This window comes from Balaenoptera physalus, assembly GCF_965194825.1.
Source record: "Balaenoptera physalus genome assembly, chromosome: 8".
Classification (NCBI taxonomy): Eukaryota; Metazoa; Chordata; class Mammalia; order Artiodactyla; family Balaenopteridae; genus Balaenoptera; species Balaenoptera physalus.
Window position 1 is genome coordinate 110,449,094 of NC_138887.1, and position 52,055 is coordinate 110,501,148.

Below are 52,055 nucleotides of genomic sequence, written 5' to 3' on the forward strand. Positions count from 1 at the left end.
AACAGAGCCAGACTCACAGACATAGAAAACAAACTTATGTTTACCAAAGGAGAAAGGTGGGGGAGGGATAAATTAAGAGTTTAGGATTAACAGATACACACTACTAAATATAAAATAGGTAACCAACAAGGACCTACTGTACAGCACAGGGAACTATATTCAATATCTTGTAATAAACTATAATGGAAAAAATCTGAAATTTTATATATATATACGAATCACTTAGCTGTACACCAGAAACTAACACAACATTGTAAATCAACTGTACTTCAATTAAAAAAAAAAAAGATAGTGGCTCTGTTTCCATTCATCGCTGGGTTCATTTTCAGTAAATCTGTCATCAATAACTATTTGTGAACAAATGCATGTGCGCATATTGCTAAACTAAAATGTTCTTTTTCAAGTTCACCTTTAAAAAACCAGATTAAGTTACTCATCGGAATATTTGCTTCTCTCTCACTCCCAGGGAACAAATGTGACATGTGGGAAAAACGGCACGTTCTGTTTGAGGATGCCTGCACCCTGGCTGAGAAATACGGCCTCCTGGCTGTCTTGGAGACATCTGCCAAGGAGTCCAAGAACATCGACGAGGTCTTCGTGCTGATGGCCAGGGAGTTGATGGCCCGCCACAGCCTGCCCTTGTATGGGGAGGGCACCCTGGGCAGCCTCCCCCTGGAGTCCAGTCCTGTCCTCACGGCCCCGGGGCCGAGGGAGAAGAGCCAGTGCACTTGTTGAGTACGTTCCCCAGGCTGGTGGCACCCAGCAGAGGCCACCTCCGAAACCAGGGGCAGCGGACGGCCTTGTGTCTGCTGAGTAGACCTCGGACCCCAGTGCGGACTTGCTGCTGGTCCTACTCCTTCCTGCCTGGGGGGAGGGGGGGCACCCTTTTGCCTCAGTTCACACCAGAGGGGAAACCCTGACTCTGAGGACAGAGGACACCACTGTTTTTCTTGACTTTTCCTAGGATTCAAGGCCCAGCGGTAGGAGGACAAGATTTGTTCCTTTTCATCTTCCCCTTTTCTGTTTCCCCAACCCTTCAGCTGTTTTCTACTGAACTCTGCTTCTCACTTGAAGGCGAGGGTAGTGAAGGAAAGAAGAAAAGACAAATAGAAAAAGGAAAGACGAGAGGGGAGAAGATGTTTGGAACATTGCAGAGTGGTTGAAAACAGTGCGGGCGTGGGAAGATGGGGAAAAAGCCTGCAATGACGAGCCAGATGCTGTTAACTTTTGCTTCCTGACATTCACACCTCGGGTCTTCGTTTGAGGAGCAAAGCTTTTTGACCTAAAGACCATAAATACGGTCTTGCCAAATGGTCAGGAGCCATGTGATGGAGAGAGAATTAGATTTCACTTTATCCGAGTTGGGCTGATTGGACCACCCTCCTAGGATGAGTGAGATGCCTACAATTTCTTTCTAAAACACCCAATTATCTGCTGGATCAAAAGCCATTTCTGAATTGAAATTAAATTGGCTCACAGACAAATATCAAACCAATACTGACCTCGCTGTATGGCCGGGGCGTGCTGTGTACCCTCTGGAAGCTGTGAGTCATAACCCTTGTGCCTGCAAAGCTCCCTGATGGTTGCTGCTGAGGGTGTCTTACAATCCTAATAAGAACTGCAAGTGCTGGTCCAGCCACAACATCAGCCCTGAAAGAGGAAATGTCTGTCCGGGGCGCACCCAGGGTGCAGGTGAGTCCCCCCCCCAGGCATTTCTAGCTGTAGCACCGTTATCTGTAGGCTGAGACCAGCACAAAACAAATAGCCACTAGCCACGTGTGACTGAGTACTTGAAATTGGCTAATTTGAATTTGATGAGCTCTGAATGTAAACTACATACCAGAATTTGAAGACTTATTATGGAAAAAAAAAAAAGTGAAGTATCTTCCTAATAATTTTTATGTTGATTATATGTTAAAATGATATTTTAGATTAATATCATTCTAGGTTAATAAAATATATATTAACATTTCAGCTGTTTCTTTTTACTTTTTTTAATGTGGCAACTAGAAAATCTTAAATTATGTGTGTGGCTCACACCATATGCCCATTGGACAGTACAAGAGAGCAATGCTTCTTTCTGTAGTGGAATTCCCCAACCACACCTATGACAGGGGCCAGGGGATGCTTGTCTAGGATTCCTGACACCCATGGCTGACTGACTGAATCTTTCCAGAAACCCACACTTCACCAAGCTTGCCAGGTGATTCTTCCCACACTAAACCTTGAGAACTACTACCATACAGAGGTTAGGTGAGGATGGGAGTGTAAACACAGAGAATAAATTACATTTTAATTCACAGCAATATATATTTATTTTTGAAGCGAACAACTTACCTTTTGGAAACATGAGGAAAATCTATTACAAGCCAGAAATAATAAATGCATCAAAGCAGATTAACCTTTTTTCACATACACATTCTTGTTCTAAAGAAAGGGTTATGTGAAGCAGGAGTTCACAAGGCAGGTCAGGAGTACACCTGTACCGAGTCACTGGGCAATTTTCAGAGGAGGCAGTGAGCAGACACTCATTAAGAAGGGGAAGGAAGGGACTTCCCTGGTGGCACAGTGGATAAGACTCTGCGCTCCCAGTGCAGCGGGCCTTGGTTCGATCCCTGGTCAGGGAACTAGATCCCACATGCATGCTGCAACTAAGAGTTCACATGCCACAACTAAGGAGCCTGGGAGCCATAACCAAGGAGCCCGCCTGCAGCAACTAAGACCTGGTGCAAGCAAATAAATAAATAAATATTTTTTAAAAAAAGAAGAAGAAGAAGGGGAAAGAAAACTGAGTGGATCAGGGAAAAAGTGTGCAGACAACAGGCTGAGCAGGAGATGAGATTAATGGTTCACACCAATGCTCCTTCATTTACCTGCACATCAGTCTCAACCAATACGCGAAAACCTCATCAGCTTCTAGGATGATGCACTCTGTGGGTTATCTGGAATTAAAATATTCCTACCAACAGGGTACACACGTGAGAACAAGGTCACCTGAACACCAGCAACCTGTAATTAACCAGCGTGGGCTCCTGTTGAAATGACGGTGCTGGGACAGAAGCACTGGAAAGGGCAAGCGGAGTGGAGCAGCTTCCCTGGGTGAGGGCGCACAGACGCCCGCTCTGAAAAGAGGCGCAGGCTTTCCTGAAGCTCAGAGCAGGCTTGTACCACACCGTGAAGCTCACTCAGGCAGGCGCTGCTTTACAGCCATGGCCCAGGAAGGCTCTGTGTTAACTGAATGCTGGCACTTTTCTCACATCCTCAAAATTGTAGAGTTGTTAACAAGGGAATTATATGAAGTTAAGTTCCAAAAGGGACATTTTTGGAAGAAAAAAAGATTATAGATGTATAAAATAGATAACTAATGAGAACCTACTGTATAGCACAGGGAACTCTACTCAGTGCTCTGTGGTGACCTGAATGGGAAGGAAATCCAAAAAAGAGGGGATATATGTATACGTATAGCTGATTCACTTTGCTATACAGCAGAAACTAACACAACATTGTAAAGCAACTATACTCCAATAAAAATTAATAAAAAAAGATTATGAATGTCTCTATTTCATCTGCCAGTGTCAAGTACATCTCCATGTATGAGAAAATCTTTCAGTTAATATTTCATTGTTCATAGATTATTCCTGAATCTCTTCCCCACTCTGTTACTGAAAAGGTCTGTTAGTAGTAACAGTAATAGTACTACAACGGTAATAATAATGGCAAACACATATGGCAATTACTATGTGTCTGGCACTGTACCAGGCTTTTTTTTTTTTTTTTTTGGCCGCGTGGTTTGAGGGATCTTAGTTCCCTGACCAGGGAAGGAACCCGGGCCCCCTGCAGTGGAAGTGCAGAGTCCTAACCACTGGACCACCAGGGAATTCCCTAAGGATTTTATTTACACTAACTCAGTGCATCCTGTCAACTATTTTTGAAGTAGGTACTATATGTAATTCCTATTTTAAGGATGAGGCTATGAGACACGGAGAGATTAAGGTCACACAGCTAGTAAGTGGCAGAGCCAGGATGTAAACCCAAATCACCCGGCCCCAGAGCCCACTCTTAACAATTACGCTACACTCTCTCTCAGATAATGACCAGTATTGGATTTGGGCTCCATGTTAACTCCTCACCAACCTCTACACGCACAAAAATACACTCACCGCAAGATAAACTCACACACATACATTTCAATATCCTTCAAAGTAAAGTTGTGCAGCTCTCTCTATAAAAGAAGCTGAAGGGGGACTTCCCTGGTGGCACAATGGTTAAGAATCCGCCTGCCAATGCAGGGGACACAGGTTCATGCCCTGGTCTGGGAAAATCCCACATGCTGCGGAGCAACTAAGCCCGTGCACCACAACTACTGAGCCCGCGTGCCACAACTACTGAAGCCCGCGTGCCTAGAGCATGTGCTCCGCAACAAGAAAAGTCACCGCAATGAGAAGCCCGTGCACCGCAACAGAGTAGATCCTGCTTGCCGCAGCTACAGAAAGCCTGCACACAGCAGGGAAGACCCAACGCAGCCAAAATAAACAAATAAATAAATTTTTATATATATAAAAAAAAGCTGAAGGGGCGAGAAGGCAGTGGGGAAGGGGCACGGTGGAGAAAGGGTAGCAGGTTGGGTGGACTGAGTGAGTCCTATTTAACTGCGGGGGAATTACGGAGGAGCTGTGCCTGAAGTACACCCGGCTCAGGCTGAATGCTCCGCCCTTTGAACAGGGATGATGTAGAAACTCCAGTTCCATCATATGTAAGGTGACGTGGCTGATCCAGGGCAAACCAGGCGGGCTTCCACCAGCCATTACGACCCAAGGCTTAGATTGAAAGGATGAGGAAGAACTCGGCCAGCAGTACACATTGCAGCTCCCCGCAGGTAGCTTGTAAACCTCCAGATGATTGAGAAGAGGTTCAGGGGATTCATATCACCAAAGGCAATAACAGTGCCTGCTTAATTTTTTTTTATTTTCAACAATATCAGTATAATCTGTTCAAGAGCCTGTGATCAATTATTGAATGAACATGTGTAGATTTTACAATTCACAAACGATTCACTAGTTGGTTTACCACCAGAAGAAGGAGAGCTGCTGAAGTGTTTTTGACATCCTACAGCTTCTTTTGTGTTTATTCTTAACCATATATTGTTTAATTTATACCTCAAAATAATTGCCAAAGACTGGAAGTACCAGGAATGCCGAAATTAAAGTACAAGTTAATAAATAGTACAGAATAGGGCTTCCCTGGTAGCGCAGTGGTTAAGAATCCGCCTGCCAATGCAGCAGACACGGGTTCAAGCCCTGATCTGGGAAGATCCCACATGCCACGAAGCAACTAAGCCCATGCGCCACAACTACTGAGCCCACGAGCCACAACTACGGCGCCCACGTGACACAACTACTGAAGCCCGCATGCCTAGAGCCCGTGCTCCGCAACAAGACAAGCCACCACAATGAGAAGCCTGTGCACCACAATCAAGAGTAGCCCCCACTCACCGCAACTAGAGAAAGCCCGTGCGCAGCCACGAAGACCTAACGCAGCCAAAAATAAATAAATAAATTTATTTAAAAAATAAAAGAGTTCATAGAGTGATAATTATATTCAAACAGTTTTTCATTTTGGGGCAATAAAAAGTATCCACACATGATGTGTTAATTTTTATAAAGTCACTTACAAATAGCAGCCTGAAACCTCATCTAATTTAGAAATGAAATTTCAATTACAAAAATAAAATTTATGACATTTGTAGAAATACCAAACCAGTTATTTTTTCAAAATTACAGGATATAGGCATTCCCCATATAAGAGCTTGTGTGTGTTGCAGTTGCCTGTCAGCATTTCATTGTCTATATACTTCCAAATCAAACCATGGGTTATTTTAAAATTCAGCAATATTTTAACATAAATAAAAATAACTTAGTGAACATCATTTTAGTGGGAAAAAATCAGTATATCCGAACATAAATAAAGAATTTCACTCTTGGTGATAGGTGCACAGTATTATGAATGTAATTAATGCCATTGAATTGTACACTTAAAAATGGTTGAGATGGCAAATTTTACGTTATATATATTTTACCACAATTTAAAAAAAATTAATAATGTATTATAGCAAAACCCATTGAACTGTGTGTACTTAAATGTGTGAATTGTACGGTATGTGAATTATATCTCACTAAAGCTGTTAAAAAGTGTTTTTTTTTTTTTTTTTTTAGCAAATTTTCTTTTTTTTTTTTTTTTTTTAATTTTATTTATTTATTTATTTATGGCTGTGTTGGGTCTTCGTTTCTGTGCGAGGGCTTTCTCTAGTTGTGGCAAGTGGGGGCCACTCTTCATCGCGGTGCACGGGCCTTTCACTATTGGCCTCTCTTGCTGCGGAGCACAGGCTCCAGACGCGCAGGCTCAGCAATTGTGGCTCACGGGCCTAGTCGCTCCGCGGCATGTGGGATCTTCCCAGACCAGGGCTCAAACCCGTGTCCCCTGCATTGGCAGGCAGATTCTCAACCACTGCGCCACCAGGGAAGCCCAAAAGTGTTTTAAAAAGAGCTCAAAGGGCCTAAGGAGAAAATAATTGCATTTTAAATAAATTTTATAATACAATCTTTAATAACTTATCAGCCATAAGTATTGCTTTTTAACTTTAACCATTGTATACCATACAAAAACAGTGAAACACTTTTTTTTAAATCCCTAAGGGAATTACTAAGATTATATATTACTCAGAAACAACTGAGAAAGGGATTTGTCACCTGGAAAAAAAAAAAGTGAGGAACACTGGCTTTAGAAAAGCTGATTTTTTTTCCAATGTAGCTTTTTAAAAAAATATTTATTTATGTATGTGTGTATTTATTTATTTGGTTGTGCTGGGTCTTAGTTGTGGCAGGCGGGCTCCTTAGTTGCAGCATGCGAACTCTTAGTTGTGGCATGCATGTGGGATCTAGCTCCCTGACCAGGGATCGAGAACCCAGGCCCCCTGTATTGGGAGTGCAGAATCTTCACCACTGTGCCACCAGGGAAGTCCCGCAGTGGAGTATTTTTAATAATTTTTTCTTCTACTGCACACTGAAGAAAAAATTAAATTACAGAAAAGCTTAAGACTACTAAAATCAACTGGGATCCCATGCAGAGTGACTCTCTCAACATGATCTTGTACATGTTCTGTCTTTTCTCTATACATTGACTTTCCATAACATTTCAACACGTGCAGGGATGTAGCTATTACTCAGGTAGCCCCTCGAGGGGTTTAAGTCTTTCCCTGGCCATTTACAATATGAACCTGTCAAGTCGCTTCCACTTTGGGGGGGGGGGTGCTTTAGTATTCTTAACTGGAAGAAGAGAAGCCTGGACTAGAGAACGCGTCCCGCATCCTGGCTGTGCATGGGGCGGGCCACAGCACCTGCTGAACATAGCAGGTCCCAGGCCCCAGCCCTGGAGTTCTGCTTCAGTAGGTCTGTCTGGACGAGGATCCACAATCGGCTCTTGTTAGAAGTCTCTTCAAAGCATAAGGAGGTTCTCACACACCAACCTACAGACTGACACCTGGGCATCATAGACCAGAACTGATCTGTTGTTCCTACCAGCTCTCCGAGATTCAGCACCCAGAGTCTTAGTGGCCGTTGACCACAGAGATCTGAAGCAGAAGTGGAAATGTCAAAAGATTTCCTAAATGCCTTAAGGAATGCCCATAATTAGGGGGAGAAGGGAGGAGCCACAAGGTCAGAAGAAATCAGAACTAAGATGGTGTCGACCGATGCCACTAAGGAGGGGTCTGCACACCATCCCTGGTCCCAGGCCAAGGAAGTACAGACACCAGAGCATCTAGAAATGCTTGTATCAATTTGGCATCGCCACAACATCCAATCCTATGTCTGTTGAAACCAATAATAACAACTTTGGGATTGTACTTTGAAGAATGTTTTCCATGCCCTTTTTCTTTTCTTTTTTTTAATATTTACTATTATTATTATTTTTTAATTTTGACCGCGCTGGGTCTTAGTTGCGGCATGCGGGATCTTCGTTGAGGCGTGCGGGATTTTTTTTTTTTTTTTTAGTTGCAGCATGTAGGCTTCTTCTTTGCGGCATGCAGACTCTTAGTTGCAGCATGCATGTGGGATCTAGTTCCCTGACCAGGGATCGAACCCAGGCCCCCTGCACTGGGAGTGCGGAGTCTTACCCACTGGACCACCAGGGAAGTCCCTTCCATCCCATTTTTCTAACAACTTATTTTTATTGCCTTTCACAGAAGGCCCATGATGAACTGGAATTTTTTTTTTTTTTTTCTAAGACAACTAGTCTTTTTACCATGAATGGTTTGAGAATCACTGGTGTAAAATAACATTAAAGACTGGGGGGAATAGTGATCAATTCCACCTATTGCTGGGAAAAGCCAAGGACATGGAGTAAAGGTCCCTGCAGTTCCTGAACCTGGCAGGACCGTCACCGGTTGCCCTTGGCAATGCGCTTTTGGTAGGATGATGAGGCGAGTCCACTGCAGGCGGCGCAGTCTACTTGAGTCTAGCCTCTAGTCAGAAGGTGCTAAGTTTGAAGGCTGCTCCACAGCTTATCAACTGTGAAGCCACAGGCAAATGATTTAACGTAAGTTTCAGTTTCCACCATTGTAAAACAGACGCCATTCACCTCAGACTGCTGTAAGGAGTAAATGTGAAATGAATGAAGTGCTAAGCACAGGGCCTGGCACACTATGCATTCAATAAAGGGTAGTTACCTTAAAGTCATTAGTAGAGATCCCTTGTGCAAGAGCTCTCACAATGAGGGACTTCCCTGGCAGTCCAGTGGTTAGGACTCCAGGCTCTCACTGCCGAGGGCCTGGGTTCAATCCCTGGTCAGGGAAGGTCAGGGAACTGCTGCACGGAGAGGCCAAAAAAAAGAAAAGTAAAAAAAAAAAGAGGTCTCACAATGAGAAAGTAGGAGAGAATTAGTTGATGGCTGGAAACGAGCAAAGGTTTTTGAAATATTGGGAAGACTACTTCTAGGTATTTAGATTCAGGAATTCTTCATGGATTGTGTGAGATAGTACTGCTAATAATAATGAAAACCTGAAAATAATCTTCAACAATAGGGGATTATTACTTAAATTCTACACAACTTTTAAAGGTGCGGTAACTACTATATATAAAATAGATAACTAATAAGGACCTACTGTGTATAGCACAGAGAACTCTACTCAGTACTCTGTAATGGCCTACATGGGAAAAGAATCTAAAAAAGAGTGGATATATGTGTATGCATAACTAATTCACTTTGCTCTACACCTGAAACTAACACGACATTGTAAATCAACTATACTCCAAAAACAAAAAAAAAAAGTGTGGTATCATTGTTTAATGGGGTGAAAAATGTTCAACAATAGGGTAAATAAAAGATTAAAGAGGGACTTCCCTGGTGGCCCAGTGCATAAGAATCTGCCTGCCAATGCACGGGACACAGGTTCGATCCCTGGTCTGGGAAGATCCCACATGCCACAGAGCAGCTAAGCCTGTGCACCACAACTACTGAGCCTGTGCCTTAGAGCTCACGAGCCGCAGCTACCGAGGCCCACGTGCCTAGAGCCCGTGCTCTGTAACAAGAGAAGCCACCGCATTGAGAAGCCCGCGCACCGCAACGAAGAGTAGCCCCCACTCACCGCAACTAGAGAAAGCATGCGCGCAGCAATGAAGACCCAACGCAGCCAAAAATAAATAAAATTAAATCTTAAAAAAAGATTAAAGAAAAAGTATGATTCCATTACAAGCAAAAAAGTATAGATGTACACAGAAAGAAAACTACAAATGATATAACTAGAAAGATATAAACCAAAGTGTTATTCCTGGGTATATTAGTTTTCTATTACTGCATAACAAATTGCTACAAACTTAGTGGTTTAAAACAACACGTTTATTATCTCAGAGTTTCTGTAGGTTTCTGTAGATGTGCAGGCACAGCTTAGGTGGATTCTCTGCTCAGAGTCTCACCAGGCTGAAAGCAAGGTGTCAGGCAGGGCTGTGGTTTTCATCTGGATCTCAGGTTCTTCTTCCAAACTCACTGGTTATTGGCAGAATTCATTTTCCGTGGTTGTAGGACCGAGGTCCTTGTTTTCCTGTCAGTTCTTTTGTTTGCTTCGGCTGCGCTGGGTCTTCGTTGCTGCGCATGGGCTTTCTCTAGTTGCGGCGAGCGGGGGCTACACTTTGTTCCAGTGCGTGGGCTTCGCATTGCGGTGGCTTCTCTTGTTGCAGAGCACGGGCTCTAGAGCACAGGCTCAGTAGTTGTGGTGCACAGGCTTAGTTGCTCCGCGGCATGTGGGATCTTCCCGGACCAGGGCTCGAGCCCGTGTCCCCTGCGTTGGCAGGCAGTTTCTTAACCACTGCGCCACCATCGAAGCCCCTTCCTGCCAGCTCTTAAAGGCTGCCTGCAGTTCCTTGCCACACGGTCCCCATAGGCAATCACGACATGGGTGTTTGCTTTCAGCCAGGCCAGCTGGAGCATATCTCTCCACTTTCTCTTTGGCAACCAGCCAGTGAAAACTCTACTTTGAAAGGATTCACCTTATTAGGTCAGACCTACCCAGGATAAGGTCTCTTTTGCATTATAATGACACATAATCACAGGAGTGATATCTCCCATCATATTCACAAGTTCCATCCACTCAAAGGGGATGGTATGATATCTGAGCAAGGGTCATTCTAGAGTTTTACCTATCACATTGGATTCTTTGGGTTTAAAACTTTACTCTTTATGATTTTGTTACATTTGTATAATAAAAAATGTTATTAATAGAAACCTGTGAATAGTTACCATGTAAATGAGCACTGTCCCTTAATTTCAGTGCCCAAGTTTGCCTTTCCTTTTATAATTGTGTTGGTACCAAAACTTGTAATGCACCTGTGTCCCAAGCTGCAGTCCACAGACTACTATGTCTCTGGAAATGACCTTTAGAGTCCCTAAGACTGTAGGTTACGACAGCAGTGTTTTCGGAACTTTGACTATAGTCCACATTAAGAAACACAATTTACATTTCTACCCGGTAAAACGTGTCCTTATCACATGAGATGCACCCTGACATAAATATACCATTCATTTGCTTAAAATGTTGCTTGTGGCCCATAAATTGTTCTCCCCATCCATGAATGGGTCACAACCTGCAGTGAATTAACACTGCTCTGGAGCGGAGGTTCCATGTCTCTGCTACTCCTTTATACCAGCAGTATGATTAGCAAGCAAGCCACTTAAATGCACTGATCATCTCAGACACTTAAGACTAGATTATAAGCTAGAGGGTAAGAGTTGTGTTTTGCCTGTCTTTGAAGTCTGCAGGATTTAAACAAAGCATATCCTCTGTAAGAAACTAAATTTCTTACATTTGAATCTCCTGATGCAAGTAAACAGAACTAGAATAACGACAAAAAAAATCATTCCCCCCAAACCTTGAGGCTTAGGACTCCACAGTGTCAAGAGAGAACAGATGTTCAAGTCACAAAGGCCAACTGAGGGGATGGTGGTGAGGAAGAGTGTAAATCTGTTACTCAAGTCACCCAGAAAAGTGAGCTGTATCCAGAAAGGAAGCAAATGGCAGCAGATCTGTGTAGAGACCCAGACGTGGAGTCCAAAGCTATAAGGCTTCCACGGACACACCGCCTGTTTGACACTGGGCTAGTTAACTCCTGCACCTTGGTGTTCTCATTTGCAAAATGAGACAAAAACTGGCCTTAACTACTTTACAGGCTTGTGAGGATCAGTTAAGAAAGCTCAGGAAGTGCTTTATAAAGCATCGTGCAAGTTCTCCTATGATGACAGTGTTATGGCTAGGTGGCAAAGACTTCAAATTATGGCACAGGTGGCCCAATAACGTGCAAGTGGCTTTAGAAGAGTGACAGCTGAGGTCCCTGTGGGACAGGATTCTGGGGGTGCAGTGACTTCAGGGGAGGGCTAAGTTCTGGTTAGGCTAAGAAGAGGACCAGTTGGGTGTGTCACATTTTACTAAAGTACTAAAACTTAGGAAGATCATCTTGATATATTAGGGCAACCCAATATTATCCCTATAAATGTTACAGACACACTTGCATTGATATTCTTTTCTAAAAGGAAAGGAAGTGTTATAGCTAAGATAGTAAACTGGGCATATCCTGCAGGGTATCGACTGCCACTGATGGTAGGGTTCAGTACAAGGTGTCATATGTTCTGCCTTTGCCGGCTTCACGGCTTCAGCACACGTCTTTGGTCTGAGGGGTGGTGCCCTTTTCCCCCCTTTCAGATCTCAGCTCAGATGAGCCTTCCCTGGCCAGAGACGAGCCAGGCCTCCCATTGAAAGTTCTCATTTTACACCTTTATAGTAGTTATCATAATTTATAATTATCAAAAATAATCACACAATGGGACTTCCCTGGCAGTCCAGTGGTTAAGACTCCACACTTCCACTGCAGGGGGCACAGGTTCCATCCCTGGTTGGGGAACTAAGATGCTGCATGCCGCGTGTCGTGGCAAACAAACAAACAAATAAATAACACAAATATCTCTAACTCCATTAAGAAAAGGACTACAGCTATCGTTATTAAGATATTTCATGCTAGGCTACATCGGCAAAAAAAAAAAAACAAAATAGACTCGCAAATCTCAGTGAATCTCTTGTTCATGCAAAATCTGATTTGGGGTGGAGGGGTTCTCTTCTCCAGTGACCTGGGGACTCGGGATCCCTCCACCTTGTAACTGCCGATTCAGCGGGGGGCTTCCAACATCTCCTTGGCAGGAGGAGGGACGGAGGAGGCATGTAGCACATGGTCCAAGTCAGTCACATGGCACCAATTTAACGGCAAAGAAGTTTGGAAATGGAAGGGATCACATGGACTATTTTGATGAGCACTGTTTCCGCCACATCTGTGCTCACAGCACCTCAGTGCTAGCACAGCGCTGGCTCTGTAACAAATGGTTACCTTCATCTTATTAAAAACGTTATCCGTTAACAATTTTAACAAAGAAGGCAAGGGCAGGGGAAGAAAGTGAGTTCGTGCACCTGCATCTATATAAGTAAAAACGAAATAAGCCCTTTACAAGAGGGCAAATATATCATCAGTCTTCCTTTAAACAAATCTTTTTTTCTTAGAAATTCATAATTTTGCATTTTAGATTATGATCACTGTTGGCAAAGACAGAGGAGGTACAAACTTTCTGGAAGTCAATTTCTAAGTATTTGTTGAGGGGAACAAGTTTTTAATTAAAAGGGAAGTAAAGCACATCACTTGAACCTAAAAACACGTATTTGTTTAGGTACTACAAGGCGTATTTCTTCTATGTACTGATAAGGGAGCTGCACTAAGACCTGGTTAGTTCTGGTGAAAGTAAGATCTTAGGTATTTTCTATTACCAGCAATGGATCTCTTCCTGTCATTCAATACAAAATAAGCACTGGCTGCTTAAAATTTTAAAGATGCTTTTCCCACTTAGAGGGAAATCCCTTTCCTGCACAAGCCTATGCTACCCTCAGAAATGTCTTCTAGTGTTTGAGGGCTACTTAAAAACTTATCATCTAGCTAACCAACTTACAGCAATTCAACTAAAGTCCTTCCGACATATGTAAAAACTGTAGTACAAAATCTCATTCTTCTAAAAAAAATTACATATTTTCATTAGTAGTATTTATCATCAAAGATTAGGCAAAAAAGCAAGTAAAGTTTGTAATAATGCTTTTCCTACTAATCATTGTCTGTATACGATGTATCAATTTTAAAAGATAAAGTTTATTTATGTTTGTTCATCGGTACAATTTACTTGATCACCTTACAATTTATTTTCTACTGGATTATCTTGAATAGAGGTACCTAAAAAGTATTGTAAACATAAATGAATATTTTAAATACTGAAAGTCTTTTACTTAGATTTCTGTAAAAAATGACAGCTCATTTCTTTAAACAGATGATTTCAACATAGGACTGGTTGTTATGCTGTGACAACATGAAGACCCAAAATTTCAGAGGCCTTTCGCCCCCCAGCTGGCGTCCCATGCCCCTCAGAGGTCAGCTGAGTGTCCGCCCCACCTCCTCAGAAATTACGCATGGCCATAGGAAAGTGGAGAATGAGGAAAACCATGGGCTGACTGGCTCTTAACTTTCATCTGGAAATGATATTTGTCACTTCCGCTCACATTTCATCAGCTCACGAAAGTTAGATAGGCTTTGCCACTGTACCGCGCACCCAGAAAGCCGACTTGGACATTTGAAAAGCGTGAATAATGACGACTACAGATACTTTTATCAACAGCATACCTCCTCCCTCCCCCAAATCTTTGGCAGTATTCGCTTCACTTTTCCTCCAACCTTTAAAAAAAACAATCTGTGAATGTCCACAGCAGTTATAGTCACAGATGTAAACATCACTTATTGTGTGTGGTGGCAGGAAAGACGTTGAGATGGTAGTTTTGTGCAAATGGGAAAGAAGTTTCACTCATCACCGGTGGTCCCCCAACTATCTGCAATCGGCAAGCACACAGAAAGAGCTCACTTTCAATGCAGGCAGTGACCAGGCAGCAACACGCAGTAAGGACAGGCTTATACGTAAGCTTCCACTGCCTTTTCTGAGACACAAAGAGAGCTGCTCCAAACACCAACCCACCGAAACTCCAGCAGTAAGCTATTATCACCACCTGGGTCATGCCTAGACCATTCTCCCCACCACAGACTCAGACACGCTGCCAACGGGGCAGCTACTGATGAGCCTCTTCCTACTTTCTGGACACCAAAAAAACAGAGGCTTAAGTCTCTCCCCCGGCTCAGATCTCCAGCACTTCCGCCTCGCCTTAGGCATCCCTGGCATCCCTCTGGGAGTACATGTGGTCCCCAGCAAGGCCTCAGCAGCAGCAGCTGCAGGTGAACTTTGGGCACTTCCGGAAGGGAGCAGCTTCAGCTAAAGATCCACCAGAAGGCAGCTTGCAGAAACACACACCTCAGTGGACCTTCAGCTATGACCATGACTACAATAAGTTGCAATACACACAGTCCTAGATGTGGAGACATTTTCAATAGCATTAATTCTTAATACAGATATTACAACTATTAATTCTTAATTATAGATACTAAATTATTTTACAAATAGGCACTGTAAAAAGGTTACCTAAGGTCTTCCATTGGAGTGGTGGAAGGGTTTTTATTTTAATAATAAAAAATTTATATAGGGAATTCCCTGGTGGTCCAGTGGTTAGGACTCCACACTTTCACTGCTGAGGGCCCGGGTTGGATCCCCTGGTCAGGGAACTAAGATCCCACAAGCGACGCAGCACGGCCAAAAAAAAACCATGTAGTAGAATTAGGAACAAAAACACCGTTATTTGCGGGTCTGAGGCAGGTTCAACCAGCACATGGCAACAGAAACTGTCAGTGCCACTGGCCAATAAAGAAGGCCTAAGGGTTAGTCTTAAAAATCCTAAAAAGAAATATATAATTTGATGATCCCAGCTGGTAAGGTTTTCCTCTTTATCTCTTTCTCTCTCAAACATTTCTCAGCAGGCTAGATGTTTTAGGAAAGGTGTCAACTTTTCTCAATGAACCTATATCCACAGAAATTTGACTAACTGATGAACTGATCCAAGAGGCGATGAAAGAAACAAATATGCTTTGACATCTGCACATTTCAAAATGGCTCATTACACAAAACAGAAAGCCAAGTTATGGGTTTTTAAAATTGTTTTATTTGGGAAAAGTGCGTCTTACAAAAGGGCAGCTGCAAAATACAGAGACCTCTGCAACAATTACTTGTTTTTGCTTAACGTGAAAGAATGAGTGGTATCCAAGGAATCAAAGCAGTAGATGGACAAATCAGGGGCATCTCCAAGTTATTTTCAGGAAATAGAGCAACAAAACGCAAATTTATAATTTCTGATCAAGGAATTCTTCTAACAATTTAACTTTAGCTTATCTTGTGGATTACCATCCCTCCGTCCCCTTTTAGTGGAAAAGCATGACTTACTACTGCAAACCAATCACTCCACTACAGGAAACACCTTAGAACATAGTTTTGAATCACACCTGTCTAGCTGCAAAGCTCAGGGATGGAATGAGGCAAATACCCACAAAAACGAACACAAAAACCCGACAACAAAACCCCTCAAATGAGGACAAAGGTTTGTCAAAAAGTGCCTGGACTAGAAAGTCTAGGAGATCATAAAACATTAAATACAACCGTGTAACTGAGACCCAGTTTGTGTTAATACATGAGATAACCAGATAGTTTGAACTTCTATGGCTAAGCCCATTTCCCTATTTATACAGACAGAGCTAGCCCTGCTCTATTAACAGCTACCAATATACTGCTTTGTCCTTTTTTAAGATCTATTTGCCACACGAGGCTGAAACCACTAAACTTGAGTTTTTCCACTAAGGCTACAGACACTGCATCTATGCAGGGATGAGAAGCTTGTTACACACTCACACGTACCAGGTCTATCAGCCCTTGGGAGTCAACTCCCAACTCTGCATTTATTTTATCCCACTATATCTTTATATGTGTTCTTTCACAATTTTCCTATCAGGCTAAACACAGTAAAAATCTCAACACAGTCACACCTGGTTCTGGTTACCCAGCAGTAGTACTTGTGTGCAATTAAACAAGAGACCAAAACCACAGAACAAGTGCACAGGGTGGGGATTACAGGGCAGGGAACAGATATAAAAACACAGATGTGCAGAATTCACCAGAAACCTCAAGCATCCGCCTAAGTCTATAGCAGAAGGCTACATGCCACAGTTCAGATCCTTCACCTATCACCCCAATTCTTGGACCCCAAAGCAGGGCCAAAGCTGTTAGTTTTGAACCTGGGGTCCTCAAAAATGAGTACTGGAAATCCAGAAACGCTACCCTTGAACTGTGTGAATCTGGCTGAAAACAGATGATGCAACAAACCTACACTCTAACTGTCTGACAGTTAAATTCATGTTACAAAAAAACTAACTTTAAGATTTATTTTTGTAACTTTTTTAAACAGAGAAAACAACATATTCCTTGGGGAAAGGTGAGGGATTGAGAAGACAGGCCCTGGGTAAAAATTATTACGACAGCACCTGGAGTTGAGAGGCCTGCCTAGAAGAGAACCACGGGCGCTGCCGCCACCAGCGGGGACGGCTGCCGTCTGAGGCTCAGCAGACCAGTTCACACGCCCCGCAAAGCTGCTATAGATCCAAGTCATAAAAATCTTCCAGCTCATCGTGAAACAAGTCCCACTCGTCTTCAGAGTCTGTCAGGTCGTCGTCCCCACCTGCAGCCAAAAGCATAAGCAACATCTCGCCCAGCTCAAAGGTGACAACCTCTTCTTCGTCGTTGTCAAAGGGGTTGCCGTTCTCTCTTTCCTCAATGAGCTCCCAGAAGTGGTTCCTTCGTTGGGCCTGTAAAAAACAGGGCCGTGATAGGGATGGCACTGCCGAGTAGCATCTTCTATTCTGTTGTTTCTAAGGCAAAACGTCCAGCACACCAGAGGGCATGACGAACCAGACTTCTCATTTAGGGTTTCGACTTTACCAACTCCTCCCCTCTGGTTACTTGAGGCCAACAGTTTAGTCTAGAGCGTTAAGCATTCTAGTTTCTCCTCTCATAGCCCTCCCAGTTTGCTGAAGTTGGTTTCCTCCTGTAACGCTCTAGTCTCGCTCCCACTGTTAATCTTCTCCTTCCCCTACCCCAATCTGTGTGGGACTCAACTGAGAGTGTGGTATTTCCCCTCCTTTAAAAAAACAGTGAGAGTTACCCGGTATCTGCTTGATGTTCCCACTTTCTGTCTCTGTGGCTCCTCTCTACGGCCATCAGGGTACGCATGCTTGTAAAAACAGTTCCCTCCAAATGGGCAGCTCCCACGTCCTTCATCAAAATACCTGCACGCCTTGTTGCTGGAAAGGAAAATATCGCAACCCTTATTCACAGTGGATTTCAGGTCTGTATTTGACTATCATCCAGGGTTTCTTTAAACAGGGAGGGATAGAACTGGTACGTCTGTTTACAGCCCTCCCCAAGGTGTGTTCTTAAACACGTGTGTGCTATTGCATGAAACACTGACTAGAAACAGAAACTGGTCAAGTCTAGCTGTTTAACAGCCCTACTACCGCAGATCCAGCAGAGAGAAAACCTTTGAGAAAGCCCACACACAAGAACACAGGACAACTGTAACATGGAATCAGGACAAGGCAGACCCCATTCCTGGGGCTTTAGCTCTATCAGCAGTGCAGACTCCATCGTAACGCAGCCCTTGGCGTGCACCCCAAGAACTGTGTTATAGCAAGATACGGAACAGGTAAGTGTTATCAGCGGTGACAATATAAACTGTACTGGGAAGTAAAAGATAGGGTAGGAAGGAGGTAGGAGTATATAATGCAGCACTGTTCTTTTCAAAGTGAACCCAAGCGACCGTTGGGATCTTAGGTTGAGAAAAGGCTGCAGTGCTCATACCTCATTGCCTCCTTGTATTTCTGAATGAGTTTCTGCTTCTCTTCTTTCTCCTCCACCCAGTACTCACTTGGAATGACAAAGTTAGATGTGATCCGGCATTCTGGGCAGGACCTGGGAAACAATGAACAGGCTGCAATGCAAATTCCCCTTTACAGGCCCACTCTCCTTCCAGGACACACCCTGGTGTGTCACCTCCAGATTTAAAGACTTAACTGAAAGGCAAGTGGGCTTTTCCTGAAAGGGTTCCACACACTGGTCACACAACTGACCATTTCTTTTGAGGCAAGACAAACCCCTTTATAAATTCAACTCAACGGCTAGCCAGTGCTTTAAAAAAAAATAACTTAGGTTAAAAAAAAAAAAACAACAAAAGAAGACATTTCACACAGACTCCTTTTTCTTTCGTTTAAATAAATTTATTTCTTGTAACTTTGCTCTGTTTAGATTACGTAGTTTTTGTTCAGTTATGAGAACAATCTTTAAAGGATGGTGGATTATTGGCTAGCTTAATGGATGGAATAGGAAAGTGGAAAATGTAAAATGTCAGGAAACATACATTCAGAGCTAGAGAAGTTTGTTCTCTGAACCTAAACTGGCTAATCCATTAAACACAATCTCCTCAGAAAAAAGCACGAAGATTCTACTAACTGATACATACGGTTTCCTCATTCAAATAAAAGTAGATATACCAACTAATCTAGAAGCTAGCTGAAATACAAAGAAGAAATCCCAATTAGAAGAACCCCCAGTTTCAAGATAAAATGCATGCATTTAAATGCGGTCCATCTGGTTGAGAGTTGGCACAAGATACTAAATTCTTCCCCAAAATAGAAAGCACAAACGGAGATTGGGGAGGAGTCTCACTTTATGATCTTGCTCTCAAATTGCTTAGCACTCCTCCACTTGCGAATACACTTGAGACAGTAGGTGTGGTTGCAGTTGGAGAGGATCCCGAAGCGGCGCTCGCTGGGGTTGGCTTTCTCATAGACCACCTCCATGCAGATCCCACACACCATGTCCTTGCTGCGCTGCACAGCAAACGAGAGCTCCATGTCCTTCTCGTGCGCCTCGATGCAAGACTAGAAAAAGTGGAGAGAGGTGCAGTCAAGTCACGGAATCATGACCAGACTTCAACCTGACAGCTAAAGACTCCTGTGCAGAGAATCAAACAGTCAGTTGAAAAGATAATGTTCCCAATACGACACTGAAAACAGCTTTGTTCACCATGTGAACTGCATGTGAATGTGCACTGACATTTGGGGACTTCACGATACTATAAAGTCAAATTCTGAGGACTCAACTTCAGGAACTAAAAAATTACCTAATTTTCTCTATCCTGCAACTCAACCGCTGCTGCTATTCACACTACAGACAGTTTTTCACACTACGTTTGTTGATTTTACTGGTTTCTAGATGGAAAATGTAATTAGGATTAAGGCTCTAATTTACAACCTGTCAGAAAATAAGGGTGAAGGAAACTAACATTTATTAGGTGACAATTACGTGCCAGGCATATAATTCACATTCAAAATAAAACAGCTTTATTGAGATATAATTTACATCCCATATAATGCATTCATTCAAAGTGTACAATGAAATGGTTTTTGGTATATGCATAGAGCTATACAACCATCACCACAATCAATACTAGGACATTTTCATTACCCCAAAGGGAAACCCCAAACCCACAGCGGTCACTTACTCCACCCCCCACCCCCCACCCCCCCACTCAACACCCGCAGCCCTAGGCAACGACGAATCTGTGGATATGCTTATTCAGGACATTTCGTATAAATATGTGGCCCTCTGCGACTGCCTTTGTTCACTTCGCACATTTTCAAGGTATCTATGGTGGTACAATATATGATTATTTCATTTTCTTTTTATTGCTGAGTAATATTCCATTGTATGGAGAGACCACAGTTTGTTTTTCCATTTTCAGGTGATGGACATTTTGGTTGTTTCTGCTTTAGGGCTATTATGAATAATGCTATGAACACTCATGTACAAGCTTTTGTGTGGACATCACATACTTTTTATTTTAAATGAGGTATAATTTACATAACATTATATTACACATATTTTAATCTCTAAGAAACATGCTAATTATAGGAAATACAAAAAAGCAATAGAAAAGTCACCCATAGTCCCATATAACCAGTTATTTTAGTATATATTTTTATCTTTTTCCTAAACCTTTTTTTTAACATCTTTATTGGAGTATAATTGCTTTACAGTGGTATGTTAGTTGCTGCTGTATAACAAAGTGAATCAGCTCTACTTATACATATATCCCCATATCCCCTCCCTCTTGCATCTCCCTCCCACCCTCCCTATCCCACCCTTCTAGGTGGTCACAAAGCACCGAGCTGATCTCCCTGTGCTATGTGGCTGCTTCCCACTAGCTATCTATTTTATATTTGGTAGCGTATATATGTCCATGCCACTCTCTCACTTCATCCCAGCTTCCCCTTCCCCCTCCCCGTGTCCTCGATTCTCTAGTAGGTCTGCGTCTTTATTCCTGTCCTGCCCCTAGGTTCTTCATGACCTTTTTGTTTTTTACATTCCATATACATGTGTTTGCATACGGTATTCGTTTTTCTCTTTCTGACTTACTTCACTCTGTATGAGAGACTCTAGGTCCATCCACCTCACTACAGATAACTCAATTTCGTTTCTTTTTACAACTGAGTAATATTCCATTGTATATATGTGCCACATCTTCTTTATCCATTCATCTGTCGATGGACACTTAGGCTAAACCTTTTTTTTTTTAAAAAAAAACAATCCCCTGAAGTAGGCACTGCTCTCCCGAATATATGCAGGGGTTCAACCTGCTACATCACACAGCCAATATGCTGAGGAGGCAGAGGTCAAACCACACTCCACTGCTTCACCACCACCCACAGCCAAAGTAAGTTTATTAAAAGAGATGATTATGATTAGAAGCAAAATCTGCTCCAATAAATATAAGGTTTGTAATACAGGGTCTTCCCAACAAAAAAAAATTCATGCAGCAAATGGGCTTAGGAAACCATAGTTTGAAACCTTCATCCATCGCTGATGAGAATGTAAAACAGTGCAGTCACTGTGGAGAAAGTTTGGCAGTTGCTCAAAATATGAAGCACAGAGTTACCATGTGACCCAGCAACTCTATTCCAAGGTAATCAAGACATATGTCCACAAAAATTTACACACGAATGTTCATGGCATTATTCATGACAGCCGAAAGGTGAAACAACCCAAATGGAAAAACAAAATGTTGTACAGCCATACAGAGGATTATTACTCAGCCATGAAAAGGAATGAAGTACTGATACACACTGTAACACAAACGAATCCTAAGAACATCATGCTAATCTTCTAGCCAGTCACAAAAGGCCACATATACGAAATGTCCAGAACAGGGAAATCCATAGAGACAGAAAGTAAATCAGTTGTTGCCAGGAGCTGGAGGAAGGGAAGAATGGAGAGCAGTGGAGCTAATGAGCCAGAGGTTTCTTTTCTGGGATAATGAAAATGTCCTAAAATTAGAGAGAACAGTGGTTGCACAACTCTGCAAATATGTTAAAAACCAATGAAATGTGCATTTTAGAAGACTAAATTGTATAGAATGTGAATCTCAGAGAAGCTGTTATTTTAAAAAAGAAGAAAGAAAAAGGAAAAAAAGCCCAAAGTCTGAGGTTCTAAAGCACAGTTTACTTGATAAAGCAGTCAAGAAGCCTAGGAAGGAAAACATCCCTAACTTAATGATAATCACCATTCAATTCATCAAACGTTTCTCTGAAATGAACTGACAATGTTGTGAAAGGGAAAATATAGTTCTCACACCTATTAACAGAATATCTTCCTTAAGACTTACTTTTATATGTTGTGATCTTTGGGCAGCATCCATTGGATGGAGGACCTGCAGCCCACACATATCACATGAGTCTCCGTGGAGATACACACAGTTCTCCCCATATCGGCACTCTCCCACTGCAGCATAGGGGCAGAGCTGCTTCTTTGTTTCCACTGCAGTTTGCTCCTTCTCTGATTCTTCCTTGGTCACTGAGCCCTGCAGGGGTGCTTCAGTGGAGGAAGGGGCAGCTGAAAACATTTAAGAGTGTGGTAAAGGTCCAAAACGGATAAGGCAGATACATGAACTATAAATAAGGTAACTGAGAAACTAACTGAAAAGAAAAAAATGAAAAGAACTTCAATTAAACTCCAAAGCAGTCTATTGAACTAATTCCCTTACTCTTGAAAGAAATGAATTTCTTCTGATACTGACATTTCCAAGATTAGCCTTGTTTTAAAATTTTTTTAAAAAACCTTTTTACGTATTTCTTGTGCAACTGTACTTATTAAAGGAGAGAGGCTTGGGACTTCCTCAGTGGCACTGTGGTTAAGAATCTGCCTGCCAATGCAGGGGACACAGGTTCGAGCCCTGGTCCGGGAAGATCCCACATATCGCGGAGCAACTAAGCGTGTGTGCCACAACTACTGAGCCTGTGCTCTAGAGCCCGTGCTCCGCAACAAGACAAGCCACGGCAATGAGAGGCCCGCACACCACAATGAAGATTAGCCCCCGCTCGCCGCAAATAGAGAAAGTCCGTGCGCAGCAACGAAGACCCAATGCAGCCAAAAATGAAAAATTTTAAAAAAGAAAAAAAAAGACAGAGAGAGGCGCTTCAGTTTTTCAAAACATTCTAAATTCATTACTATTGGGATTCAAAAAGTTTCTTTGACTCCATCTGTTAAGTCTTAGGTAAGCTAATTTAAGAGTATTAAGATTAGACTAAATATGAAGATTGGAAGCAGGAAGCTTGTGAAAACTCAGCTAATTGACGAACTACTCTCCATCCCTCTAACTTGTTTTTATTCTTCAAAATACTCACTACGGCCACAGTAGGGCTGCCCAGGAACAAACTCAATGGCGTTCACCCAGTCTTCTGAACCCGCTCCTACAGTTGAAAAGTTTGAATTTCTTGACTCAGCTTCGCCCATATTCATTTCAACAATCGGTCCAACTACTGATGAGAGACTTGAGGAAGCAGCAAGGGGTGACTTTGCAGTTAGATCTGTAGCAGTTGCTTCTTCCTGTTTCAATGGCTTGCTGTGTTCATATCTTAAAAATAAAATAAAATAAAATTTAAAAAGTCGGCAGTCACTGTCTAACCAGGAGCCTCTAGATGGAATATATTCCCCATCCTGTCCTTGGGTTCTTTTCAAACTACTGTGCCTATGAATCACGTGGAAAACTGTTAAAAGGCAGATACCTAATTTCTAAGTCTGGGTGCAGCCCAGAGTTTTGCGAGTCTAACCAGCCCTCACACATGCCAGTGTGCTGCTCCAGGGACCAGTGTGAGCAGCAAGGCCACAAACCAGGGGTCAGCAAACTTAAAGAGTCAAATACACACAGATTCGGGGCTCTGCAGGTCATACTGCCCATGTTACAACTATTCAACTCTGCAGCTGTGGTTCAAAAGCAGCCATAGGGGGCTTCCCTGGTGGCGCAGTGGTTAAGAATCCACCTGCCAATGCAGGGGACATGGGTTCAAGCCCTGGTCCGGGAAGATCCCACATGCCGTGGAGCAACTAAGCCCGTGCGCCACAACCACCGAGCCTGCGCTCTAGAGCCCGTGAGTCACAACTACTGAGCCTGCGTGCCACAACTACTGAAGCCCACGCGCCTAGAGCCCGTGCTCTGCAACAAGAGAAGCCACCGCGGTGAGAAGCTCGTGCACCGCAACAAAGAGTAGCCCCCGCTCGCCGCAACTAGAGAAAGCCCGCGCGCAGCAACGAAGACCCAACGCAGCCACAAATAAATAAATAAAATAAATAAATTTTAAAAAAAAAGCAGCCATAGGCATTATCTAAATGATGATGAGTGCTGTGTTCCAGTAAAACTTTACAAAAACAGCCTTTGGTCAGGTTTGCCCTACAGGCCATATGGTTCACCCACCCATGCTGTAAGAACATCTATTACCCTTCAAATTCCACTCTAATTAGGAGTTTCAGGCAGTTGACTACCGTTCCCATGGCAAGTCTGCTAAAGAGATTGTGCAGTCAAAATTAACACTGATTAAGAAAGCAAGGCTGACACTCAAATTCAAGTAAATATGTGAAATATTTTACCAACACATAAAATTCTCCCAATATTAAAATGCAGAGATAGTATTTACAAAATATGCAGTATGTATTTTCTTTTCCCACATCCATCCATTCACCTAATTTTCTTTTCTAAATTCTTACCCTACACATCTCCTGATTGCTTTTCATCTGTAAAATTATCATTGAACCTTATCCCCAAATACAGAAAAAAACTGTTTATTTCCTTTAAGAAGCACCTTGCTGCCTGAGAAAATCCTCACAATTCTTTGAGTATTTTATGCTGAGAGATTCACCCAGACACAATAAATTATGAACGCAGCACATAAACTGTGTTGTAACATATAGTACGTACCTAGCAGTTGTTGTAATTAGTTAGTTAACTGGGCAGTACTGACCATGGGTCACCTGCGTTGTAAGTGTCTGTGTTTACATCTAAAGAAGAGGTAAAACATTAACTAAAGCCTGTCCTTTAGCTTATGGCAAACATTTGCTGAGCTGGTCTTTATCCTTATATTATCTCAAATCTTCCTATTCCTACTCCTAAGCAGTAGGTAACCTACTCTGCTTTGCAGTACAAGTAATTTGAGTATCCTGATACCAGCTACAAAACCCAGTGCATTTATCCCACAGACTGGAATTATGCCAGCTGAAGATCAGAAATATGCTCTTTCACTTGTACCACCCCACTTCATCATCAAAAAACTATGAGAAGGTATTATTTCATTTTATAGATGACGTGTAAGTAGTGCTCTAGGTCTAATGTGACTCCAAAGCCACCCTGTACAAGAGAGCAGCCATTAGCCACATCTAGCTATTTATACTTAAATAACATTTAAAACTCAGTTCCTTGGTCCTGGCACTAGCTACGTTTTCAAGTGTTCCATAAGTAGTCACACGTAGCTAGGGGTCACCTTTTTGGGCATTCACACTATCGCACAAAGTTCTATTAAACAGCACCGCTCTGAAGTTTGTTTCAGAGCCTTAAGGAACCTTAGAAATCTATCCCCAGATCCTCACATTTTAACTGCTTTCACAGCCTTTAAGTTAGAAAAGAACCCGGGTTTCAGAATTAAGACAGGCTTGAATTTAAAATGCCAGCTTCACCAATAGAGAAAGCCTTCAGGGCTTTGGGAAAGTATTAAAGGATTAAATAAAACTAAATGTCAAGATACATAAAGGGTCTAAGAAATAGATATGACACCCATATTTTAGTTCTCTTTCTTTCTCCTTTGCCATATTGATCTCAAGAATTTCAGGGTAGGGGCTTCCCTGGTGGCGCAGTGGTTAAGAATCTGCCTGCCCATGCAGGGGACACAGGTTCAAGCCCTGGTCTGGGAAGATCCCACATGCCGCAGAGCAACTAGGTCCGTGAGCCACAATTACTGAGCCTGCACGTCTGGAGCCTGTGCTCTGCAAGAGAGGCCACAATAGTGAGAGGCCCGCGCACCGCGATGAAGAGCGGCCCCCCCTTGCCACAACTAGAGAAAGCCCTCGCACAGAAATGAAGACACAACACAGCCATAAATAAAATAATTAATTAATTAAAAAAAAAAAGCTAAGAGCCATCTTTAAATAAAAAAAAAAAAGAATTTCAGGGTAAATGACTCAAAAAACTACTTAAAAGATAGGACTCAAATGCTTATCACCATCTATCAAATTGCAAATACTACAAAGTTTTTGAAAGGAGTGCATTTTGGTTTTAAGGAAAATTTATCAAGGAATCAATAAGGTATAAATAAAATTTTTGAAAGCATAGAATATTAGCAAGAAAGTTCACATCTGTAAATAGTGCAGAATATATCTATATAAAATACGCTTCTAAAGTAAAAATTTGTGAGTAAGCACTAGGAAAGGTAGAGTACAAATAAGAAAGAATAAAGCAAGAAAGAAAAAGACAAAGGCAAAAGCAACACTCCCACTTTGAAAGGAGTTTACTAAAAACTAATGGTTCAGTGAAGCATGGAGCTCTTCATAGAACAGGGACCGGCCACCTATGGCCCTCAAGCCAAACCCAACGGGAGCTAGGAATGGTTTTGGCATTTTTAAATAGTTGGAAAAAAGATCATTTTATGACACAAAAAGTAACTGAAATTAAAATTTCAAGGACTTCCCTGGGGGGGTCCAGTGGTTAAGACTCTGCACTCCCAATGCAGATTTGATCCCTGGTCGGGGAACTAAGATCCCGCATGCCACACAGCACGGCCAAAAATAAAATTTTAAAATGTATATCTCAGAAATAACTAATTTTCTTGTCAACCGCATTATTATGAACTTTCATCAAATCTTTAACAGTGGTCATTTTTAAGTCTTTTGTCATTTACAGACAGTTCTGGGTGTACTCTGATGCTTTTGCAAATATGTTCCTATAAAAGGCTTTCATCTTCAAGAAATTCATGGAAAAAACTCTGACAAGTACAGGTTTCTGGTAACTGACTGTACTGCTGAACTGAATGAATAAGCATTTTCAGAACTCTAATGAAAAACTGATGAACTCACAAAAGTGCTAACAAAAGATCAAGATGAAAAAAAAAATCAATTACATGGGACTGAGTGAACTGATGAGGATGAGTATAATTTTTGTGACTTTCTGTCTGAATTAAAAAAAAAAAATCCCACAAGGACTCAGAGGCAAAGAATATACAAATCAATTTTCACTGCAAAGTAAAGGAGCTGTTACAGTGGAGGATTGCTGGACTGAATGTCAATATTATGACATAGTATGAGTGTGTTTCATGTTTGGTAATTGCAATCATTGTTGCTTTTGTTGTGGTCATCCATGTACAATGCTTGGTGTCAGTCTATTTATCTCTTGTAAAAATAAAATACAGTGTGTGTGAAAAAAAATAAATAAATAAATAAATAAAATAAACTCTCAGAAATGTTTAAATTAATTAACAAATTAATTAAATAAAATTTCAGTGTCCCAAAATGAAGTTTCATTGGAACACAGCCACATCTATTAGCTTATGTATTTATCTAGGGCTGTTTTTGTGCTACAAGAAACCATATGGCCTGCCCAGCCACAAATATTAATTCTCTGGCCCCATACTGAAAGTCTGCCAGGCCGCATTCGAATTCTCACATCTACTGGATTCACAGTCCATGACAGTGGCTTTGTAAAGTTATTAATTCTTTAAGAAATTAACACAGAATTGCTGATCCTTTAAGCCACAGTGTTAAGAGCTAAGTTAATACTGAGGCAACACTGAAACTAATATTGAGTTTTTCTTTCACATCTTGCAAAAAATACTTTCATACAGTATCATTTTCTGTCTAAGGAAGTTTAATCCATTTTTCTTCTACCTCTACACAAAAGACAGACATTTCTCCCTGTGGTTGGCTTGCAACTCCCCACCCCCAATCATTCTGAGCTTTGATATCTGCCTTTAAAGATTTTAACTTATGGGATTTGGTAGGTCTATAGGGCAAAAAAAAAATCCCTCCAAAGGGGACTTCTCCCTGGTAGTCCAGTGGTCAGGACTCCGAGCTTCCACTGCAGGGAGCATGGGTTCAATCCCTGGTCAGGAAACTAAGATCCCGCACGCCTCACGGTCACTCCAAAGGAAACAAGATCTACCATAACAATGGTTGTCAACCAAGGCAGTCCTGTCCCTTTCCCAAGTGGGTGTTCAGAAACAATGACTAGGAGTTCTAATGGCACTTACGCAGTGGGGGCAAAGGATGCTAGATCTCCTGCAACAGTCCTGAGCAACAAAGAACCGGCATCACTAAATAACAGCACCCCCGTTATGCAACACGGATGCAGCAATACTTCTGCAACACGGATACAGTAACCCTTCTGCAACACAGATGCAGCAACACTTCTGACCTGTTGGAACTAGGATATCATCTTCCATTATAAACTACTCCCTTCATGAGGAGTTAAATTACTCAAAATCCCTTGGCATTGGCCAAGTTGTATAAAAAGATCTCTACATAGTAAGAGTGACAAGTAGGCTTAAGCCCCCAAGTACAATTTTAATGAGGAAACAAACAATCTTGGAACAAGCCGCTCCATGAGATTCCTTCCTTAGCTAGTCTATAATCAAGCTCTTAATAATCACCTATATCAGCCTGTCCCAAACAATTATCACCAAACTTTCCTTTCAGGTAGACTATTGGGATGTAGGTTTCCCTAACTCCTTTCACTTTACCCTAAGAGCACTAAACTCAGCTCAAATCAGGATCATTCCCCAAAAAGGGAGCTGTGTACCCTTACTAAAGAGAAAACTAAAAAGAAAAAAGCAGTTTGTTAGGTGACTTGCATCCACCTAAGTATCAGAGCCTCACTGAAACAGGGCACCTACCTTACTCCCTGGCCTTCAACCTTGGTCTCCCACAAGGAAGCCCACTCTGAATACAGGGTAATGCGGAAGATGGGCTTCTATACTTACTCCCAAGGAGAACATGGAATGCCATTTGGGGCTGGCAAAGCTACCTGAAAACTAAGCTGATTAACACATGGAGCCTAGGCCTTAGCTCGGATTTCTTCAATTTACCCCCTTACTTCCCAGTCATTTCACCTCTATGGTCCAATCATATGAGACTCTCTTCTGAAATAAGAGGCTCATCTGTTAACAACCATACTTTTCCACAATCTATCACACAGCATATTATTCTCCACATCTCTCTGCTGCGCACCTTACAGCCCTGTGTCCACTCTCGCCTACATTCAATTCCTCTCTCCCTACAGTTTACAAGGATTTTCAACTGACTGCCTAGTCAAGGAATTAAGTTGGTTTAAAAACCCTGCAGAGGAGGTGGAGTCAAGATGGCGGTGTGGGAAGACGCAGAGTTAGCGTCTCCCCACAGCTAGGGCACCTGCTGGCCGCTGGTGGTGGACTCTGACACCCAAGGAGACAGGAGGAACCCCAAAGTGAACCGGTAGGACGTAGGGAGACTGACAGCGGGAGAAGTGGAGGCCAGACAGGATCGGTGCCCCTGAGGGCGGGGAGATCAGGAGAGGCAGGCGGAAGGAGCCATCCAGGAGGAGCTGGAGAGGAGAGGAGGGCGTTTGCCCCGCCCACTCGAGCCCAGGAAGCCTGCTGGGCTCCCAGGTGAGGTCCCCCACCCTCTGAGACCAACCTCTGCTCCTGGAGCCTAAGCCCCACCCCCCACAGTCCCCAAGGCCTTTTCCAGCCCTGTGGGTCCTGAGCACTGGCCCTGCCCACTGCCCAAACCTTGCCCTTGCTTAGGCCCCACTCTCCACAGCCAAGGCCTTTCTCCCCGCCTCCGTCCTTTTTCATTTTCCTCCTCCTCTTTTTTTTCTACTATTGTGGTACTGATGCACATTCTGGTTGTTGACTCATCTATATTTTTATTTTTATATTCTTCCTAAAATATCTGTTAGTTTCCTAGGCTAATTTTATTTTTTACTATATTATTGGTTATTTTTCTTTTTTTTGTCACCCCAGGCGGCTTGCAGCATCTTGGTTCACAAGCCCGGAGTTGGGCCGAAGCTCCGCTGGTGGGAGTTCCGAGTCTGAACCACTGTACTAACAGAGAACCTCAAACTCCAGGGAATATTCATCAGAGTGAGGCCTCATGGAATCTCTCATCTCAGCAACAAAACCCAGCTCTACTCAATAGCCTACAAACCCCAGTGTTGGAAGCCTCAGGCCAAACAACCAGTAAGACAGGAACATAATCCCACTCAAAAAAAAAAAAAAAGGGAGAGAGAGAGAGACGGCAAAAAAAATATATCACAGATGAAGAAGCAAGGTAAAAACCTACAAGACCAAATAAATGAAGAGGAAATAGGCAATCTACCTGAAAAAGAATTCACAGTAATGACAGTAAAGATGATCCAGAATCTTGGAAGCAGAATGGAGGCATGGACTGAGAAAATACAAGAAATGTTTAACAAAGATCTAGAAGAACTAAAGAACAAACAGAGATGAACAACACAATAACTGAAATGAAAAATACACTAGAAGGAATCAATAACAGATAACTGAGGCAGAAAAACGAATAAGTGAGCTGGAAGACCAAATGGTGGAAATAACTTCCGAGGAGCAGAATAAAGAAAAAAGAATGAAAAGAATTGAAGACAATTTCAGAGACCTCTGGGACAACACTAAAAGCATCAACATTCGAATTATAGGGGTCCCAAAAGAAGAAGAGAAAGAGAAAGGGTCTGAGAAAATATTTGAAGAGATTATAGTTGAAAACTTCCCTAACATGGGAAAGGAAATATCACCCAAGTCCAGGAAGCACAGAGAGTCCCATACAGGATAAATCCTAGGAAGAACACACCAAGACACATATTAATCAAACTAACAAAAATTAAATTCAAAGAAAAATATTAAAAGCAGCAAGGGAAAACAAAAAATAACATACAAAGGAATCCCCATAAGGTTATCAGCTGATTTTTCAGCGGAAGCTCTTCAGGCCAAAAGGGAGTGGCAGGATATACTTAAAGTGATGAAAGAGAAAAACCTACAACCAAGATAACTCTAACCAGCAAGGATCTCATTCAGATTTGATGGAGAAGTCAAAAGCTGTTCAGACAACCAAAAGCTAAGAGAATTCAGCACCACCAAACCAGCTTCACAACAAATGCCAAGGAAACTTCTCTAAGTGGGAAACACAAGGGAAAAAAAAGACCCACAAAAACAAACCCAAAATGATTAAGAAAATGGTAATAGGAACATACATATTGATAATAACCTTGAATGTGAATGGATCAAATGCCCCAACCAAAAAACACAGACTGGCTGAATGGATACAAAAACAAGACCCATATATATGCTGTCTACAAGAGACCCACTTCAGACCTAGGGACACATACAGACTGAAAGTGAAGGGATGGAAAAAGATATTCCATGCAAATGCAAATCAAAAGAAAGCTGGAGCAGCAATACTTGTATCAGATAAAATAGACTTTAAAATAAAGACTGTTACAAGACATAAGGAGGGACACCACAAAATGATCAAGGGATCAATCCAAGAAGATGTAACAGTGATAAATGTTTATGCACCCAACATAGGAGCACCTCAATACGTAAGGCAACTGCGAACAACGATGAAAGAAGAAATCGACAGTAACACAATAATAGTAGGGGACTTTAGCACCCCACTTACACCAATGGACAGATTATCCAAACAGAAAATAAATAAGGAAACATAAGCTTTAAATGACACAACAGACCAGGCAGATCTAATTGATATTTATCCACCCAAAAGTGGCAGAATATACTTTCTTCTCAAGTGCACATGAAACATTCTCCAGGACAGATCACATCTTGGGTCACAAATCAAGCCTTGGAAAATTTAAGAAAACTGAAATCATATCAAGCATCTTTTCTGACCACAACGCTATGAGATTGGAAGTAAATTACAGGAAAAAAACTGTAAAAAACAAAAATACATGGAGGCTAAAGAGATCACTGAAGAAATCAAAGGAGAAATAAAATACATAGAAACAAATGACAACAAAAACACCACGACCCAAAACCTATGGGACACAGCAGAAGCAGTTCTAAGCGGGATATTTATAGCAATTCAATCTCACCTCAAAAAACAAGAAAAATCTCAAATACACAATCTAACCCTACACTTAAAACAACTAGAGAAAGAAGAACAAAGAAAACCCAAAGTCAGTAAAAGGAAAGAAATCATAAAGATCAGAGCAGAAATAAATGAAACAAATGAAGAAAACAATGGCAAAGACCAATGAAACTAAAAGCTGGTTCTTTGAGAGGATAAACAAAATTGATAAACCCTTAGCCAGACTCATCAAGAAAAAAAAGGGAGAGGACACAAATCAATAAAATTAGAAATGAAAAAGGAGAAATCACAACTGACACTGCAGAAATATAAAGGATTATAAGAGACTACTACAAACAACTATATGCCAATAAAATGCACAACCACAAAGAAATGGACAAATTCTTGGAAAGGTACAATTTTCCAAGACTGAACCAGGAAGAATCAGAAAATATAAACAGATCTATCACACGTAATGAAATTGAAACCATAATTTAAAATCTAACAAACAAAAGTCCAGGACCAGATGGCTTCACAGGTGAATTCTATCAAACTTGTAGAAGAGCTAACACTGATCCTTCTCAAACTCTTCCAAAAAGCTGCAGAGGGAGAAACACTCCCAAATTCCCTCTACGAAGCCACCATGACCCTGATACCAAAACCAGAAAAAGATCACAAAAAAAGAAAATTATAGACCAATATCACTGATGAACACAGATGCAAAAATCCCGAAGAAAATACTAGAAAACTGAATCCAACAACACATTAAAGGGATCATACACCACGATCAAGTGGGATTTATCCCAGGGATGCAAGGATTCTTCAATATATGCAAATCAATGTGATACACCATATTAACAAATTGAAGAAGAAAAACCATATGATCATCTCAATAGATGCAGAAAAAGCTTTTGAGAAAATTCAACACCCATTTATGATAAAAACTCTCCAGAAAATGGGCAAAGAGGGAACCTACCTCAACATAATAAAAGACACATATGACAAATCCACAGCAAGCATCATACTCAATGGTGAAAAACTGAAAGCATTTCCTCTAAGATCAGGAACAAAACAAGGATGTCCACTCTCGCCATTCTTATTCAACATAGTTTTGGAAGTCCTAGCCATGGCAATCAGAGAAGATAAAGAAATAAAAGGAATACAAATTGGAAAAGAAGAAATAAAACTGTCACTGTTTGCTGATGACATGATACTATACATAGAGAATCCTAAAGATGCCACCAGAAAACTACTAGAACTAATCAATGAATTTGGTAAGGTTGCAGGATACAAAATTAATGCACAGAAATCTCTGGCATTCCTATACACCAACAACGAAAAATCAGAAAGCGAAATTAAGGAAACACTCCCATTTACCACTGCAACGGAAAGAATAAAATACCTAGGAATAAACCTGCCTAAGGAGGCGAAAGACCTGTACTCAGAAAACTATAAAATACTGATGAAAGAAATCAAAGATGACATAGAGAGATGGAGAAATATACCATGTTCTTGGATTGGAAAAATCAATATTGTGAAAATGACTATACTAGCCAAAGCAATCTACAGATTCAATGCAATCCCTATCAAACTACCAATGGCATTCTTCACAGAATTAGAACAAAAAATTTTACAATTCATATGGAAACACAAAAGACCCCAAATAGCCAAAGCAGTCTTGAGAAAGAAAAATGGAGCTGGAGGAATAAGGCTCCCCAACTTCAAACTATACCACAAAGCTACAGTAATCAAGACAGTATGGTACTGGCACACAAAGAGAAATATAGGTCAATGGTACAAGATAGAATGCCCAGAGATAAACCCACGCACACATGGACACCTAATTTACAACAAAGGAGGCAAGAACATACAATGGAGAAAAGACGGCCTCTTCAATAAGTGGTGCTGGGAAAACTGGACAGCTACATGTGAAAGAATGAAATTAGAACACTATCTAACACTATACACAAAAATAAACTCCAAATGGATTAAAGACTTAAATGTAAGACCAGACACTATAAAACTCTTAGAGGAAAACATAGGAAAAACACTCTTTGACATAAACCACAGCAAGATCTTTTTTGACCCACCTCCTAGAGTACCAGAAATAAAACCAAAAATAAACAAATGGGACTTAATTAAACTTAAAAACTTTGCACAGCAAAGTAAACCATAAACAAGACAAAAAGACAACCCTCAGAATGGGAGAAAATACTTGCAAATGAAACAACAGACAAAGGATGAATCTCCAAAATATACAAACAGCTCAATATCAAAAAAAACAAATCCAGTTAAAAAATGGGCGGAAGACCTAAATAGACATTTCACCAAGGAAGACATACAGATGGCCAAGAGGCACATGAAAAGATGCTCAACATCACTAATTATTAGAGAAATGCAAATCAAAACTACAATGAGGTATCACCTCACAACAGTCAGAATGGCCATTATCAAAAAATTTAGAAACAATACATGCTGGAAAGGGTGTGGTGAAAAGGGAACCCTCCTGCACTATTGGTGGGAATGCAAACTGATACAACCACTAAGGAGAACAGTATGGAGGTTCCTTTAAAAACTAAAACTTGAACTACCATATGACCCAGCAAGCCCACTACTGGGCTTATACCCTGAGAAAACCATAATTCAAAAAGAGACATGCACCACAATGTTCACTGCAGCACTATTTACAATAGCCAGGACATGGAACCAACCTAACTGTTCACCTACAGAAAATGCATAAAGAAGATGTGGCACATATACACAATGGAATATTACTCAGCCATAAAAAGAAACAAAATTGAGTTATTTGTAGTGAGGTGGATGGACCTAGAGTGTGTCATACAGAGTGAAGTAAGTCAGAAAGAGAAACACAAATACCGTATGCTAACGCATATATATGGAATCTAAAAAAAAAAAAAAGGTACTGATGAACCTAGTTGCAGGGCAGAAATAAAGAGGTAGACATAGAAAATGGACTTGAGGACATGGATGGCATGGGAGGGCAAAGTTGGGGCGAAGTGAGAGTAGCATCAACATATATACACTACCAAATGTAAAACAGTTGGCTGGTGGGAAGCAGCAGCATAGCACAGGGAGATCTGCTTGGTGCTTTGTGATGATCTAGAGGGGTGGGATAGGGAGGGTGGGAGGGAGGCTCAAGAGGGAGGGGATGTGGGGACATGTGTATACATATGGCTGATTCTCTTTGTTGTACAACAGAAACTAACAGTATTGTGAAGCAATTATACTCCAATAAAGATTTTTTTAAAAAAATCTTGCAGAGACCATCCTACTACAAAGAATCGCTCATTCACTGTAGGATGGATTTCTAACACCTATTGCCCTTTTTAATATTGTGACTGACTACAAAAGACATATCTGGGTTTTTTAGTTTTTGGCTTTTTTTTTGAGTGTCATTGTATCAGTTTTTTCCTTCTAGCAATATTGTAATGAAAAAAATCAGCAGAGGGCAAAATGACCACTAAACTCAGATATCAGGGGTTCCATTTCTGGGATCCTTCCTACAGTTACATGGAAAGAATCTTCCTTCTTCTCTACCCTTACTAGATTTCCTAAGTAAAACAGATGTAAGATAACCTAACATCAATATTCCACCCGTCAATAATTTCTTAGTCTTTTAACTCTAAGCTTTTGAACCCAATAGTTGACACAATTCTTTTCTGATAATAGGATGCTAAAATTGGCTATGACACTGTCAAAATATCTTACCTAGTGTGATCATTTAAAATATGCCCAGGACGTCCCTGGTGGCACAGTGGTTAAGAATACGCCTGCCAATGCAGGGGACACAGGTTAGAGCTCTGGTCCGGGAAGATCCCACATGCTGCGGAGCAGCTAAGCCCGTGTGCCACAACTACTGAGCCTGTGCTCTAGAGCCCACGAGCCACAACTACTGAGCCATCATGCCACAACTACTTAAGCCCACGTGCTTAGAGCCCGTGCTCCACAACAAGAGAAGTCACCGCAATGAGAAGCCTGCGCACCGCAACAAAGAGTAGTCCCCGCTCGCTGCAACTAGAGAAAGCCCACACAGCAATGAAGACCCAACACAGCCAAAAAAAAAAAATTTTAAATAAATTTTTTTAAAGAACCTTAAAAAATATAAAATAAAATATGCCCGAAATTCTTTGACAGTCCCCCCCCCCTCAACAGGTGGAGGCCAATTTCTTTCCCCTTGAAAGTGGGCTGGACTTAGTGACTCCCTTGTCATAAACAGAATATAGTGGAAGTGACAGTGTGTGACTTCTGAGACTAGGTCATAAAAAGGTATTGTGGTTTCGTCCTTGCTGTCTCTCTTGAATCACTTACTCTGGGGACAAGTTAGTGTGAGGACACTAAAGCAGCCCTAGGGAAATGTCCACAAGGTGAGGAACTAAGGCCTCCCACCAACAGATGTGTGAGTTAGCCACCTTCAAAGTGGTCCTCAGGCCCCCACTGAGACTTCAGATGATGGCAGACCTGGCTGAAATCTTGGCCGCAATCTCTTGAGAGTCTCTAAGCTAGAACCACCCACCCAGCTAAGCCACTCCAAGATTCCAGACTCCAGAATATGAGATAATAAATGTTTGCTGTTTTCAAACTGCTGATTTTCAGGGTAACTTGTTTAACATCAATAGATAATACACTTAGATATTTTCTAAACTGAGAAGATAAAGAAAAGCTCTAACTGGGACTTCCTGGTGGTCCAGCGGTTAGGACTCAGCGCTTCCACTGCAGGGGGTGCGGGTTTGGTTCCCTGGTCAGGGAACTAAGATCCCATGTGCTGCGCAGTACGGCCAAAAAGAAAAAGAGAAGAAAAGCTCTGCCCAATTGCTAGCAGAACCCACAGAACCCACTACTGCTGAATTGCAATTTAACAGGATTATGGTACCAATTCAATGAATAATGATAGAGGTTACTTAATAACTCATCCCTCCTGGTTTTCCACAGTTCTGAGATAGATACTAGAGACTGTTCTGAAGCATTTTCTGTAAACCTTGGCTTGAAATTTAGTCTTGCGAGCTCAAGTGGTTTATGAAAGTTTAGTTGGAATGACAAGCCCTCTTAACTAGTAACCTAATACACTGTTCCAAATGCCTATGATCCCATTTTCTCCCCATAATTCATACTAATAGAGAACAACTGAAACTAGTCCCAACTGGTCAAATATTAACCTTATTCTTGGTCTTTAAGAGGAAATGCCATTGGGCTTCCCTGGTGGCACAGTGGTTGAGAATCTGCCTGCCAATGCAGGGGACACGGGTTCGAGCCCTGGTCTGGCAAGATCCCAGGTGCCACGGAGCAACTAGGCCCGTGAGCCACAGCTAATGAATGAGCCTGCGCGTCTGGAGCCTGTGCTCCACAACAAGAGAGGCCGCGACAGTGAGAGGCCCGCGCACCGCGATGAAGAGTGGCCCCCGCTCGCCGCAACTAGAGAAAGCCCTCGCACAGCAATGAAGACCCAACACAGCCAAAAATAAATAAATAAATAAATAAATTTAAAAAAAGGAGGAAATGCCATTAACAAACACGCCTTCACCATACCCTATCCATAGGTTTGCCGGAAGTTGCTCCTCAGGCACTATTTAAACTTAGGACTGTATTATAAACTCATTTTTTAAATGTAATACATTCCCTCCAAGAGACAGATCTGTCAGTGTGCTAACATTTCTAATGAGCACTTTTTAAAGTACTACTTTAGGGAATTCCCTGGCGATCCAGTGGTTAGGACTTGGTGCTTTCACTGCCATGGCCCGGGGTTCAATCCCTGGTCGGGGAACTAAGATCCTGCAAGCTGCGAGGCATGGCAAAAAAAAAAAGGACTATTTTAAATCTATTATTTACAAAGTTGTTGGAATTACGTATTTTACTCTCATTTTTTTCTGCCAACCTCTCCATCCACCCCTGAACAAAACTGAATTGGAAACAAATTCTTACCTGCAGCGGTCTCCGTAAATACAGTACCCTCGCTGAAAATACTTGCACACTACACCATATGGACTGTCAGAGAGGTCATGTGAGTATCGACAGTTATCTCCTTCCTTACAAACCCCATGCATGAAATACCTGTGAGACAAAGAACCACAAGTTGGTTTACAAGTCAGTACTCAAAGAATTCATGACCAATATATTCTAATAACACAGGAGCACTATATACTAATACTATATTCTACTGTTATAGTCTATTTACACAAATAACGAGTCATGAACACAAAGAAAGTAGAACTAGACCATATGACCATAAAATTATCCATGATGGTACCACAGGAAGGTTGCCTATAGATACAGACACCAATTTAAACTTTGAGGTCATCATTTAATCTTGTCTCTGCGGGTTAAGTCTGACTACTGCTCTCATTTTACAGTCCTACAGAGGTAGCTTCTTGTTTTCCACTAACTTCAGCCATAACGGCAACTCTATCTGCAAAAAAATCAAAGATAAGCAAGAAACAACATAAACCTGAAAGGGTCAGACTACTGTATATGTTTCAATTCTTGGAGAAACCATTTTAATTCTTTAAAAGCCACATGTGAAAATACAAGTAAAATTTGTTGCAAAGGTAGAGGCAAAGTGAAATCACTTTCTGTCCTTCATTTAGGAGACTCTTGTTCTGAAGGAGAACATGTGTACCTAACTAGCAGTTTCCAAAAACCAAGTATCAGAGAATGACTCAGTTTCTAAGAGGACCTGGGAATTTGCTACAAGTGCAACTTTTGAGACCTCACCTCAGACCAACTGAACTGGAAATAGGGCCGGGGGGCGGGGGGGGGGGGGGTGCCAAGCAGCAATCTGTAAGTAACCAGGTGGATCAGGGAAGTGATAAGGGTCTTTATTTTTTGTAGATAATCCTGATCTTGTAAAGTGGGTAGAACCACCACCACCCCTTGCATCCTCCCTCCCATCACTGACTTTGGTCTCTTTCTCTTGAGCAGAGTTATGAAGATTTCATGTTGGCAGACCATAACTGCCCCAAATATGCATCTATGTACAGCTGATCCAGAGTAAGGAAAAAGTGCCTATCTCCTGGGTGTGTCAATTATCTAGAGGTGAAAGGTAGAATAGCAGTAAGTGCACTCCACTTGTCCACTGGATTGAAGGATATATAGAAAAGAGACTCATATTTACCTAAAGGAGCCTTGAAGAAGGCTGCCCCAAATTGAAATGTGAAAGGTTCTATTCAAATTACTGGCACAGGGCTTCCCTGGTGGCGCAGTGGTTGGGAATCCGCCTGCCAATGCGGGGGACACTGGTTCGAGCCCTGGTCCCGGAGGATCCCACATGCCACGAAGCAACTAGGCCCGTGTGCCACAACTGCTGAGCCTGCGCTCTGGAGCCCTGCGAGCCACAGCTGCTGAGCCTGCGTGCCACAACTACTGAAGCCCACGCTCCTGCAGCCCGCTCCCTCCGCAACAAGAGAAGCCACCACAATGAGAGGATGGCGCACCGCAACGGGGAGTGGCCCGAGAGCCCGCGAACAGCAAGGAGGACCCAACGCAGCCAAAAATTAATTAATTAATTAATTAATTTTTTAAAAATTACTGGCATTTATACCTTCTATGTGACATAGAAAGAAAAAATGTAACATCTTGGTGGAACAGCTATAATCATCAAGAAGATCCTAAACTGCCCTAGGGTTTCAGTCCGTAACAAAACATAAGAATATAGTAGTAGGAAGTCAAAGTCTAACTATAATTAACCTAACTTCAACTGTTATCAGGTTTAACTTAATCTAACTAGGTCTGAACTTTTGCTCAACTACAGGGCAACTTTCTGCAAGCTTTGAAGCTGTCTGAGCACCACATAAGACAAATTTGAGTTAAACCACTTGTGCCAATAGGTACTTTTTGACTGCATAAATGAAGAGATTAACACTTAAATAAAGCCAACAACCCAACAAATCAATAATTTCATTGTAATCACCACTAGTATAATCATGCTTCAAAGTATCTATAAAAGTATCCACAGTTGGTAATTGGTTATTCATTTGAAACAGTCTCACTGTTCGAATACAGTTGCTTACTGTCCCATCCCCAGTGGGAACTTTCACAATTCTCAACACAAGACAAAGCTGTCTATACCTTCAATATTCTTTGGGGTCAGCTTGAAGTCAGAGATGCACATACTGATACAGTTTTAAGGCTTGATAAAACACCTACCCCTAGAGATCTCAAACCAGTTGCTCCAAGGAGTTCAGCTCCCTAACACCTGCATTTAAATGTTCAGCAGGATGCTCTTAACACTTTTGCAACACCTCACACCACTATTACTTTTTGACATCCACGATAGTAAAAACTGTTCCCGAGAATCCAAAATGAAAGAGTAAAACTCAGAGTCACTGGCCTAAGACAGTGTAGCATGGCCTGTTAGCACCTTTTGACAAGAGCATAATACAGCAATGACCAAGAATGGAGAGAACAGAGGGGAGGATAGGCTGGAGAGCTAGGGAACAGATTCTGCAGGGCCTTTTAAGTCAAGTTATCTTAAAGCAGTAAGAAGCCACTGAAAGATTTTAAACAAGGACATGTCAGAATTAAATTTAAATTTTAAAGCACTACAATAAACTGCCTTCTTCCAGGTGACGTGTCTGGGCCAGCTGATTACATTTATGTCTAGGGACTTCAGTTGAGTCCAAGTTTCAAGAGCCAGAAGTGGATGCAGCTACCAGAACAGTTAATACAATCAGGCTGCATCAGTAGTCAACTGTTTGGATCCAAGTAGTAATAAAAAGCACACAGTTTCAGAATTAGGAAGACTGTTTAAATTCCAGCTTTGTGACCCTCAGTAAAGCTATTTTGTCTTAGTTTCACCACTCTTTCAGATTTAAGAACTTAAAAAAAAAAAAAAAAAAACATGCGTGCAGTGGCAGCTGCGTAGTGTCTTTGCTGGCACTCGAGTTCATTTCCCCATCTCCCCTTCCACATCTCTTCTCTGCCTTGACTACATTTGTTTCCGACCACACACTGTAAGAGGTACACACTAACAAATCGGGTAAGAAAAGCAAGAGACCTAGATGCCATGCCATAAGAAGATTTTAAGTAACTGGAGTAGTTTGGCCAGAAGATAAAGAAATAGCCTTTTCCAGCACTATTCCTGGCAAAGTCAATACATGTGGGAAGCTACATCATAAACCTGGCTCAGCGTAAGGACTGAGAACTAGAACTATCCAGCAATGAAATAAGTTCCTGAGGTCCAGAACTAGCATCACCAAAGGAATTCAAGCAGACACAAAATCACCTGATACTGCAGAATCAACAGAAACACTAGAATACAAGCCCTAATTAGTTACTGCCAAATACTAAGCATTATTTTACATGGTTGTTTGGTACATATGGTCTGGGTTACATATGGTCTGGGCTTCTGGTTTGTTTTACTTGCCTTTTGTCTCTCAGTGATATTAACACTGTTGGTATAATTATAAACAGTCCTCACAGTGAAATCCCTTCTTGCCAACCCATGTCTAAGAGATTACGACATGATAGTGTAAGTTATAACCTAAAGAGGAAAAAAGGCACCTCTCCCAAGAATTTCTCCCCATTTTTTTTTCTTTTTTAAATGCCACCACCAAAAAGCCATCATCCAAATTCACCTTAATGCCAGTGTCCAGGCTGAGCTTGCCTTCAGTTAAAGGCTGGGCCATATGATTTCTATGGTTCCTTCCACCTTGAAGATTCTATGACTCCAATCAGATATTGTCCAGTAATAAAGACAAATACAATTGACTAGAATCCCCGACTGTTGTACCTCTTGGAAACGTAAGCATGGTTACCAAGATATATATAAGAAACCCCAACAGTAGCTTGTGAGGGTGTAAGAGAGCTACACAATACCCTTAAAGTACTTCTAGGCATCATAACAACCTGTCTGGGGATTTACATAAATTACAGAATATTAGTTAATTTGGCACTTAACCACTTAATCTGCTGTGACATTGTTTACTCTGTTACTTAATTCTTGATAAGTACATGTACCCTATTTCTCAAACTAGATTGTAAATTCCTGGTGTTTAAGAACCACAGTTTATTCTGCTTTTTATCTTCTATAGTACCTGTACACATAATACTTAGATATTTGTTCAGTAAAAACTGTAGAAGACAGCTAGGTGTCTTGGGGAATCATAGTGCCAGTAGCAAATTAATTTCTCTTTCCCTGGGCTGAATAACTTTTTCAATGACATCCCTTCAAAAAACACTAAAGTCTGCAAGCAATAAATTTTACTATGGATATCACAGCACTTGGATAAAGACTTTCTGGAAAAATTCCCTTCATTTTTAAGCTACACTTAAAGAAAGTTTTTGAAAAATCAAAATGAAAAAACACTTGGTTTTTGTGTATTATTTCAATACACTCGTCTACCATTGTAGAAGCACTCTGATAAAACAGTGTCTAAATTCAAAATTACAACTTGCAAGTTACAACTTTGTTGTTTTAACCCCCAACACTCAAGAAAACTAGAAAAAGCAACAGCATTTCTAGTTCACAGCACTAAATTCTAATAAAAGATATCAAAATGGCCTGGTGGGGGCAGCATAACACAGTTCCTTGGGAAAAGTATACCTAGGTTTTTCTTAAAAGCCGAGAAGATAAACACAATGACATAGAATTTCAAGAGAAATATTTAGACAATACTAACCAACAAGAAAATACAGATAATTCTGAGCAACCAAAAACAAATTTCCAACATCCAAACAGCTAAGAGGATTATACCCTTGGTGAAGAAAACAGCCTTAGTCAAATTCCTAGATATAAAGGGGGGGAAGAGGCACAAACTAGAACACTATCTTGAATTCTCTTCAAAGGAGATTTTGCTATCAAACACAATGAAAATATTTATAATACAGTGCATTTCTGCATTTCCTTCAACTTCTAGCTCTACGTCTCTCGTTGTAAGCACTAATGTTTATTTACTGAATAACTGAATGAGATAGTCCCAGAAAGATATACACATGTTCTATTAAGTCCTTTGTCTTTGCTGATTTACAAGGGTCTTCTTCTTCTTAACGAAAGCAGAGGAATCTTACAAGCACATATCAAAGTGGGTAATTTTAGGTGTGCATTTATCAAGATCAATTTAAGCATTTACTGAGTATACCAGGCACTGAGTAAAGCCCTACAGATACAATGATAAAACAGGGCCCCTGCTCTCAGAAAGCTCAAAGCTTACAATAAATAAATGAAGATATCGTATTTGGTATTCCCCTATTCAAGGAAGAAAGATTTTTTTTTTTAACAGGCGATCATGTTAGTACTTAGAACAACTGAAAACAATATCAAATGTTAAAACCCAAGACTTATCAACTAGCCTGTGCTTTTTTGGATAACTGTCTCAAGCAAAAGCTACAGACAGCTTTATATGAAAAACAAAAACAATAGCACATCTAAGCCTGTATCTGATACATAATACTTCTTAGAAATATTACTCAGCTATGTAAATTTCTTAAATATATAAATCTATTTGTTCATGGGCAAGGAACGCCCACTGGTCCAGAATCGATCTGGGATATTTCAGAAACTCAAAGAGCCTAAAGGTAGGCAAAAAGGAATGATTAGTCTGGTGAGCTGTTCTGAATTCGGATGACACTGGTGAGGAAGTAGAAAAGGGGAAGCAGATCAGGGAAAAGTGCCTAACAGAGGGGAAAGTAAAGTGTAGATGTGACCACGCATTCTGGACAGAAATGAGTTGAGCTCAGATACAGACACAACAGGAAAATAATGAGACAAGTAATATATAGTAATGTCAAGTTAGTGATGGGTATTCAAGGCTAAACTATATTGAGATCAGAGTCAGTGTGTAAAATCAAGGCACTGAATAGAGTTCTTAAAGAACCCACATATTAAAGGAAGATTAGTCTCAGTGTATAGATAGATTGGAACTGCAAGATGAATGGCTAGAAAATTCAGGAATGTAAAGGTTACACTAGTCCCTTTATTTTTAAAAGAGTCAACTAGCACATATAAATCAACTGTAACATTGTAGAGAAAAGAGAAGTTAACAGGCTCAAATAATTGGTTCCATGAATAGGAATTTTAAAATTCTCATTCTTTGGGATACTGCACAAGTATTCTAAGGCTCTACAGATGACTGATAGAAGAAGCCACCTAAAACGGCTTTTATGCTTTCTACATCCCGTTATTGAAAATAAACTTAATTAAACTTATCATTCATGCCTTAAATGTATCATGTTAAGCACTGAGAACGCTTCACTCTCGCTGTTAATACCAAGGCAGTGAGTACTGTACATTAAGATTTTCAAGCATTTACATATAAATTACCCCACCTAAGTGAAAACCGGCGTTTCAACTGATTTTTTCAACCGATTGAAAAACAAAAGCTTCTAAGCGCTTACTGATCACTTTTTAAAAATCCAAGTACAACATCCAATTAAATGCCCTAATCTTAAACGTGCAGCTCGATAATTTTTTACAGGCGTGCACACGTCAGTATAACCGTCCTCCACTAATCACTTATTTTTTTTCCAAATATTTTCATCCGACATCCCAAACCAAAACAAAATCTCTCTCCTTCGGGAGCGACGAGCTCCTCGACTCCCTTAAGTAAGATGCGTGGATTTCAAAAGAGAAACCTTTTGCCGGGGAACGGGAACGGCAGCTCGTCAAATTTAGGGCGGAGGAGACGACCCCGGTCCGGCACTCGGTTCTAAGACAAAGCTCAGAACCGCCAACCTCGATAAACATACAAAGAAGAAATAACCAAAGCTCCTGCTCCGGGTGGGGCAGGGCGGGGGCCGAGAGACCCGAGAAGACTTTACAAACGGATGACACGGCGGCGGGGCCCGGCAGCCAAGCCCCCTCGCCGGGGCCCGCGGCAGCGCTCCCCGGCCAGGCAGGGTCGCGTGGAGGCGGCGGACTCCAGGCGACACCGCCAACCGCCTTCTCGAACCGGCGAGCTGGAGGCAGGGGCTGGTGGATCCGGCGACAATAAAAAGGAGGGAGGAGTCATCCTACCTCTCCCCGTGCGCGCTGCGCCGCTCCGCCGGGTGCGGGGAGACGGCGGGCGGTGCGGCGGCTCCGCAACGAGGCCGCGCGCGCCCGAGCCTCAGCGGCCGGCGGGGGTTGACGCAGCGCGGGCGGGGAGGCCGCGGCCGCCGCGGGGACAGCAACGGCGGCAGCGGCGGCGGCAGCAGCAGCAGCACCGTCGGCGGCGGCTGCGAAACGCCGGCTCCCCTCCCACCTCCGGCCGGTCGCCCGCCCCTTCCTCCGGGGTCTCGGTCCCCTCCCCGCGCCCGGCGCCGGCCGCGCTGCGTCTCACCTGCAGGTGACCTGTTTAGTCCAGCCGCCGCTGCTGCCGTCGCTGCCGCCTCCCCCGCCCCCCGCCCCCAGGGACGGGGAGGTAACTGTGGGGGTAGGGGTGGGGGAGGCCGCTGCCGCTGCTGCTCCTGATGTTGTGGCTGTTGTTCCGGGAGCTGCAGCCTCCGCCATTACTGTTTATCCCACACAGCAATGGCGCCGGAACTTCCGGGATCACATAATTCCGGTCCGGCTGCCGGGAGGAGAAGGCGGCGAGGCGAGGGGTGGGGTGCGTAAGGACACTAAGGCGCCCGCTCGCTCCCCTCTGCCCCGCGTCGCGTCTCTGAGCGCTCTCGCCGCTCGAACTGCGGGCCGGAGCCCGAGCGCCCCCAGCCCGCCCCCAGCGCCCTCTGATTGGTGGGCGAGGCAGCTCCGCCTGGGAGGGGCGGGGCGAGGGCGGGCTACCCCAGGTGAGGCCCACCCCCCCCACCACCTACTGCCCCCAGGCTCCACATCCTGGGAACCAAAGTCCTCATTTCAAGGGCACTGACTTAGAGGAATGCGTCCCAGCATAGGCTGATGCAGTGGAGAGGCGGAGTGCGATTGAGGTCCTGGGTTTGAATCCAGACTTTCCTGGCTCTACCAATTACTAGCTGTACGAACTTGAGCTGGTTACCCATTCTATTTAGCCTCAGTCTCCTGATCTCTCAAATGGGGGTGAGAGTAGGCCCTACCACATAGGGTTGTGGTGAGGATTATATATGTGTGGCAATCACTGAGCTTAGTGCCTGGCCAGACGAAACACTTAATAAATGTTCTCTCTTATTCTTCCCATCAGAGGTGGGATCTCTCAACCCAAGAGAACAGCATTGTGGCTAAGCAAATGCTCTGCAGTCAGCTTGTCTCTGTTACCTCCAGGCTTCTCCCATTCCTAGCAATGTGTTTTTGAGTAAGTTAACTTACCTCTTAGTGCTCCTGCTTTCCATCTGTAAAATAATAAATAATAATAATTTAAAAATAATAATTGTCCCTACCCCAGAGACGATTATGAAAATTAGAGTCCACTGTGATTCACACTACAGTTTTAACTTAATAGATATTGAATAACAAAAGCTGTCTGAAATATCCCAGTTTCTAAGAGTTATTTCTAAAACTAGGAACATTAAAAAGTATTTAATCCTACTTTCTGATTAAAGCCCATGGTCCACACAGATGCTGCATATTAAATCTTGAGCAGTTTTTCATGAGCCCTTAAATTTGCTTTTCTATAGTCTCTCTACCTTGAGAAAGTGAAAATCCACCCCACTGATAATCAGACCACAATGTACCCAACAGACACAAACAAGGACAGTGGCAAAGCCAACAGAAAACAATGTTTCACCCAAGGCCACACCATGGCTGCGAAATGACTAACAATCCCCTTTTGAGTAATTACAGCTTTTTGCTATGACTTCCCCAGCCCCACTTCATTTCTCCCTCTGACCTCCCAAAGAAGATTTATGAGACACCCAGTTTCTAAACTGCCCCACCTCACGACAGCACCCCAAACCAGAGCTGGTCTTCTGCTGTGTTGTTACCCAAAAAGAGCTTCAACCCTGTGAGAAGCCCCTCCCTACTCCCCTTTCCAAGATGCCCACATTCCACTCCTGGGTGGCCTCCCCTGCTGCGGCAAGTTAATAAATCTTTGTTGGACCACAGGTGTGTTCCTGGTAGTCTTTTTCTGTTAGGGTTTATCTGTTGTTGTTAAATAACAAAATTTCAACCAAGTCAATTTTATGATCTAATTGGCTTTATTGAACAATTCATGAATTGGGCATCTAGAAAGGAGTTGCACTGAGCTGTAGAAAAGGAAAGTTTTTTAAAGGCTGAAAGGGGGCAGAAAAAGGAACTTATTAGCAAAGAAAGCATTGTTCTCCCAAAAGGAACAGAAGGGGCCTACTGGTCAGATCACCTCACCTAGTGCTGACCGGGTAATTCTGGTTGACTGGTTAAAGGTTACATTCCTGGGGGGTTGAGACAACAATTAGGTTAGGTATTAAGTCTTGGTTTGGTGATGTGGGTTTAGCACAAGTGACTCCATTTGGGGCCTTCTGTCTCCTTTTTAACACAGTCAAGTGATGAATTGTGTTTTTAAAACGTGGGAGTAGGGAAGGAAGTACTGAAACTTTTTTATGTTAAGAAAAAGGGTCATTTAAAACAATTCTTCTATTTTAGAAAAATCCTCTTGTAAAGTATGGATTCTTTTTGTCTCCTCACTGCTGCCCTCACCTGGAAGCAGTGATGCTCGGCTCAGGGCCCTCAGTGCAGTCATATGAGATGGTAAAAGATCTGAGTCTCAGAGATACACCTGGAAAGGCCCTGGGCCTCAACTTTAAAATGGATTGAGGATGGGACCCAGAGCTGTCCCCGAGACCCCATGTGCCCAGCCAAGCTGAGCTCTGACTTTTAGATCTTCCTGTTCAACCCTGCAGCCAAAGTGACTTTCTCTGCGCCAAGTCCTCCAAGGAGGGTTTCAATCAGGGTAAGGCTTTACTAGGCCCCATCTACAGACCTCATCTCTCTTCTGCCCCTTTTTCCCTTCTCCAGGAACTCTGACCTCAAGCTTGTTACCAAATACAAGTTTGTGTGCCCGAGGCACAGTGAGGCCAAACAGACCTAAACATCAGAGTCTGGTGCAGAGAAAGGTTTATTGCAGGGCCAAGCAAGGGGAACGGGTGGCTCATGCTAAAAAAACACCAACTCCTCGATGGTTTTCAAGGAGAAGTTTTTATAGGCAAAATTTGGGGTGAGGGCTGCAAGGTGTGTGACTTTCCTCTGACCGGTTGGTGGTGAGGTAACTGGACGGTGCTCCACGAATCTGGCATTCAGCCCGAAGTTACCATCCTCCACCTGGGTGGGGACCTTAGTTCCTGCAGAAGAACTCAAAGATATTGTTATGTACATTCCTTCAGGAAGAACCAGGACCCTGCCCCGAGGCTTCACTATTGTTTCTTGACTGCTCCTTCTTTGTTTCTGTATTCCCTCCCTTCCCTGATTAGCAACTGTTTGAATCCACCCTTTGGAATATCAAGGAGGCTGAATGAAGCTTATAAACAAGAAACTAGGGGCCGGGAAAGGATTTGTACTTGGTTTCATGCTGACCCAAACACGCAAGTCACACTCTCACAACCTCATCATCTAGGCATTTCCTTGGCTACCTCCTCCAAGCCTTTGCCAAAACTCAACCAGAAATTCTCAAATCTCGGGGCTGGGGGTGATAAATTGGGAGATTGGGATTGACATATACACACTACTATATATAAAATAGGTAACTAATAAGGACCTACTGTACAGCACAGGGAACTCTACTCAATACTCTGTAATGACCTATATGAGAAAAGACTCCTAAAAAGAGTAGATATATGTGTCGACTAAAAAACTATTCACAACCTAAAAGTTGAGAGTTATGTTTTATTCAGCTGCAGTTTTTAGGACTTCAAGCCCGGGAGTCAGCGTCTCAAGTAACCCTGAGAAAATTGCTCCGAGGAGAGGAGAGGGGAGCTAGGACATATAGGAGTTTTGTAACAAAGGGCAGGTAGTAGGAACAAAAGATTAATGTTAATAAAAGAAAACCAGATAGCTCTAGTTAAGGAATTTAACATTTTTCTCTGTACGGGAAGATGCAAGAGTTGGGCTCACTGAAATCATTCCTTTGATATGCACCTCAGCTGTCTGGGGCCAGTATCCTTTGTTTTCACGTCCTGAGTTTCCTCAGGGCTCACCACAGGGAGTGGCTGCAGTCTGATGGCTGCTAGATGGCAGGTATGCTTTTCCTTCCTGAGTCCCCTCAGGGCTTACCAGCGCAGCCTAGGTGCAGCTGCAATTGCTGATGACTGTGACATCCTTTGTTTACTGATAATGGCAGGCAATATTCCATTTATCATATGCATGTGTATAACTGATTCACTTTGCTGTACAGCAGAAACTAGCACAACATTGCAAATCAACTATACTCCAATACAAATTAATTAAGGGCTTCCCTGGTGGCGCAGCGGTTAAGAATCTGCCTGCCAATGCAGGGGACACGGGTTCGAGCCCTGGTCCGGGAAGATTCCCAAATGCTGCGGAGCAACTAAGCCCGTGCACCACAACTACTGAGCCTGCAAGTCACAACTACTGAGCCCGCGTGCCTAGAGCCCATGCTCCACAACAAAGAGAAGCCACTGCAATGAGAAGCCCATGCACCACAACGAAGAGTAGCCCCAGCTCACCGCAACTAGAGAAAGCCCACGCGCAGCAACGAAGACTCAACATAGCCAAAAATAAATTATATAAATAAATTTTTTAAAAATCAAAACAATTTAAAGAAAGGAAATTCTCAAATCTCAATTTCTCCTCTGACTGCCTTTTAAAATATTTCAACATGTTTCCTCACCACCTCACCCCACCCTCCTACACTCCTAATCCCCTTACTTTGCTCCATTTTTCTTTTTCTTTCTTTCTTTCTTTTTTTTTTGGCATGCAGGATCTTAGTTCCCCGACCAGGGATCGAACCCATGTCCCTGCAGTGGAAGCTGGAGTCTTAACCACTGGATCACCAGGGAAGTCCCTGCTCTATTTTTCTTTATTGCATAGTATTTACCTTCTCATTTACTATAGAATTTCTTGTTATTTATTTTTTAATTGTCTGTCTCTCCTAGCTAGAATATAAGTTCTCTGAGGGCATGGATCTTTACCTGTTTTGTTCAGATGTATCCCAAGTCCCTAGTACAGTGTCTGGCATATAGTAGGTGCTCAATAATATTTGGGCAATGGATGAAAGAATTCTCTGTTGTTAGAAAAATTACTATGCCTTGTCTCACCATCCATACCAATAGGAATAATGATGTTTTGTATTATAGGGAAACAAAATAAACAAAGAGTCATCTCTTTCTCTGGGAGAAAAGTTCAGCACAGGGCAATCCATTTATCTCTTCCCTCACAAAATATTTATTAGTGATTTTGATTTTGCTGGACCCGTGCTACCCAAACAGCCAGGTTACATAGGAATCATGAGCAGACTTTAGTGCCTGAACGTAGTAGCCAGGTGACATTGGGCAAGTTCCTGCCTAAGTCTCCTCACTGGTGAAATAAGACCAGTGGTACACCTTCCTTATAAGTATTAAATGAGTTAATATATATAAGGCTCAAGGAACAGTCCCTAGGTGTAGTAACTGCTAGGTAAGTATTTATTATTGTTTCCATTGATGTTGTTATATGATATTAAAACAGGGTTGCCAGATTTAGCATATGAAAATACAGCATGCCCAGTTAAATTTGAACTTCAGATAAATAACAAATCGAGTTTTAGTGTAAGTATATCCCAAATATTGCATGGGATACACTTATACTTAAAACATTCGTTGTCTGTCTGAACTTCAAATATAACTTAGGCATCCTATATTTTATCTGGCAACCCTACATCAGAACCATACTTGATGCTTTTCAAAGGCCTGTCACTCCTTGTCTAGTTCTAGTCTCACAACGGGCTTTTGAAGTTGAGCAAGCACAGATTATTTTGCCCCTATAAATCTGAGCAGATGAAGTTGAAGAGACAGGCAGAGATGCTGTGCAGGTTCACACAGCCCATGAGTGACAGAGCAGAGCTTGAAGCTTGAGGAATTGTAGCTGTGGGGCTAGTGTTCCTTCCCCAGCCGGTACTGGAAGTCAGGCTCTCCCCTAGGGGAAGCTTTTGATGTAAAAGGGAAGACTACAGACAAGACGCAATCCCACTTGTTGGTCTGTGCTGAGTGCTACAAAATTAAAGAAAGTATAAGAGATAAGGCTAGCATCGTGCCAAGCCGCTGCGGATTATATTGCTGTGAGCAGATCTACTTTGCAATCTGTGGAACAACCTTGAAAACCTTAGTGTGTGAATTCTAGTCCACACAATAAGCACCAGTATTAATCTTCCTGTTATTTTCTTTCCAAAGGGGCTTCAAATAATGATTTGGTCCCTGTAAAAACACTTTGTATTTTCACATAGGTCAGTGGTTCCCTGCCTTCTTCGGGCTAAGTATCGTCTCCGACCATTTATGAATTATTTTGTATTAGACACTGTGTTAATTTTTGCTTTGTATAAATTTTTTTTTATAATAATACAGTCATGTGACTAAACATTTTTAAAAGTAGAAAAGGGCCTGACAGGGACTTCCCTGGTGTTCCAGGGGTTAGGACTCCAGCCTCTCACTGCCCAGGGCCGGGGTTCGATCCCTGATCAGGGAACTAAGATCCCACAAGCCGCGCAGTGCAGCCAAAAAAAAAGGTGGGGGGGGGGGGCATGACAAAGATTCTTTGACTAAACTCTACTCAGGCTCCCCTGAACTTTACAATGAGGCCTCAATTTTTGGACTTCCGTGTTCATCTCTGCATCATCCAGTTTTAGCAAGAATCCTGTTAAATTGCTTTAGCCAGAATCCTCCATCGCACCGGTGCCGGGTCGAATCTGGGAGACGGAGTTTTAGGTGAAGTAGAAAAAGGACAGTATTGCTTTGCCAGACAAATGGGAACACACAAGGCTCCTGCCTCAAAAAAATGTGTGTCCCAACCCAAGAGGATTTGAGGAGGAGTTTTCTAACAATACTTCAACGGTGGGGTGACTGACAAGATGAGGGTGTGGGCAGGGTCTCAGGCTCTCCTAATCTTGATGAGCTTCTCTGGTCCCTTTAATCTTGCCTCAGGTGGTTTCTCGGCAGCTCCTCCCTTGATTAGCAACTGTTCGAATCTGCCCTCTGGAACTCGGGAAAGGTCACGGAGGCTGGAGTCTTGCCTACAAGAAACGGGGGACAAAAAAAGGCTT

General features: G+C 42.3%; 2 protein-coding genes across 8 annotated transcripts in view; one reads left to right on the forward strand and one right to left on the reverse strand.

Moving 5' to 3' along the window:
• Window positions 1-4,388, forward strand: part of RAB19 (RAB19, member RAS oncogene family) — a 19,652-nt gene extending 15,264 nt beyond the window's left edge. For all 4 annotated transcript variants that reach the window (XM_082473143.1, XM_082473141.1, XM_082473142.1 and 1 more), the window contains one exon: window positions 467-4,388. In XM_082473143.1, coding sequence (XP_082329269.1) covers window positions 467-735 — 269 coding nt within the window. In that variant the 3' untranslated portion in view covers window positions 736-4,388. The remainder of the gene's footprint in view (window positions 1-466) is intronic.
• An 11,256-nt stretch (window positions 4,389-15,644) lies between these two features.
• On the reverse strand, window positions 15,645-45,666 carry MKRN1 (makorin ring finger protein 1). 4 transcript variants are annotated; one of them, XM_082473079.1, is made up of 8 exons: window positions 45,261-45,666; window positions 37,930-38,058; window positions 23,289-23,518; window positions 22,271-22,497; window positions 19,273-19,487; window positions 18,409-18,519; window positions 17,714-17,852; window positions 15,645-17,357 (listed from the first exon to the last, which is right to left on the reverse strand). In XM_082473079.1, the coding sequence occupies exons 1-8, from the start codon at window positions 45,428-45,430 to the stop codon at window positions 17,145-17,147; spliced, it is 1,434 nt and encodes a 477-aa protein (XP_082329205.1). In that variant the 5' UTR covers window positions 45,431-45,666; the 3' UTR covers window positions 15,645-17,144. The 4 variants fall into 4 exon arrangements, with proteins under 4 accessions (XP_082329205.1, XP_082329208.1, XP_082329206.1 ...); XM_082473082.1 differs by having other exon boundaries at window positions 18,476-18,519; window positions 45,261-45,665; XM_082473080.1 differs by lacking the exon at window positions 45,261-45,666 and adding an exon at window positions 44,957-45,214.
• Between the last annotated feature and the right edge of the window lie 6,389 nt (window positions 45,667-52,055).

Excerpts from the sequence above, each read along its gene's own strand:
- MKRN1 (XM_082473079.1), bottom strand. The coding sequence starts at position 45,430 with ATGGCGGAGGCTGCAGCTCCCGGAACAACAGCCACAACATCAGGAGCA. Across the intron at positions 23,519-37,929 it reads ATTTACGGAGACCGCTGCAG|ATATGAACACAGCAAGCCAT; the intron begins GTAAGAATTTGT and ends TTTATTTTTAAG. Across the intron at positions 19,488-22,270 it reads AAAGATCACAACATATAAAA|TCTTGCATCGAGGCGCACGA; the intron begins GTAAGTCTTAAG and ends CACTTTTTCTAG.